Source organism: Prorops nasuta, unplaced genomic scaffold (genome assembly GCF_024137725.1).
Source record: "Prorops nasuta isolate Cenicafe-Biocafe unplaced genomic scaffold, Cenicafe_Pnas_1.2 PNAS00017, whole genome shotgun sequence".
NCBI lineage: Eukaryota > Metazoa > Arthropoda > Insecta > Hymenoptera > Bethylidae > Prorops > Prorops nasuta.
The window spans coordinates 231,948-304,036 of record NW_027116814.1 but is presented as its reverse complement, the minus strand read 5'-3'; the positions used below and the strand labels follow the sequence as shown (position 1 = coordinate 304,036).

At 40.6% G+C, this 72,089-nt stretch overlaps 3 protein-coding genes across 3 annotated transcripts; all 3 read left to right on the top strand.

Moving 5' to 3' along the window:
• Window positions 1-46,996: 46,996 nt before the first annotated feature.
• LOC136779750 (uncharacterized) lies at window positions 46,997-48,274 on the top strand. The gene has a single exon (XM_066737513.1). It carries the CDS (start codon window positions 46,997-46,999, stop codon window positions 48,272-48,274), a length of 1,278 nt encoding a protein of 425 aa, XP_066593610.1.
• A 9-nt stretch (window positions 48,275-48,283) lies between these two features.
• On the top strand, window positions 48,284-52,264 carry LOC136779749 (uncharacterized). Its single transcript, XM_066737512.1, has 2 exons — window positions 48,284-52,147; window positions 52,229-52,264. Exons 1-2 carry the CDS (start codon window positions 48,284-48,286, stop codon window positions 52,262-52,264), a joined length of 3,900 nt encoding a protein of 1,299 aa, XP_066593609.1.
• Window positions 52,265-52,291: 27 nt separating this feature from the next.
• LOC136779748 (uncharacterized) lies at window positions 52,292-54,750 on the top strand. Its single transcript, XM_066737511.1, has 5 exons — window positions 52,292-52,359; window positions 52,501-52,756; window positions 52,988-53,834; window positions 53,928-54,592; window positions 54,655-54,750. Exons 1-5 carry the CDS (start codon window positions 52,292-52,294, stop codon window positions 54,748-54,750), a joined length of 1,932 nt encoding a protein of 643 aa, XP_066593608.1.
• Window positions 54,751-72,089: the final 17,339 nt, after the last annotated feature.

Below are 72,089 nucleotides of genomic sequence, written 5' to 3'. Positions count from 1 at the left end.
ATGATCCACTGTCATGATTTAAGTAAAGCTTTCCTTAAACAAGTTTGGAACAAGCTTTCATTTAAGACCATGAATATTAAAAACGGTTTATGCAATCCAGAGATCTCATACTGAGTTAGCTATATATATATATCGAAAATTGAGATTCTTCTCCTTCATAATCTTCTTCTTCTTCTTCTCCAGCCAGAGTGTATGTCTCGGGCTGAAGTTGGCTGCTTAACGTAGGCTTAGTGACGTCAGTAGACGTAAACGTAAATATAGTTGTACACAATCGTAAACAGTGTGTCTGTGTGTATCTCCTAGATATATGTTTTACTTCGTTTATTACGGTAAATCAGGTTAAGCTGCAAGATTGACAGTATTAACCTTAAAACAATTTGAATCTAATTATGAAATAAATAAATGAAAAAACATGATTAGGCTGTTCTTATTTAAATTTGATGAGGTTATACTCATTACAAGGATTTTTAATTACATAAAGGAATCAACAGATTAGATAAGTATAAAAATGAATTTTATGATTTAAAATGTAATATATTTTCTGGTACTTTGTGTGATTTTATTGCAGATTAAATATAGTGATGTGTTTATTATCTTACTGCTAAGGATCGAGCTGTGTGGAGTGAAAGATTAAAATATCATATACACCGTGTCTCTTGATTGTTGAGGGTGAAACTACGTGGATTGAGTTGCTGAGGATAGAGCTGACTGGATGAAGTAAGATTAATATTTATATATTTTTAACACTGCCAAGAAGAAGTATACTGTCAACATTTAGGTGCATCGGTGATTATCCAGAGTATATATAAATTGCAAGAAATTGTTAAGGTATTTGAAAACCATATGCTAAACTTCCAAGTATTGAAATCATTAACAAAATACATTTTTAGTTGTTTCTTCTCTTTAAACTGATGTGGGTTTCATCTGTCCGTTAGGTTATACCTTTGTCAAGAATTAGCAGCATAAATGTGACTAATTGGTGCTAAAAAGAAATGTGGTATGCAAAACGAGACAATGTGTCAGCTTTAATTATATGCTTGATTGTAGTTTATTTAAAGCTTTGCGAATTGCTTGTCCAGTCATGCCCCTGTATCACCCCAAGCAGCTGATGGAGTTACTGAAGTTTCGCAAAGTCAGATGCTGGTAAAAAGTCAAATGTTGATTAACAAATGGAATGATTCATGTTTCTTTAAAATATTATTTTCTTTGAAGAATTGAGATTTTTAAATGATGAATTTGAATTTAGGTTTACTCAGATGTTATCATTTAGTATTTTACAGTCACTGTGCAAGTGTATTATAGCAAATAGTAATACTTGTGCTTTGACTTAAATATATTTGGTACAATTGAATTAAAAATCCAAGGAAAAAGGTTCGAACACATACTGACTATTGGAGTTGAATCAACAATTGGGCTTTTCACTCCAGCATTCTGGTACTAGAAACAAGCAAAGATGCAAGCATTGAAAGATTGGCAAAGTAAGAATAAGCCAATATTCAGAAAAACGTCATCCATTGCTCAGCCATAATTTAAGGATGAGACTCATTGGATGAAATTCTGCAAAATTGAGTTAATAACTGTTGATTGTTTTCCTCTGTTACCTATGCTAGTATTCTAGGTCAAAGGCAGTATACTGGTCATTGGTATGGATGAAAAAATGAACGTTTATTCTCAATTGAAGCCAAGTCCAAAAATTAATGGTTTCCACTCCATTTTGTAGCACCAGAAATCCGACCAGTTTCAAAAGTGCGTAGAAATTTGCGAAATGAACATCTGAGGACTCTGGCACAGGAAATGTTATAAGGACGACTCGCCAATGTATCTCCCATGCCACCTTTGTCAAGAGTTAGCAGCATAAATCTAACAATGATTGGTGTTAAAAAGAAACGTGGTATACAAAACGACAATTTCAGCTTTGATTATATGCTTAATTGTAGCTTATTCAAAGCTTTGCGAATTGCTTGTCCAGCCTTGCCCCAGTATCATCTCAAGCAGTTGATGAAACTAGTAAAGTCTGGCAAGGTCAGATGGTGGTAGAAAGTCAAATGTCGGTAAGCAAATAAGATGCTTCATGTACCTTCAAATATTTATTTTCTTTGAGGAATTATAATTCTTAAATGATGAATTTGATTTCAGGCTTACTCATAGTGTTATCATTTAGTATTTTTCAGTCACTGTGCAAGTATATTATAGCAAACAGTAATACTTGTGCTTTGACTTAAATACTTTTGGTACAATTCAATTAAAAATCCAATGAGGATTTTTCGCACACATACTGACTATTGGAGTTGGATCAAAGATTATGCTTTTCGCTCTTGTATTCTGAGACTTGAAACAGGCAAATATAAAAGCATTGAAAGATTTGCAAAGTAAGAATAAGCCAATTTTCAGAAAAACGTCGTCCATTGCTCAGCCACAATATAAATGAGATTTATTGGATGAAATGATATAAAATGCAGTTAATAGCTGCTGATTGTTTTTCTCCATTACCTATGCAAGTATTCAAGACGAGAGGCAGTATACTGGTCATTGGTATGGATGAAAAAATGCACGTTTATTCTCAATGGAAAAAAACTCAGTTTAAAAATTAGTTGTTTCGACTGCATTTTGCAGCACCAGAAATCAGACCAGTTTCAAGTGTATAGAAATTTACGAAATGAAAATTTGAGGACTTTGGCACAGGAAATGTTATAAGGACGACTCGCCAATGTATCTCCCATGTCACCTTTGTCAAGTGTGAGCAGCATAAATGTGACAATGATTGGTGCTAAAAAGAAACGGCGTATGCAAAACGACAATGCCAACTTCGATTATATGCTTCATTGTAGCTTATTTGAAGCTTTACGAATTGCTTTTCCAGTCTTGCCCCTGTATCACCTGAAGCAGCTGAGGGAGTTACTGAAGTTTGGCAAAGTTAGATGTTGGTAAAAATACAAATATTGATAAACAGAAAATGTAAATTAATTAAAATATATACATTTTATTTCATTATTTTTATATGTTGAAAGTATGTTTATTGATTATGAAAAATTTAATCATACTTTTATTATGGTGAAACTGAAAACATTAAAAAACTAGCCTGAGCATTAATTATAAAGTTCATTTATGCAAAATGCATTATAAATATCAATAAAATCAATGTGTTGACTGTGATATTTTTTCAATATAAATATATATATTTTTATTAGTTAAGCGCTGCTGTTTCAAAAAGTGAGAAGGGTGGAAATTTTCTTTAAAATCTGTAGAAATTAAAACAATAATTTAATTTTTTAAATATTATACTCTTACAAAACGTTATGAAATCCCACGAAAAACAGACTTCGCCTGTAAAAAAAGGCGGCAAGTACATAAACCATCTAGCATAAATAATATAGTAAAATTATCTAATTAAAAAAAGTAGTGAAATCCAAATATTAGGCAAGTATATTTTTTCACCTTAGCAAAAGTTAAATTTTCGAAAAATAAGGAAAAAAAAGATACTTGCCGGGCTCGTAATATCCATGCACAGTGGGAAATTGAATCGTGTGTGAGATTCAGCTATAGCGTAGTATAGCAAATGTCATGTTAAAATACAGAGTGAAGTTAGCCGATCCACATACGATTCAATTTCCCACTGTGCATGGATATTACGGGCCCGGCAAGTAACTTTTTTGTTCCTTTTTTTTCGAAAATTTAACTTTTGCTAAGGTGAAAAAATATACTTGCCTAATATTTGGATTTCACTACTTTTTTTAATTAGATAATTTTACTATATTATTTATGCTAGATGGTTTATGTACTTGCCGCCTTTTTTTACAGGCGAATACGTTAGACAACAACAATAAATTAATAATTGTGAATGCGTCTCTCGCGAAGAGTAACGCTCATATATAGCGAATAGAATATGGGAGTAGGAGTGATATACACATCCCATTGTTTCGTCCCAGATGCATACTGAAATCGATATTCTTAGATAGACATTGTTATCAATTTCTCACAGAAGTCATTTATTTCTTTGATCATATACAGATTTCATGTAGTAGACATTTTGCAGTGAACATTGTAACGTTGCGTTCTCGCAACGTTACTATAGCTGCCCTCTAGCGCTTTGCTAATCTCAAGCGCTAGATAGGCGGGTCGCGTGCGAACTAGGGAGTTATCAACCGATAAGTATTGATCTAGGATCGATAATTTGTCGGCTCCCTAGTGCCGCGCGATGGGTGTAGCGGGGCAGCGGCGGGACAGGCGCAGGGCCTTACCTGCTCCCGCGGACTGCCCCGACACACGTAGTTTAGATGTCAGAGGTGACACATAGTGCCCGATATAGTTCCCCCAGCCGGTACGAACCACAGGAGTGACAGCCGCTACCGCACGGAAATTGGGAGGCACGATAAAGTGCAGCGACTGCCACCGCCACGAATCCATACCGGCCAGAGGAAACCTACTGCCCTTCGGGCCAGTGTCAAGGGCTAGAAGGAGAGAGAGAGAGAGAGAGAGAGAGGCGAGAGAGAGAAGCGAGAGCGAGAGCGAGAGAAAGAAAGAAGAGAGCCTGCCTATAGTAAGCAGACATTTGGGTGATTATTCGTTGTGTAATAAAGTCCAGTGACGTCCCGGGGTGTGCTAGGGCTTTAGGGCTCGTAGCACCGACCGGTTGTATAGGGAACCGCTGGCCCTGCTCACCTGTCACGGGTAAGCGGGCAACTTAGCGGAGTGGTCATTCCGTCGGACCGGTAACGAGCATCTTATTGTGTACAGGCGCGAATTAGTAAAAGTGTTCGCGATTGCATCGATTAGTTGTGAGTTGACCGTTGACGGGAACGTTCCCGTAATTCGTTTCAAGGCCGCGGACTTAGTATAATCCCCGTGAGGACTAGTGACCTTAGAGTCCTCGACGTAAACAATCCGGGTCGTTGTGGTGTTTGAGTACGCGGGAACGGAGTCAGTGCGACTAACCGTCGGGTGACGCGCACGCGCGGGGATAGGGACCCATCCGCGTAACGTCGCGTCGTGGTTAGCCTACGAATCCGCCGGAGGCGCGCGAGTACCGCGCGACTCGGCGGGACCGCCGCGAACGCCAACTAGTGGCTCGAGCGCGGGGCTAACTACTACGTCATCGGGGCTTCAGCCGCGTTCGCACGACTTAGGCCGCGCCCACATTTAGGACCCCGCGTAACACCGTTATACCACGTGTGAAGGATCGGGTATTGTATTAAGCACCGATTTTATAATAAAGAGAGTTCAATCGAAATTAGCGAGTTAGTGTATTAGCACCCCACCCCTATATTCGCGTACGAGGGTTAGAACCCCCTCTGTACCAATAAATATTCGGGAATTATTAAATAATTACATCGAAGGCGCCCGGGTCTTATAGGAAGTCGCCTATTGGGACGCGAACGCAAGCGGTGGGGGGAATCACTCCTCCCTCCCCGCCTACACCATCCCTTGGGATAGACAGTAGCGTCACAACATATACCATAATGAGTCATACACTTGGGTAACGGTGGTTCGAAATTTTTACTCCCTCTAAAACTGAAGTTACCCCACTCGCACTCCTTAACATTGTATATATTTTCTAAGTTGCAAATTTTTCTCAACCAATCATATTTCTCCCGTCCTTTCACGAAAATCCAATCCTCCTCGTTCTCCTCGTATGACGTTACATTCTTTCGTATTACATCTTTATTCTTGTAATAAGGTGAATGACCGTCGGTCCAATTGAATCCATGGCGATTCAAATAAAGCCAACTTTAAAAAAAATTATATACAGAACATTAAATTTTTTATCGTTTAAAAAAATACTTACTCATTCTGTTCTCTCTCGAGATCGTTCAACCAGGCTTCTTGAAATGGTGGTGAAAATATATTGTGATACACTTCATTATCACGCAACACCGCAAACTCTTTAACTATAAAACTTTTGTCAGTCAATACAAAACCTTGAAAATCAACGAATGTCGGTGTCATTATCGTCAGTCGCTCGATGCAATACTGAACGATCTTTTTTTTGTCGCATTTAAGAAATTTCTTTTCCCCCTCCATCACGGGGACAGATATGCTAAACGTATAAAAATTCAATGTTTTTTCCCATTGTGATTGTTACCTATAGTTTAATCACAGTATACTACAATAGGAAAAAAAAATCTTACGGATATTATGCAGAGGGTATATCTTTCTTTGATTAGGAAAGAATGGACTCCTTATAAAATGTAACTTTATATTTTAAAGAAACGATAAAAATTCTTCCTCTCTAAGGGGATTGCTTCGGAGCTTCATTTCAGTTTTTTTTTCTTCGTCGAGAATAGCGCGAGCGCAACAATGCATAGAATAACTCACATAATGGATAAAGAAGGTTTCTTAGATTATAAGAAAACTTAAATATAAAGATATAGCTATAATTAATTTAAAAAGTAACCAAATTTTTTACGCACCTTTTCGTTTGCGTGACACTATTAACAACCTTAGTGAGAAAGACAAAAAACTGTGTGGTATTTGCTCAATATGATGCATGGTATAAAATATTGTGAAGCGGGATTCGAGAAATACGAGCAGGAGGATGTTGAAGATTTTATTAGAGGTTGCCTAACGTGCGAGAATCCCGTAGTAGCCTACAAGGGAGGGAACATTGAAAAAAATCTATTGAATAGGATGAATGTGGATAATATTAATTTAAAAGTGTATGGTTGCCCTAACTTTAAGGATTTAATTAAATTATATGATTTTGAAAAAACTCCGTGCAATTTACACGTTCGAGAGAAGAACTTGGACAATGAACGCATCCACTGTCCGTACGAGGAGGTTTCAGTTTTTGCCAAGTGGATAAAAGCAAATATGTGATTCTTTCGGTAGTATGGTTTTACGCAGAAAGGTATTATCGCAGAAAGGGATTATTGCAGAAAGGTATTATCATAGAAAGGGATTATCACCGAAAAATTCTATGTTCAGGCGGTAATATGGTAACGATATTTTACCGACAGTTACCGTTGACCCATGGGTAAAATAGATTATTCCGGCGAAAGTAGGAGTAAGTAGATACAGGATGTATCAGTAACACTATATAGCTGGACAATATATCTTTTACAGTTAGAGATACGTTGAAACGTTCTAACACAATTTTAATGAGTAAAACTGATGCATGTGGTGGGAAGAATTCTTTGTTTTTAACTTTATGGTTTATAAATTTTGAAAGTCATCGATATTTGCTTCAAGGCAATCGCCTAGAGCTTTTATTATGTATTCTTTTCCCTATTTTTGATAGTTTTTCAGCAAAATATTTAATAAAGAACCATTCTTATCAAGAGCACATAATATTTTTAAATGTGAAATTGATTATTGTACTCTAGATAGCTCGAGTTACGCCACAAAAATATGCAATAATCTATGTAACCAAGTAATATCTTTATGCAGTCAATTTTCGGTAAAAATGCATGAGAACGGTGAAAAACGTAATGACAGTCTAATGACTCTAATGTCAGAGATTACTAACGTCTTGACATCATTATAATTTCAAATTTATGTGATATTGGCGTTATATTTTAATTTCTTCTTACAATTAATTTTTAACTCTTCAAAAGTAATTATAATACAACTTTTCCTTCTATAATTTTCATTTCTTTCTTCATTTTATTCTTAGAATAATCTTATATTTGTTAGTAACCTTTGATACGAAAAAAACGATATTGCTCCAACTTTTGAAGAAAGCTGATGATCCTAGAGCATTTAAGCTGTGAGTAGTTTCAAGTATAGAATTTACTTCGGTTATATTTTATATTATGTACCTGTTGGAATCATGTATGTGGAATCTTTAGTTTGAAAATATTTTGAATATAGGACGTGGATTACATGCAAAGTTGTTATTGTTATTATATTTTCCTACACATTTATTGACCAAAATTAATTTTAAAATGACGCCACTCTACTATATTTGGGGAAATTCGTGTATAGACGGTTGTATTAAAAAGAATCGACGATCTCTAATCATAAAAAATAATTACCTAGTAAAATGCAATTTTATTAGCCTGTGCCTTTTCGCAAGTAATAGAATTTGTTCTTCAAACATTTCTGTGTATAACTAATCATACACAGGTATCGCCTTGAGACCATTCAAAACTGAAGAAAAGTTTATGTGGCAACACACACACATATCATGTTCAAAAAAGAAAAAATTACAGTGATATGATTCACATGTTCCAATAAATTAATTTTGAATTATTTCATAAATGATATTATTATAGAGTAAGAACTTTATGGTTATTCCTTTTAATATAAAATAGGACTGTATGAAACAATATACTTCATATCAAATTGTTTATTGTAATAAAAAAACAGCAACTTAATTAATTTTAATACCTCTCATCTTTATAAATTTGAACCATATTTTAATTGTATTATTTTTATTTATTAAAACCATATATAAAGATCGAAAATAAGTTTAAAATTAATCAACATTTTTATTGCAACATCTATACATATGTTAAATAAATAATTATTATGCGGGATGAGGATCATCTATGTCTTCCGAATCTTCGTTATTAGATTCATTTTTATGAATTTCACGCTCTAATTGAGTTGCTGTAAATAAAAATAATCTTCATAAGCCTTTAAATTTGTATAACAATTGCGCTGTTACGGCTAAGTTATTTCAATACATTAACAGTCAACATATTTGAAGCAAAGACATTTCTCTGTTTCCTTTTAATTTCAAAATACTTGTCGGTTATAAGTACCTTTCAAGCATAACGTCGTTTCACATAAAATTATCTTAATTACAGTGTTACTAAACATTCCAAGTACTTTAATATATTATTGCAATAAATTAAACTGCTTAATTCAGCTTTGTTTTACTTATAATATTTATAAGTGAATTGATAAGAGCTAGGGAAGGAATTACGTAAATGTAAAACATTCATTAAGTACATGCTAACTGAGGAGCATTGTATATCCGTCTTCTCCTTAAGTAAGTATAATAATAATCTACACTATATAAGCTATAATTATATGCATTATTGAAAGCTTGTAATAGTCCATCTTTTGATCATGACTTCTTTAAAGCATTTCAAGAAATCCATTAATAAAATACCATTAAGTATTTTCCAAATTCTTGAAGAGGAGCAAGGAAACCTGTTACTCAATTGTTGATTCATTCATTCGCAAATCCAACCATAGCTTAAGTATTGTAATAATTACCATATTAATCCATAGTCGGAATTATCAATAGAAAATCTACCTTTAAGTATCAGTTTCTAACTCATCCTCGAAAATTGTTAAATTACCTAATATTCAGTTTTGAAAAGAAGTTCCTCGTTTTCCTCCATATCGTTTCATTATTATTATATACTATTTTCAATACCTTTTCTCAGTTTATTGAAGTAATTGTATGTACTTATAAAGCTTCAGACAATTTTTATGTTTTACTTATTAGACGTGTAAAGTGTCTCACCCAATATATATACATTTATAGTATATATTACGCATATAAAGGATGCAATTGAGATAAAAAGTGATGCGAAGATTATACTCTACAGGATTCAGAGTACTATAAAAACGTTTTTAATGTAATATATTATTAATACCAATTACCATTTTCTTCTTCAAAAACATCATAAATTAATCCTTCTGTGTGATACACTGACTGTTGCAAAAATTCCAATATTGCCCGGTGCACTCGTAAATCTGAATCATTTAACACAAAAAATTTTTCTAGATTCCTCCATGCTCCAGGTAACCACTTATTGAAGGAGGAAGTATAAGTCGTTCTATCATTATAATATATGCCCCGTCTTAATTGTGAATGTGCAATAAGGTATGCCTTTAGAACTTTTACCATTCCATCTGTAATAAAAAACATCATAAAATATAAGGTAAATAATTCCCTATATTAGTTACATTAACAAAATCTTATATTGATTAGTATATTAACTTGAGACAGGCAAATGCACAAGGTATATCCAATGGGTAAAAAGCGTTTGTATACTTAAAATTTAACTGTGAATGTAGCATAATTTTTCCTAGAATCTATTCTTTGCATTATTTGTGTTTAAGAAGAAATTAATTAGAAGTGATTCTATATATTTAATAAATTTGGAATAAATATGTAAAGTAGAACTTTCTATACAAAATTTGTTAAGGTATTATGAATATTTTCAACTAACTGAAAAACGTGTGCAGTAGAGGATGGTTGCCCAAATGTTCCTTTAAATAGCGGTGGTACCGCTCTTGTGCTTTATTTGTCTTGTTCGTGGATATAAAAAATGATAGCATTTCTACACCCGTTCGATTAATCCATTGCCTTTGGAAATATAATATTAAAGGAGACAGTATTTCGAAGATTTCCTCATCTTCTTCTATTATTATTAATAATTTGTCAAACCCTATTTCAATATAGCTTTTCGGCAAAAGTGACAAATTAATGAGCATTCTTATCTGCTGCTTTGCTAATTTTTGTTTATCGCTTGAACATCTGGTGAGCATATCGTCAATTTTTACCTTTTTAACTTCTTTATTAATATTCTGAAAAATAAAAATTGTGTATAGTTAATTATTTAATCTAATTCTTATTTATGTTTATAATAGTTCATTCGTATGTCTTAAAACATGTATAAATAATTCATAGAATCAATTAAAAAAAAATATTTTTAATAAGAACTATTTTTTACAGCTACATATTGTGAAAAACGAACACAGCCTTTAATAAGATTTTTGTAAAAATAATTATATATAATTTCTTAGTTAGTTAAATCCTCTATAAGTTAATAAATTATTATTAAAAAGTCATTGTGAAGCATAGTTTACAATTATTGAATAATTACGTGGATTAAATGGAAGTAACATCCTTGAATTTGTGAATCTGGAAAGACCGCACGAACTGATGAATACAGCGCTATTTCATAGTCGCTAGTTACTACTACAGGATTCATATTAGGGGCTAAGTTTTCTTTTATCATTTTCAAAGTATGGGTATATAATTCTGTAGTTATCCCCGACATCAGAGCCCATGCAAAAGGAATTACCTAAAGAAATGCATATTGCAATAAATTTAATAATATCTAATAGTTTTCATTTTACAAGGTGGCCGCTTTGACTGTGACCATCTGTAAATTGTTGTGTATAATGAATACATATAAGTAATTATTTAGCGAACATTTTATAATTATATTATATGAAGAAATTATTAAGCATTACAGGTTGATTTTTTTAGGTTCTGATGTGTAAAAGGATCATTTAATGGAAGTCTGACTATTAGAAATAATCAGTTAATGTATTTTTTTTATTAATGCTGCAAAAAAAATTGTACTTTTGTAAGTTTTTGCCGATCCCAAATAGATGTAATTCCTTAATTATTAGCTGTTTTAAAATAGACATTATGGAGACCTTTGTCGTAAATTATTCTTCTTATACAAATTTGAATGTTTGGCCATAGTATAACGACTACCTTGTATAATTATTCATGAAATAACTCACTTTATTATATTTGTCTGTCATCAGCGTCAAAATTTGGTATATACCTTTCACGCTGGGACAAATTTTGTATGTACAGTCGACAAAAAAATCAGTTGCATTTTCGGTTATTTTTTTTTTGTAAAATTAATGCTCCCGAAAACTATACTAATGTGTTTTTGATTGGACGGGTTGGTGTAAGAAAATAATTTAATCTCATAAAGATTATTATTTCCCTCGTCATCTTTATATGTAAAATTCATAATTCTCTTCCACTTTTCAGAAGAAGTTACGCAATTTTCCAATTGTTTTAAATGTTTTGGAATGGGAGGTGTCAATATTCTGCACCAATTTTTTAGTGACTCTTTTATGTCATTAAATGATATGCATTGCATATCTTCTGGATATCTGATGGAGTAAATTATAGTAATAATAAGTAACAAATAATAATAATAAATTTTAGTAATAGCAAGTCCTAAGCAATGTCTTCTTGTACGTTTGAAAATAATTGTTGATAAAAGACACAAGATATAAAAATACTAACTTCTCCATGCATTTGTCATATACTTCTCTGCTTCTTGACATAGACTCTAGGCAGAGCTTTTACGCATATTCTCTAATTTTATTTCGTTTTTCATATTCAAAATCCGGTCCATGTAGTGTATGGTCAGCGGTTACTGCTATGTTGCCGACTTCGTCTAAAACGGCTTTGCCACCACACAATCGATCCTTGCAGTGCAAATAGTTAAAAAAATAGTAATTACCATATAAGAAATATATTTTTCTATAACAAAATTAGTGTTAATGACCGCAAAATAACATAATTTCTAGTCTTCGTAACGTACAAATAACCAATTTTGTACCGAAGTTGTAGCGCATTAAAAAACTATATCTGCAGCGAATTGATTAAAATTAAATACTACAAACATTATCACATTTCCCTGCTTTGTTTTGTAAGTTTTATTTCTATAATAAATAAAACCATTACAATAAATATTATTGGTCATTCTGATTTGAATGGCATTATCGCTATTTGACACCATGCTTCTCCTAATTCTTCTATTAATGGTTGTCCTATGATTAATATTCATTTTCTTCCTTCTTGTTTTCAGTAAATAACGAGGTTATAAAATTTAAAATTATGCTAAGTAGGTAGCTACCACCTTTTGCAGGCAAACGAGACGTTCAATAAAAAGATGGCTATCTTCATACTAACACGATGGTTGTATTCAATAGAAAAGTAGTTACGAAGCTACTACTGAAATAATTAATAATGATTGGTCAAACAGTTAATGTTATTTATAATCGACCAATTATTTTGAATAATAATTCGCTAGCAGCCTCTTATTTGCCACCACTACTGAATACAACCAATGGCCGTGTCTAGAGTGTTTATCGCTAAGGGTATGTTAGGCATAAGGCGTGTCATAATTGGTGAATTGATTCTATTGGCAAATCATGATATAGCGCTAAGTGCCTCAGCACATAGCTTCCATAACAACGTTAAGTTACGCTAAAGCTGACAATGGGCGCGTTCGGCCGACACTCAGCAGTCTTACCTCCTAAGTAAAATATCTTTATGATTGGCTCATTTGAATTGATCAACCAATCATACGAGTATTGTACTAAGCGGCTGCGGCCACTGAGTATCGGCCAAACGCGCCCAATAAGTTTAGACGTAGTCTGGCGCACACGAAACTTTTAACGTTAATTTGCCTGAGATAGAGAAAGAAGTAGATGGTCTGCCTTAAAAAATCTTAAAGTTAGCAATATTTCGTGTGCGCTAGGCTACGTTTAAGCTTAATTTAAACTTTAACGTAATTTAACATTTTTACGAAAGTTGAGCACAGAGGCACTAAGGATTCTGAACGCGGGCAATGGCAGGCATTAGGACTGTAAGGAAAGTATTTTTGTTTGTTTGTCTTGTTTAATAATTTGATTTTTCAAGCGTTTACATTTAAGCTTGGTGCTTCCCTCGATAGCAGAGAAGTTGATCGAGCTTTCGGAAAACTTCGGGAACACTTGTAAAAACGGGGAGTGGGAGAGACTAGTCCCAAAGTTAGTTCAGTCAAAGAGCTTGATCGGAAAAGAGGTCACGGTTTATTTCATAAAACAAAACGTAATATCATCATATCGGGATACTATCCCATTTTATTCAAAGAACAGACCAAAACGTTTTAAACAAAGGCGAGACATTCTCCCTAGGTCTAACGCCGAAATAAGCGAGATGATTCTCCAGTGGCTATAGCTGCAACAAAAGGAATCAAAAAAGATTCATGTATCTGTACATCAACAAATCAATAATAAACTGGGTTTTTTATGCCGAAAGGCTTTTTCCCACGAATGTGTGTAAATTTAATCGCGATCAAGAATAATAAGAATAACATCATCCAATCTCAATCGATCCCTGATCTCCTCACCAATAATAATTATAAAACCTGTAACATAATAAGGACCTTGACACAAACTAACTTAAGCTAAACTTAAGCAGTAAGAAAAAAATGAATCAATCACACGTTAGGTACCGATGACATTCTCATCTATGAATGGTTCGTTTTCGTCTTCCTGCTTAAGTTTTGTTTAAGTTATTATTTTGTATGTCATGGTTGTTATAGGGCTAAATATGCGATGGTGATTTTGTATAATACAAAAGTAATTAATTGATGAATTTCAGCATCTTTACAGTATTTATGTGAGGCAATTACAAGTTTTCATCCATGTTTTATAGCATGTAAATTATTTATTTCTTTCCGCTAAGCTTATTACTTACCTCTGGGTGTGCATACTTTTCTTTTATTGGTTAGTAAATAGGTATTTTTATTCCTCCAAATGTTTTTTATTATAAGTATGCTCACCTAAAATGAATGGACATTTAACATTTAAAAGAAATGTTTAATTTTAAAGTTAGGATATATTCGTAAAAAATACAGATTCAAAAATATTCTTAACAAACGAATATATAAAGCTTGAAATCTCTACCTAACTTTCCACTTATTGAAATATAAATAAAAAAATCTATCAAAAATACCGGATGACGAAATGAAGACAAGCAAAATTAAAAAATTTGTTCCCAGTTTGTCATGGCGTACGACAGAAATTAATTGTTGCAGATGAATGAGATAAGCAGTACGTATGTATGTGAGAGTGTATAGTTTCATCTTCAAAATGCTCTTCTTTAATAGTACTCGTTAATTAATTTTTTGCATAGCCATTTGCATTTGAAGAAGGAAAATTCTTTTTTTAATAAAGTATATATCTCGGCAAAATATTATGATTATAGTAGAAGTTTAAAAACAAATTTTACAGGGGAAAATCTATACTGTCACATGCATTTTATCTCAATATGCTATGCGAGATGCTTCGTTTTTGTAAAAAGCCAAAATATACTTGTAGCAATAATTTTTAATTTTGCTTCGCTCTGCATTTGTCATTATTAATCAATCTATTTAGCTGCATTCAAATAAATCCAATCGTTTATTATAGATTTCAAGCAGAATTGTCGTTTATTAAAGAAGTTCTTCTGTCTTTAGTTTTTACGAGGTAACAGCAATTTGAAATGTAGAGATTGTTTTCATAATGTTAGTAAAACAGCTTTTTTATGCAAGTTAATTATTTTCTCTTATATAATATAAACAATTAATTTCAATAGAATATTAAGTTCTGGTCTCAACGTGCCCCCCCCCCCCCCCCCCTAGTATTAAACAACACTGATACTTTCAACTCAATAATATGTCTGAGACATATCCGATATATTTCTTTATTGTATTCTGAGACCTAAGTGTTAACATTAAACTGAGTATAACAAGACCAAATAAAATAATGAAAATTATAGAAGGAAAAGTTGTATTAGAATTACTTTTGAAGAGTTAAAAAATAATTGTAAAAAGAAATTAAAATAGAACGCCAATATCACATAAATTTGAGATTATAATGATGTCAAGACGTTAGTAATCTCTGACATTAGAGTAATTAGACTGTCATTAAGTTTTTCACCATTCTCATGCATTTTGACCGAAAATTGACTGCATAAAGATATCACTTGGTTACATAGATTATTGCATATTTTTGTGGCGTAATTCGAGCTATCTAGAGTACAGTAATCAATTTCACATTTAAAAATATTATGTGCTCTTGATAAGAATGGTTCTTTATTAAATATTTTGCTGAAAAACTATCAAAAATAGGGTAAAGAATACATAATAAAAGCTCTAGGCGATTGCCTTGAAGCAAATATCGATGACTTTCAAAATTTATAAACCATAAAGTTAAAAACAAAGAATTCTTCCCACGACATGCATCAGATTTACTCATTAAAATTGTGCTAGAACGTTTCAACGTATCTCTAACTGTAAAAGATATATTGTCCAGCTATATAGTGTTACTGATACATCCTGTATCTACTTACTCCTACTTTCGCCGGAATAATCTATTTTACCCATGGGTCAAAGGTAACTGTCGGTAAAAAATCGTTACCATATTACCGCCTGAACATAGCATTTTTCGGTGATAATCCCTTTCTGTGATAATACCTTTCTGCGTAAAACCATACTACCATTCTTTCAAACTCATAGGTGGGAAAAACTATTTAGAGATAATAAAGAGGAGAACACAAGTCCTCAAATCTTCATTCAATCTTATACAGTCGTCGGTACTGCACACAGGAAAAAATGAGCTGCGAAAAGTGTAAATTAATCATGATTCAAGAGGATATTGTTCCTCTTTCATCCACTCTTCCAAGAGAATTGACAGAGGAATACGTCAATCGAATTAACGATTTTTTCAATCTTTACTTCGAAGAGTATGAACGGAAACTGCATCATTATTTGCATAAAAACTGTAAGTATTTATTTTTTACATTTTTTCATAATTATTACCTGTTTGTATTTTTAAAATAAAGTGAAGAAAGACGAAGAGAAACAGACTGGGGAAGATATTGAGTCAAAGCAGATGAAGAAGGAGGAAGAAGAGGAGAAAAAAATGGAGAAGGAGGAAGATATTGCGTCAAAGCAGACTAAGAGAGAAGAAGAGGAACCACCACATTTCTTTTTCTTTTACTATTAAATTATTTTATCAAACAAATGGAAAAAATATCATTGTAAATTAACCTTTACTATTTCTTTTATCAAATAAATTGAAAAATTTCATTGTAAATATACATTTTACTAATTCATCTGGAGTTAACGGAAAGAAACCTAATACGTATTGAGAAATGGATATAAACTTCTCTCCGCATTGATAATGAGATGTAAACTTCATCTCGAGTGTAAAGAGAGAGAGAGAGAGAGAAGATTGGATTACGTAGAGGAGAGCACTCTTCACTTCAGTCTTCAGTGAGACATCATGAGCTCCACAAGGCAAATAAATTTACCGGAGAAGAAAGTGACGTTAAAAGATTTAGAAAAGTATAATAAACCAGTGACAATAGTGAGGCCATTTTGATATACTGAAGAGCATCAGCATCAGCAGCAGCAGCCACTGCGACTACCAAATTCGCTGCCCGTAACCCTGCAGATGCTGCCTGCAGCGGACCAACCTGCAGCGGAGCAACCTGCAGTCTCGCGTAGGCAGCAATTGTTATTACGTTTACGTAAAATGCAGCCTATGTGAGCTTGTGGGTTGTGTGACAGACTGTCACCACCAAATCGGTGAGAGTTAATAAAAGTCAAAGACTAAAAAAAAAATAATAAACATAAATAATAAATATAAATAATTTTTCTTTTTAATTATAGATGCTGTTGTTGTTTTTATTGGGAAGTCATCTGAAATGACCTGAAATATTCAGTCTACTCCATTGAAGTATACTGTCGTAACTCCTAACGTAGCAGCAGTAGCAGCATCAGTAGTGTAGCTATGCCGATACTGGAACAGTGGCGAGGGGGGTGAGACGCGCAGGGGTCCACGTCGCGAGGAGGGAGGTGTCCCCACTCCTCTGACGTAAAGCCCCCCCCCCCCCCCACTCGGTTAGCACATGAGTTCCCCCACTCCGCTAACGTCACAGTAATTTTTTAATTGCTTCACGAACGTGTCACAATTTTGAAATAAGTTTAGGGACTGCATTGACCCCCACCACTTATGAGTCCCCCCCCCCCCCCACTCTGATGACGTCAAGGCATATTTTTTTAATTGCTTTAGGAACTGCTGTAATTTTTAAGAGAGAGAGAGAGAGTGAGTGAGTGAGAGAATAGCGGTCTCGGATGTGCTATTCGGCTGAGCACAGCGTTTCGCGCTCGCCGCGACCTGCAATGGATACAATCATCTTTTAAATATTTTTTCCATATACGATTCTCTTTCTTCTTCCATGGAGAGCATTCCAGGAGAGAGAGAGAGAGAGAGAGAGAGAGAGATTATAGCGTTTCACGCTAATCTGGACCTAGTCCATTGTCCTAACACGAGGTAATATACCTCAACTATACCCCCTCACCTGATAAGACCCCCCTAAAGCAGTTTTGGTGCGCTCTACAGAGTGTGGATTGACACACCATGTGTATGAAACTCTAATACTACTACTACTACTATTAATTTGAACCCCCTATGTAAGGATAATGGGGATGAAGGAACATAGATTGGTAGGAAAATAAAACGATAGATTTAAGGAAAAAAGCCCGAAGGCATAAAAAACCCTTTTAATTTTAAACAACATACAAAATTATAAACATTAAAAAATCAATGTCCCAGCATTTATTAAAATGATTTTAATTTTTAAAATAATAATAAAATACAAATAATAATAATAATAATGATATAAAATATAGGGTTATCATTATTTCGCAAGTGAAGGCATGCAATCGCTGCAGCATTCTCCCATTATATTATAATCAGGAAATTTTCACCTCCATCTTTCCCCCAAACAGAAACAGCATCTATGATTAAACAGAGACAAATTATTTATTGTTTATTAATTATTATTAGTCTGACTTTTATTAACTCTTACCGTTTGGTGGTGACTGTCACACAACCCATATGCTCACATCGGCTGTATATTGCGTAGCCGTAACACAGCAGCAGCATGCTGTGGCAGCAAATGTGGTCGCCGTAGTGGTTGCTGCTGCTGAGGTATCCATCGATTACCTATCTACACTGCCTGTTGTTGTTGCTGTTGTTGCTCTTCCTCAGGAGCATATAACTTAACAATTGCCACTGGTATGGATGAATTTTTAAAATCAAATTTTTTATCTGGCAAATTGATTTTTCTGACAGAGCTCATGGTGTTATACTGTTAGAATCACTACTGAAGTGATAATTGCTCTCTTCTCCGTATTCAAAGAATAAAAAACCCTACATTAGCATTATGAAACACTCTATAGAGACCGTGCACACCAACACAATGATAGCGAAGTGTCAATGTATAACTGTATACATATAAATAATTTACACTCAAAAACTGCGAAAATTGACCGATAGTTTGCGCTGATAGTATGCATATACACCAATATACATTCTTATCTCACTGTCATTGTGTTGGTGTGCACGGTCTCTATACCTAGTAAGATAATATAAACTGATGGTATAGAGAGAGAAATGGGCTTCAACTTTTTTTACTGTAAAATAATAACTACTTCAAGGTTGTGATGATACATCACCCAACAATTAGAAATTTAATATAGGATCATCAAAATTTCAAAGTGTAACATGAAATTGAGATCTGTGTATGCTTTAAATATTAAATTTCAATTGACTGGTTTCGATTTCGTACGTGTATATTTTGAATTCTTTAAAACTAAAAATATGATGTAATTAGCAAAACCACAATTAATTTTTTAAATTTCAGCGAAAATTGATATCTGCACACATCTTTAAGATATCCCTACCATCATTATTTTTTACCCCCTCCACTACAATTTTTTATTATAAATTCAAACAATACTGCATAAGCGTTATTCTTGAAAATCTTCCAACAGTGGTAACTAGTGTCACTTGTATTCAAGCTTCAGTCAACAGTATTAACTAGTATCAGCAGAGATGAAACGGGAGATTGCTCATGTGAGGTCCCGAGGCAATCCCTACCGGTAGGCGGCGCTGGTGTTGGCAAACGCGTGTCTCAGGTCCATCTAACCCCTAACGCCATCTATCGGAAGAGACCACGAAGCACGAGCGTTAAGCTTAGAATAGGGTAAAACATATATGCATTGTTGCCAGAAAGCGGAATAAAGAGAGAGCGGAGATATTTTCTCGGACCTCTCTGTCTTTCTCGCTGTTAGCTTCTAGCAGAAGAGTCGAGGCAAAATCTTTCCGTTTCGCTTTGCCGAAAATCTACCAATATTCGATGTCATTTATATTTGCAGGCCAATGCCTTTATACATGATTTTTTCAGCATATTTATTTATCAGCATTGACTTATTTAAATCAATAATAAATTAAGGAAATGCGTATTTGATATATAATAATTATTTTAACTATAATTTCATCGTTATATTTCGCTTATTTCCGTAAAATCTGCATTTCTTTAGTTTATTATTGATTATTGTAAGTCAATGGCAATTTAAAAAAATTTAATCTTAAAAAAAAAAGAAAAGTACCGATCAGGAGTCGAACCCGGACCCACGAATCGCCACGCGATTACCTTACCGCCTAGACCACGAGGCTTCTTCAGTGCACCGTAAACAGATAGTCTTTTTAAGGGCTTGAAATCTTCTATTGAACCATATAAATAAACGAAGAACCGACATCTTTATTCATTATTATTCTATCATAATGGTACAAAAATTAAAGAATAATTATATAATGTAGATTTTCAAAAGCTTTTCCAATAACCAAGAACGGAAACTGCGAGCGTTGATTATTTATCTTCGTTCTTGGCTATTGGAAAAGCTTTTGAAAACTATTCAAAATATAATTATTCCTTAATTTGTGTACCATTATGACAGAATAATAATGAATAAAGCTGTCGGTTGCTCGTTTATTTATATGGTTTAAAAGAAGATTTCAAGCCCTTAAAAATACTATCTGTTTACGGTGCACTAAAGAAGCCTCGTGGTCTAGGCGGTAAGGTAATCGCGTGGCGATTTGTGGGTCCGGGTTCGATTCCTGAACGGTACTTTTCTTTTTTTTTTTTAAGATTAAATTTTTTTTAATGGCCATTGACTTACAATAATCAATAATAAACTAAAGAAATTCAGATTTTACGGAAATAAGCGAAATATAACGATGAAATTATAGTTAAAATAATTATTATATATGAAATACGCATTTCCTTAATTTATTATTGATTTAAATAAGTCAATGCTGATAAATAAATATGCTGAAAAAATCATGTATAAAGGCATTGGCCTGCAAATATAAATGACATCGAATATTGGTAGATTTTCGGCAAAGCGAAACGGAAAGATTTTGCCTCGACTCTTCTGCTAGAAGCTAACAGCGAGAAAGACAGAGAGGTCCGAGAAAATATCTCCGCTCTCTCTTTATTCCGCTTTCTGGCAACAATGCATATATGTTTTACCCTATTCTAAGCCTAACGCTCGTGCTTCGTGGTCTCTTCCGATAGATGGCGTTAGGGGTTAGATGGACCTGAGACACGCGTTTGCCAACACCAGCGCCGCCTACCGGTAGGGATTGCCTCGGGACCTCGCATGAGCAATCTCCCGTTTCATCTCTGGTATCAGTTAAAATATATACCAGATTAATTCTTTACACAAGTTTCATACATAGTTTTTTGTCTTCTAAAGGTAAGAATACGTCATTTAAATCTTTGTTATTTAATAATAATAATAATAAGGGTTTTCTTTATAGTATAGAAAAAAGAATGTTCTTTTTAAGTGGTGTCAATACAATAGCTTCCGTCCCTGAGATAGACTTTATTAAATTAAACACTCTTGAAGAAAATCAAGAGTACGAAATACTTCAAAATCTGAAAGTCAACACGAAATTTGGGATGAGATTAATAGCTAAACTATTTACTGATAAATGGTTCTATTTACCAGCGCGGATGGCTGCTTTATTGGAATCGAAGCCACAGGACCAATTTGCAAAGCTGCAGAAAGCAGCAAATGAAAATATATTAATAATAGATATTTGGGAGGAAAATACAATAATCTGGAATTTAAATTGAAAGAATAATGTTTTTGTATAATAACAGTAATAATGTGTAAATTAATAAATACTTTTATATATGTTTTAAAAAACAATGTTTTATTTTTTTTAAGCTTTACATTTCTAATTTACATTTCTCACAATATTCGTAAGTAGATTATAGTCTACAATTTTATCATGTATAATTAAACAATACGCTGTAGTATTACTCCGAATGTTTTTCCAACACTCTATCTCAATTTTAACATCAACCATTCCAGTTGTAATAGATTCATTTTGATGTGAACAATCAATTACAAAAAGTGGACCATATTTTAAAAAGTTTAGATAATCGAGCATTGGTTTCGATAGTTTTTCTCCAGCATAATATGAATTGAAGAACTCTACATACATGTCATATAGTACCGAATAGCGAGATTTTTTGAAATCTGTATCGAGACGATCGTACGAATAAAATTCAGAATTCAGATAGACTTTAACATCACGTACATCACAATCGCTAAATTTAAGTACATCCGAGTATTGATTATTCTTTTTATTTCTTCTAAACGCCAGTATCATATATCTAGGCTTCTCCAATTGTCTAGCTGCTTTCACAGCCCACGTATGTCGCTGTGTTTCAGGGAGAAGCGGATATTCGTAGAGCTCCCACAAACGAAAAGCCATCGTGAGGTTTTTATTCTGCTCGATAATACGTAGAAATTGCAGTTTGGTAAATTCATTCAAAGTCACATGAGGTATTCTCCATTGCACTCGATACAGTTCGATTCTTGAATCGGTAAACTTATTCGATGAAAATATTGAATTGATATCATTACGTGCTCGTATCAGAATAAGCTCATGGCGAGCATTGATGATGATACGTTTGTAATCTTCGCAGAATCCTAACAGCATATGCAGTGGAACGCAAAAGCTGAAATTTTTAGTGACATTTTCACGGTCTTGAGTCTCGATAAACCAACCAGAATGACGTAGACTCATACTCTCTTCGGTGCTTAAGGATATGAGATTCTTAATACTGGTAGTAATGCCGACGTTTTTACAACGATCGATTTCAATACCATTCAATTCATACCGAATTTCATCGAATAAGAATGCCATAAAATTAGCGTCGAGCATAACTTTATCCAACAATGGTGTATCAGCAGCAAGAGTACCTACAATCAGTTTCCCTTTTATATAGAGGTAATTTCAGCTCGGTAAAAGAATCAAATCTTGTTGTTGTAAAGGTATACGAATTTCATCACTATTTCCCAATGATGCATTCGCATATGGATTATAGGCGTGTATTTCCAATTAACCTTTGCGATTGTCGTATACAGGCTGTGCGATAACGTTCAACGGATCCACGATTTTTTTTCTTCACAGTCAAACCCAATGTGTGTAGAAAATCTATATATTTTCACGTTAACACTTTCTTATTACAAATTTCAATTTTATTATTTTCAATATTACTCTCTAATGATGATGATGATGATGATGTATTCAATTCAACTGCAGCTGATTGACTGATAGGTTCATCGAGTAATAATTTTTTATAATCATTAATATTCTTGTAAATCAACATTTTCTAATGTGTAACCGTAGGTGATCTCTTCACTTCCAAAATTTACAGAACGATTGTCTTGATCGAGAATACGTAATGTGAGACGATCGATTACCCTTGCAATGACTGGCAAGTAAATGACGTTCTTCGGTGTTTCAGAGATTTTATAGCCTGGTGGAACGCTTGGGAAAAATTCGTGGATGACATGTCGTGGTCTACCGTTCGTATATGCACCATCGGTAATGTTACATTCGATACGTAGAATATTTACTTTTAAAATATTCACAGGTTCGTCCGATTCAGCCCAAGTGTTTGGTAGGATTACACGGTCCGGCGAAAATCCTAGCAGAGAACCAATATTATTAATTTTTGTAAAATCAATCGAATATTTAGACATTATTTCACTTTTCAGTGTGTTATTATTGGCACGCAGAATAATAATATTATCATCATACGGTAACTCCAACCACATACGCAAATATTCATTTATCGCACTCAACTCATAACAGCCTGTAGGTATGGTTATTAGTTTATTTTTACCAAAGTAAAAATTATTATTTGTCTCATCTACATTTGCGATCGGGTGGAAACTTTGAAAACCTACGAGTCCCAGCTCATAGTGACCGTCGTCCAGATTGATCGGTGGGAAAAAATTTGATTCCAACACATGAAAGTGTCCTGATAGCGTAAATCTTAAGACATTTCGTCTGTTCTCTCAGAAATTTAACACACAACTGACCATAAATGCTCGTATCATACGACTGATATTGGTCATGATTGTAATAAATTTTATTAAGCGGACCGAAGTACCGAACAAGTTCAGTCGGTGGTTTCAGATTACCGAAAGAATCGAAATACTTTACAAGATTATTGCATTTAACGTAGGCAACCCAGTGAGTGCCTGGACCATTAGAATCGTCAAGGTTAACGAGTGCACATTCATTAGACCATGGAAAGTTTCGTGGTAGACTTGTACGCATAAAGACTCCACGGAAATTTGGTATATCACGACATACGTGAGATAATTGAATATTACTTGTAGCACCAGATCTTGGTAGACCGTGTACAGTTACTTTTTTGTTCGCTTCTTTGACATTGATTTTTTTGCTACCCCTCCTCCGCTTCGTTTGTACGGTGCGAGATACAGCCCCAGTCCGCCTCTTGCAGTTGCTTCTATCATACGATTGTGACGCTGCATTTCTTCCAACTGTTTTTTCACAGCTCTGGCATCGTTTACAGCTTGTGCTATACCTGAAGCTCCACCTGCTAGTGCTCCCACCGCACCTAGCAGAGGGAGCAAAGGCAACAAGCCGCCCCGTTTTTTAGGCACTCGAATTTTCCGTTTTTTTACAGCACTATTTCCAGTTTTTCTCACTACTGCTTTCCTCACCATATCTGTTTGTAATCCTAAACCAAGTTTACGCTTTGCGTTCATAGACGCCCAGACAGCTGTTGCTGCAGCACGCTCACCCGAGGTTGCGTCACCAGCTGTAATACGTCTACGTGCACGTTTTGCGAGCACTTTATCAGCTTGATGACGCTGCGATAGGTCTTTGTATAGCGAATATGCGATATCGTGTTGTAGACAGGCTTCGTCCAGCTGATTCACACCTCGATCACCGCGTGCTATTCGTTTTTGAAGTCGAGCTCCTGGTCCACAGTAATTGTATCCTGGTAAATAAAGCTCAAACGGTAGTTTTTTTATTGTTTTATTGAGGAATGATTCGCATCCAATGCACGACATGTATAACAATCTTTTATCAACGGTGGTAGTCCATCCGCATGAGTAGTATTAGGGATATTGAAATGTTGTAAACAATAGCATATTTTTGAACCTCAGGATCTGCACGAATATGCTTGGGTAATTTATTCCAATATCTGTCAATACTGTGTGAAAAGTATTTTAAAAGTACAATTTTCGGTACGTATTCCAAATGATCACTGCTTAGCTCCTCCGAACTTGTAACATCCAACACAAATGCAGGCATAATGAAAACTGATTGAATTCTCCGATTTCATGCCTATAAATAGCTCATGCAATTACGATTTAACCTCACAGTCGTTTGAGAATGCATTTCGCAAAGCAGCCATTAAGTATCAATATCTCTAATACCGATTATCACACCGCCACCGTTAGTGATATGAAACGTCATGGATCTTTGCTACCGTCAACTATACGCTGTATAGTTTGCGGACCCACAAATTGTGGGAAAACAAACTTATTGCTAAGTCTTATTGAGAGTCCTCACGGTGTAAGATTTGACAACTTGTATGTATACTCGAAATCGTTGCAGCAACCGAAGTACCGTTACTTGGAACAACTATTGACAGATATAGAGGAAATTGGTTATCATCAATTTTCAAATAATAGTGAGTTTATAAATGTGACAGATGCATTACAAAAATTCAATCTTTATATATGATGATGTGGGAAGCGATAAGCAGGACAATATAAGAGACTATTTTTCAATGGGTCGGCACTCGAGCATCGAATGCTTCTATCTTTGTCAGACCTATGCTAAGATCCCAAAACATCTGATTCGTGACGATACAAATATGTTAATCATTTTTAAGCAGCATGGGACTAACTTGAAGCATGTTTCCAAAGATCATGTAAACATTGATATGACATTTGAAAAATTTTGTGAATTGTGTTCAAAGTGTTGGCAGGAAGATTATGGATTTTTACTAATGATAAGGGCAGTGGTATGCAAAATGGTCGATATCGGAAGGGTTTCGATGAATATGCAACCATCGAATAGCATAAAGCATCATATCAGTGCTGGAAAGTGTTAGTTTAACGTAGAGCATTCAACAGTGTAAAGCTTTTAATTATACAAACGGATCAATTACATTATTAAGCAAATCAGTTATAAAGATAAACGGGTCAATTGAGTCGCTAAAAAGGTTGGTCGAACCGCTAAACCGGTCGATTGAACCGCTGAACTGGTCGATTGAACCGCTAAACAGGTCGGTTGAACCGCTGAACCGGTCAGGTGAACCGCTGAACTGGTCGGTCGAACCGCTGAACCGGTCAGGCGAACAGCTGAACCGGTCGGTCGAACCGCTGAACCGGTCATTTAAACCGCTAAACAGGTCGGTTGAACCGGTAAGTCGGTCGGTCGAACCGCTAAGCAGTTCGATTGAACCGCTAAATAGGTCGGTCGAACTGCTAAAGTAGTTGATTGAACAGCTATTAAGATCGATTGAACTAGTACATTGACTCGTTAAACAATTAAAAGTTTACAATAAAAATGGATGAAAAGTCACTACTTAAGAAGATTGCTGAAACGAGTGAGGTGATTCGTGAAAAACATCGCGCACTGAAATTGGAAAGATCAATGGTGGAAAGTAGATTGAATAAAACTTTTAAACCAATAGTCGATCCACTGAAAAAACTAGTTATGCAAACCGATAATAACAATGAAGAATCTTATGACTTAAACATTTATATAAATCATGACAAGAAGCGGAAGCGTTATCATACTTTAACCCCCAATGTGTATATTATCAAGAAAAAAAAGAAATTACATAACAATGACCGCACTCTTACAAATAAATCATTGATGATCTATGATGATGATGATAATGATGAAAAATCTACTTTTGATAAATCAGTATTACCAATTAAATCAATGCAAGAATCTACATCATTCATTACATTCAGAGCCTGAACAAGAATCTGCATCATCACATTCAACATCAAGACAGGAAACCCTAAAAATGCTCAAAGAACAAATGAATCATTCCATAGATTGGAGATCTTTTCCACCTATTGCACGTCATTATATGCAGTTGTTTCTTTTCGGTAGTAAAGATCAAATCGATCATGATTTCGGAGTTACATTAGATAAAAGGAACCAATACGTGATAGGAAGATGTACATTTGATATTAGTCATGCAGGTGATATTTTAATTGATAAAAAGCGCTATATTGGTACGAGAGGTCTTTTTGAATTAATCTTTATGAAAGAGCATGATAGAAAGCTCTACAGCATTGATGACAAGATCATATATAAGCAAATTCTTGAACAAACTAAATCATATAAAAGAGCAAATGATAGTTACCAACAGGTTCAAGGGAATAGGGGTCCAAAGTATAAGAAAATTATTCAACCACTAATTTACAATAAAGTACCATCACAACGAGTGATAGCTGGTAGTAGATTTATGCGTGTTACTGATGAGCCTGCAAACTATATACATTGGAACGATCCTAATGAATTAGTTGATCGATTGCGACTTTCAATTGCATCAACCACCGCAGGTCATACAAACCACCATAATGAAATACAGTCAATAATAGAAGAGTTGCGTGAAGAGGATCTTACTTTATAAAAGGGTACAATTTATTAAAATTTTCATCAGTTGCGTACCACACGTCAATATGTCAATTAATAAATTTGGTAGTAGTTTTAACGTAAGGAAGAATTTAATATTGGTACATTTAATGTGACTAAAATACCGCTGGATTTGAATAATAAAAAAATAGTAAATTTGACTATTGATTCTGATAATAATACATGTGTTGTGAATATAAAGTTCTTGCAATACAGTTTAGCTAAATTGGAAGAAAAAATTGAAGAGAGAATAAATGAAAAAATTCAGGAGATTGAAGCAAAACTTTTCCAAACAATCAGTAAGATTAATGATGGATCCAAGAAGTGAATTTTAGGATGCATCATACATTTTATACTCATGATAATCAATTGCTTTCGAAAGAAAAAGAATCATGATTGATGAAAAGAAACAGAAATTATATGTGTCTGAGGGAAAGGTTGTAAAAAGAAAATCAGGGAAAATCGTGAGTGAAGAAAAGAAGGAACTGGTGCAAGAGTTACATGTCCCTGCGAGAAGAAATTTTTTACGAAGGTAAGTTATAATACGTGGTTTCGATGATCTCTGGCAGGCTGACCTTGTTGATATGCGTTATTACGTTGATACTGGTCATCACTATATTCTTACAGTAATCGATGCTCTATCAAAATACGGTTGGGCAGTAGCTCTGAAGACCAAGAGTGCTAAAGAAGTGTAACGAGGTTCTCTCGTTACGTATCAAGATACCGGATTTAATAAAGAAATTAAAGAAAAGCTAACGATTAGTAGTGGTTATTTCAAACCCTACATTACCGACTCGGTGCATAGGTTTCCGAGTGGACAGAAAGTACCGTCTAGGAACATCCCTGTGGACCGTCAGAAGACCGGATGAAAAGACCGGCGCTCCACTTAAAAGTCCAAGCCGACCAAGCGAGCAAGGCAGGGCTGTGCCAAGTAACTTGGTGGCTTGAGACGAGGAGAAGTGGGCACAGGGACTCCTGCGAAAGGCGAATTCTCTAGTCCCCTGAGGAGGGGGAAATAAGAGAGTGAGTCGGGCCTGGGACGTCGCGCAAGGCGGACGTACACCACACCGGCTCACCGATGAGTGTGTCCGTGTGCGTGAGGTGAGCTTGCTCCCTACGCAACGAACACACTGTATGCTATCGATGCATAAGGGACCTGTGCAGGTATGGTAGGTTTCTGCTGCATGCCGGGTGCCGCCGCTAAGTCCATGGCAACGCGCATGGCACCGCGGACTTGGGCATTGCGGGGATGCACCACCCTGACAGTCCCTTATGAGAAAAGATCACGATAACGTTCTCGTCTCCTCACCTCCCCTCATATGTATGAGTGGGTGGGTGGGAGAGTGTGTCTATTGTCGCGAGGCTCGGGCTACCTGTAAGGAACCCTCCCCTCTCTCCACGACCTAGCACACTGAGCAAACCAGGCTTCCGTACCGTCCTCTATGCACTACCAATCAGCCCATTGGGAAATGCATACGATTGGAATGGCGGGGTAAGACCCCTATGTTAACGATGGGTTGTTGGTCACCCACACGACCAACTGGCGCCCTGAAAGTACCGAATGCAAGGACGGCCGAAGGTAATAGGAAGATAGCTATCACGATCAGCCCATCGTGGTAGGTGAATCCATTACAAATGGCGCCCAACGTGGTTTTATGTAAATTAAATTATTGACGATTTTGATAATCTAAATAAGCCATGTGTCCGAGCATAAATATCGTCAGTAAAAGACTGAAAAACATGAAGCACATGATTGTCAAGAGAATTTACTCATGAGTAGTAAATAGCTCAATCGGGTTCATGCGGCCCCATGGAACTCGAGCAATCAGTGTAAGCTATCGAAAATCATATTAAATGAGAATCACGGACGATAATATAATTTAATATTATATTCGTCCGTGTGAAATCGAAATGCTCTCGTAAAGGCTCTTAGTACAGGCAGGATTCTGCCGAGCGCTTGTTTGTAAACAAAGCTAAGCGCTAGCCAAGGCCGAGCCGGCTGACAACAGTCGTCGGTACTCGCGCACCGGCTGAACTATCAGCCTAGTTACCGCGATGTTGTCAATTGAATTAACCGGATTAATCCAGTTAATTAGAAATTCGGCAACATCGGTTATCGCCTAGCGAGCGGTGAGTGAGCCGGCAGGAGCTCATATCTAATCCTTCCTTGGATCCGAACAGACCTCTCCGCTCTCGATCATGGCCTCACAAGCCCCCCTCATCCTCGCCGACGGCGAAGCCGTCGCCTCCGCGGCCCAGCCGCCTCCTGCAGCATTGCTGCAACCTGCGGCCCTGCCGCCCCCCGCGACTCAGTCGCTTCCTGCGGCCCTACCGCCTCCTGCGGCTCAGCCGCTTTCCCCCGTCCTGCGGGTCCCAGTGACCTTACCACTGTCGGTGGTAAGGCCACTTACCGTGGGGTCGGTGTCGCCTCCGGGCTCACCGATCTCGTTCCTCGAGGAGGATTTCGATCCCCTCGAGCTCCTGGTGGTGGACTTTAGTTCACCACCAGAGGTTACCGGAGCGAGCATTGGCTCGCTCGATCTCGAACTCGAGGAAGAGTTGCTGGACTCTTCCCCGAAATTGCGTAGGGAGAGCCCCAGGACACCTGCAAAGGTGACTGAGCTCTCCCAGCAGTTTCGAGGAATGAGCACAGCGTCTCGTTCCTCCGAGGAAAAGCCGCTGCCAGAACCTTCCGTGTCTTACACGGAGAAGGACCTGGTGGCGTTTTTCCTCCGGGACCTTGACCTCTTTCACCGTGTGGTGAAAGCGGTCGAGGGGGCCTCGCGTCCTGCGACGAGGAAGCCCCCCCAAGCTCCGCCCCGCAAGGGACGTGGCAAGGGGAAGCGACCTCGTCCGGAGACAGAGGTTTCGAAGCCGCAGCCGAAACCTGCATCATACGCGAGTGTGGTGTCAGGCAAGGCCGCAAAGGCTAAGAAACCCCTGCCGCCGAAGGAGGCAGAGGTCCCGCCGGCAAAAAGGCCGAAGCTGGATTCCAGCGTGAGGCCCAAACAGCCGGCGGCCAGCGGTATCGGCGGTCCCAGCAATTGGTTTTGCTGGAACTGCAAAGGCAGGGGACACCGGTTCAGCCAGTGTCCCACACCCGTTGTGGAGGATTTCTGCAAGGGGTGTGGTCGCAAGGGTAAAACCTTGCGGACCAGCATCGCCTGCAGTCCGACGTGGCAGACACGCGGGCCGTACGTGGCGAAGGCCGGTACGAACGTACCGTGGGACGTCCTGAAGCAAATGCGGAAGGCGTCCAGGCCTAAACCACGGCCTTCGGAGAAGGCGAAGGTGGCATCGCGGAAGGCTTCACAGCCGAAAGCGGGGCCATCCAAGCCTTCAAAGAAGAAGGCGGCGAAAAAGGAGGTAAGCCTCGATAGGGTTTCACAGCTCGTGGAACCTTAAAGAAGCTCCTCCTTAAGCTATCGTTCAAGATACCGCATTAATTACCGTTTATGATATCGTTTAGGATACCGCAAATCCTCAGTTTTCCCACCTATCCAAATTTCCTTTCCTTATTTTCCTTCCTTCCCAAAAATAAACAAAAACAATTTTCGCGAGGAAATGGATGGGCAGATTGAGGCTGTAAACAGACTCTCTGCCGAAAATGTTAACGGTGCTGCCATCTAGCGGTCACCAAGAGAGCCACTGATCGATAATCGATACAGGTGCTGACATCTTGCGGTGATCGAGCGAACTAGAACATTGGCTATTGATTATCGATGGTTGAATCGATACAAGCACTGCCATCTAGCGGTGATTGTTCGAACTAGACCGCAGATAATTGATTATCGATGGCTGGATCATAGATCAAGCACAAATTGGGTAGTTAGCGAATAGGACAAGTGGTGGCGCCACCTGCCACGACTATTGCGCGCGCACCCAAGCCACGGGTGGGGGTAACCTACCGTGAGCGGGTTATCGGAGCCAGCGGAACAGACCTGGCTCACTCCAGCGACAACCTCCGACATTCATAGACGCCTTAACACCGAACGAGCCTTAAGTAAGTGCGATGGCAGAGAATGCGGAGAGGAGAGGGAGTACCGGGTCGGGAAATACATCGGAGGATTTCGATGACCCGACAGATAACGATGCTGTCCAGGGTGACCTGGCAAGCAAGGTATCGAATCTCGATGCGAGAATGGAGAAATTGGAAAATTCTTTCCAAGATCTCATCTCGCAAATATCGAGATCCTTCGAGCAATTAGCTCAAGGAAAAGTTATCGGAGGAACAGCGCAGGCTGTTCCCGCTAAGCGTCCCAGAGGCCGTCCGCCTAAAAACGCGACGAACCAACCGGGACCGGCCAATCAGGGCCAGCCTTTGCTGACACTGACCAGGCCAGACGAAGATATCGAATCCCAACTAGCTTCTGACGAAGCTTCGGGATTAAGTACCGCTGCGGTGTATCGAGGAGCCTACGTAACGAAGGCCACTCGCAAGACACCCGGAAAAGATATCGGCCGAGGGGAAGACACCATGCCCCGTTGGCGAGTTCTCGAGTCACTCCAGAAATCGAATCTAACCTTTGCGGGCGATTCAACGGAAACGGTTGAGAGCTTCATTGCCAGGACCGACGCCGTTTTGAATCTGCTTAGGATTAGAGATTCCGACCTGGTTGACGTCTTTCCCCACATCTTAACTGGTGTGGCGAGGATGTGGTTTGAGGATAACAAATTCTCAACCTGGTCTGAAATTAAGTCCGGTTTACGGTCATATTTCAGATCACAAACCTGGGAGGAGGAGTTGGAAACTGAGCTTCTTACAAGAACTCAGGGAGTTAACGAGCCTGTGCGAGCCTATTTGCAAATTATACAATCGTATATTCGCAAAATAGGCAGAGATAGATCGGACTGGAGCCGAATTGCTATCGCGCACAAGAACATGCTACCGGCGTATAGACGAGGTATCGCTATACATACTGCGATGACGTATCGAGAATTTGAGCGTTTAGCGCTCAATTTCGAAGCCGCATATCGGCCGTCATTAGGATATCGCCCACCTGCTATGCCAGAGGAAACTTTAGTTCCCGAACTGGCATATAAAGGCAATCGTGGAAAGTTACGGGAGTCTAGGAGACACGCAGTGCGTGCTCTTGAAGTGGACGAAAGTTCCGACTCAGATACCGATGAATCTACACCAGAAGATTCAAAAGATACCGAAGAGCATCTACAAGCTTTCAAATCATCCGGTAATCGAGAAAGGAACAATAATTCCAAATCGAAACCGAAGGAGAAAGCTACTAATAAACATCAAGGTCAGCGCGGCTCTAAACAGAAACAACCTGGCTCGAATATGACCTGCTTTAATTGCGGTAAATCGGGACACGGTTGGAGTATGTGTAAAGAGGCCAGAAAGATGTTCTGCTATCGATGCGGGCAAAAAGACGTTTCCCTTGCGGAATGTCCTAACTGTTCGTCAAAAAACGGCAAGAGGAGCTCGTAAATTCTACCCAGAATTCTACGAAGCTCCAGGCGTCGGATGAAAAGATATCGCAAATCTCGCAAATGGAGCAAGACGAAAAGATACCGAGTAATCACAAAAATCCAATTTCGGAACAAGGATGTTCGAATATCGAGCATGATTACAGTTATCGCACGTTCTCAAACCCATCGGAAATGCCCAGGTTAGAGAATGTAAATAAAAACAATGCGGAGCGTCCAGACGCTCTGGTTGTCAATACCGAAATCTTCGAAGATTTATCGATCGAAGACAAGTTATCGACTGGTGATTTAGCCGATGTAATAATTACCACATGTGGTAATAGTGCCGAGAAATTAGCATTTTACACGACAGTCACCATTCAAGGGAACGAACTGCGTGCATTAGTAGATTCTGGTGCATCACGCACGTTCGCAGGACAAAAAGCCATAGATTTATTTAAATCAATTGGTATAAAGTCCAGAAAAATAGAAACCTTGAAAGTTACCGTCGGAAACAATTGTGTTTGTAAAGTTAATGAATCCGCTAAGATACCGATCCTGTTGGAGGGGAAGACAACTATAGTGGACACACTATGGATGCCATCCTTGTCTAGCAATTTTATTCTGGGACTGGATTTCCTTAGTCACGCTTGCGTGATTGTCGACTTCTCAGCAGGAGAATGGGCGTATAAGGAAAAACCACAGAATAAATTTATGTTCTCGAATGCCGAAAGACTAAATTGTGTAGTCATATGTAACGGCTTAACAGTTCCCGATACAGATAACGCTCAGAGGTTACACGATTTTCTAGAAATCAAGCTACCCCCCATTTCTGGAAAACCGGGAATCTGCAAATTACCGGCAGTCATAATTGACGTGCAAGATCACGAGCCAATCAGACAGCGAGCTCATAGATGCACGGAGAAAATCCGCCAAGCTATGTGGCAAGAGGTTGATGAAATGCTAACCAATGGCATCATCGAACCATCGCAAAGCGATTGGGCAAGCCCGGTGGTCATGGCAAAGAAAGCCAATGGCAAACTTCGGTTTTGCGTAGACCTACGGCGTGTTAACGCAGTAACGAAAAAAGATGCCTACCCATTACCAAATATGGCGGGTATTCTTGATGAGTTACGACAAGCCAATTATCTAACGACGCTCGATTTAAGTCAAGCGTATTGGCAAGTACCGTTAGCGGAGAAATCTCGTGGTATCACGGCTTTCATCGTTCCAGGCAGAGGTTTGTTTCAATTCAAACGTATGCCGTATGGATTAACTAACGCTCCCGCAATTTTCCAGCGTGCTCTGGACAAATTACTTGGTCCCGAATTCTATCCTCATGTGTTCGTCTATTTGGATGACATTATAATTGTCACCAAAACATTCGATGAGCACTTATTGTGGTTAGAGAGAGTTATCGAGAAGTTAAGGCAAGCAAACTTAACAATAAACAAAGAGAAAAGCCATTTCTGTAGAACAGAAGTGAAATATCTCGGGTTTATTGTCGACAGCCAAGGACTTCGGGTAGATCCAGCTAAAACTGAAGCTGTGATTGCCTTCCCGATACCGAAAAATCTCAAGCAAATTCGTAGATTCTTGGGTATGGCTTCCTGGTACAGGAGATTCATACCCGAATTTGCGACTATTGCTGAGCCACTAACAAAGCTAACGAAGAAAAATCAAGCGTGGGAGTGGACAACCAATCAGCAGTCAGCAATTGACGCACTGAAAGGATGTTTAACGAGCGCACCAACGCTCGCATGCCCAGATTTTTCCATACCGTTTTCATTACAAACCGACGCCAGCAACGTTGGCTTAGGAGCTGTTTTGACACAAGTTATCGAAGGTCAGGAAAGGGTAATTGCCTACGCAAGTAGAGCGCTTACCGAACCTGAAAGAAAATATACCGTAACCGAGCAAGAATGCTTGGCAGTGGTATGGTCCATCAAGAAGTTTAGATGCTATCTTGAAGGCTACCGTTTCACTGTTATTACCGACCACAGCAGTCTCCGATGGTTACACAATTTAAAAGACCCATCCGGACGACTCGCTCGATGGGCTCTCGCCTTAATGGAATACGATTTTACAATCGTACACCGAAAAGGAGCATTAAATCATGTTCCAGATGCTCTGTCACGAGCACCGGAAAGTTTGAATGCACTAATACCGACAACTTACACCGATACCAAAGATGCTTGGTATCTGAAGCGCGTAAAAGATATCGAAAAGTCACCAGAAAAGTTCCCAGATTGGAAACTAGACGGTGAGTTGATGTATCATCAACGACGCTCTAATCTAGCCAACGCTGAATTAGAGGATCTCGATGCTTGGAAATTGGTAATACCAAGAGAATACAAGCAGAAGGTACTCGAAGAGTGCCATAAATTACCGCAAGCCGGCCACCAAGGTATCGATCGTACTTATCGACGCCTTGCGATAAATTATTTTTGGCCAGGTATGTTCAAAGACGTGACGTCATACGTCAGCCATTGCAACGAATGCCAACGCTACAAAGTAGAACAACAAGCTCCCGTCGGCTTCATGGGTCGCCGAATTGTTGAACAGCCGTGGACTGTGATATCGGCAGATATTATGGGTGCACTGACGCCAAGTAAACAAGGGTTCTCGTACGTATTGGTCATTCAAGACCTTTACACGAAATGGATCGAGATCGCTCCACTTCGAAAAGCTACCGGCAAGAAAATTGCAGAAGCTATCGAAAACTTGGTGATACACAGATGGGGTACACCGAAAGTCTTAGTGACCGACAACGGTACTGAGTTTGTTAACAAAGATATAAACGTGTGCGAAACAGTGCCTCAAGTTGGCTCCGAACCTGTGGTCAGAAAGGAAGGCCTTATTCTAAAATAAAGTATTCAAAGCCAGGTTATGTGGTAAAAGAGTTTTTATTTAATAAATAAATATATACAAAAGTTTACAATATTTTTACAAAAGAACCGCTAAGTTAAAAATGATCGTCTTCCTAGGGAATTTGTCGTCGTCAAATTCTAGGGAATTTCGGTAGACGAAGTTTCCCAAGAACCCCAGAGACTAGAATTCCCCAGAAAGGAGCGCGGACTTATAAGCTCCCGGACTGGACAATTTCCCTAGGGTGTTCCCTAGTAAAATCCCCAGCCCCGGGAGGAAGCGAAGTTGGAGAAGTGGTTTTAGGGAAGGGGAAGTCCCCTTGCCCTTCGGCCGCCTTCTCCAAGAGCTCTAGTGGCTCCGAGCCACCCCAACCCCTAGGGTGAATTCTACCCCTCCCACTACCCGACTCGTCGAGAGCCCTGGACTTGGGGGTCGGAACACTGGGTCCGAGGTAGTCCTCGGAGGCAGTGTGGAGGGGAAGGAGAGGGTTGAATTTCTCCCGGGCAGTCCCCGGAGAAATCTCCCTTAAGGAGGGAGGAATGTGCCGCAGAGGGATAGTCCCCTCTTGGTAGGCAGTGGGTGGTGGGTGATACTTACCAAAGTATCCCAAAAAGTTGCCCAAGTGGAGGCGCTGCCGTTGAGGCGTCAGTTAAGTGCCGTGGAGGCGAACAAAAGCTGCTTCGTTGCTGCGGTTGCTGCTGCTATACAGCGGTCGAGCAAGGCGAGGGTGCGATGGGTCCTTATCAAGGACCCATCTATATAATTACGCGACACTAATCTTGCCAGCGAGAGAGCTGCCGCGGGCGCTGGCCACCTAGTGGCCAAGCGCGCAAGTAGTGTCGCTTCGCGGCCGCGACACGCCAGGGCCAGAAGACGCGCAAGCGCGCCGCGGAGAGAGAGACAGATAGAGCGACTAGACGCTGTCGGTCTAGCCGTCTATTGTGAGCGCAATAGAGATGGGAGATATAACAGAGAAATGCGGAATCTACTTCGCAACATTTTCTGCTCCTCCCAATCTCGAACAAACTCCCCCCGTTGACGCGATGGCGTCAAAACAAGGAAGAAAGAGTGTAGTCAGTTTAAACCAATTTTATTTACAAAAAAAAAAAAATAAAATAAAAGATATAAAAACAGATAAGGACGAGACGACTATTTACAGGGCTTCATTTGAAGCTTCGCGGAATTTAATTCCAGGGCCGGAGTCCACCGGAGTATAATTTTTCCCTGAGGGGCCCAGGCCTTCCATCTCCGCAGTTTGAGGGCCGAATATAGCGGCACCTCGATTGTCTGCCCGAAGGCTCGGACAATAATTTTTTGCGCATTGCGCTCGATTTCCCTGGCGCTGGGATCGTCTAAGACTTTCCCAGCCCAGTTCGTCGAGGCAATGCGCTTCTGGGCGGCAACCACGGGCCTCCGACGTCGCGGGTTCGATGGTGGTTTCCGCGGCGTTGGTGGTGGTGGCTTCTCTTTTTGCCCCGCCGGGAGAACGTGGCCGAACAGCCGTAGAAATTCCGCTTCCTCCCGGGGGGCATGCAATTCGAGGACATCGTCCCCCTCGTCCTCGTACCCTACACCCAAGAGGTGGGCCCATGGATAGTCCGCCATGATCAATCGTTCTGCACCGAAAAGGCAAATGATGAGTACGAAGACTCAGTAAGTATCGTGGGAGTTTTGGAAGAAAAGACATGGCGGAGATCATAAAGTGTTCCTGAAGGTTTGGAACAGGAAACAGGGCGACCTGAAGAGTCCCAGGACGCCCGAGAGAGGAGGTGGTAACCTGAAGAGTCCCAGGAAACCAGGGAAAGAAAGTTAAGCAACCTGAAGAGTCCCAGGAAGCTTGAGAAGGAGAGATGACAACCTGAAGAGTCCCAGGATGCCGGAAAGTAGGGTGAAGCTAGACCCTGATACGACCCAAAGTGAGGGCTAAGAAGGGAGTTTACAGAGTTGCGAGAGACTCCGTTGAATCTCTTTTCTCGCGGTTTTAAGTACAGCTACGCGAGCTACTCCGTCCACCCCAGGAACTAGTTTGAGAATCCGCCCCAAGGTCCACATACGGGGAGGATTGTTAGGTACTTTGACAAGCACCAAATCTCCTTCACCGAATTCCGAGTTAGAGTTCTGCCATTTCGGTCTATGTTGCAAAGTGTGTAAGTATTCGGAAGACCACTTCTTCCAAAAGGTCTCGGTAATTCGATTTACGGTTTGCCAACGGTTTAATGATGATTCTCGTAAATCCAAGGTGGATAATTCCGGTGGGGAATTTAACGCCCGTCCTGACAAAAAATGCCCCGGAGTGAGTACGTCCAACGATTCTGGATCATCATGTAACCGCGATATAGGTCGTGAATTTAGGCAGGCCTCAATCTTAGTCAGTAGTGTGGTCATTTCCTCGAAATTAGGCACGAAAACTCCGAGGGAGCGTTTCAGGTGGTGTTTCATACTTTTTACAGCACTTTCCCAAAGACCGCCCCAGTGGGGAGTAGCGACCGGAATGAATTTCCACTCGATTTCACGGATGGACTCGGTGGGTTGAGCGCGGGCGGCTTCTAAGGCACATCGGTAGGCGCGTTTTAGTTCCGCATCCGCTCCTTGAAAATTAAGGCCGTTGTCTGAGTACATAACGGCGGGTTTTCCACGACGAGAAATGAATCGAGACAGCGCAGCGAGGAAGGCCTCGGTATCCAATCGAGAAACGAGTTCCAAGTGAACAGCACGGGTAGATAGACATACGAACACTGCCACGTAACATTTCATGGATTTTGCGTTACGACCGTGATGCAATTTAACCAAGAAAGGCCCAGCATAGTCTACTCCGGTGTGTTCAAAAGTGAAGCTTCGCGAAACCCTAGCGGCAGGGAGTGATCCCATAAGCTGGTTACCGAGTTTAGCGCGTTCGCGAACACACGTGACGCATTTGTGAACGCATGATTTTACTAGATTTCGCGCATTCACGACCCAAAACTTTTGTCGCAACGTGGACAAAGTTAGTTGGAGCCCCCCGTGAAGTGTATCTAGGTGCGTTTGCCTAATGAGTATGGCCGTTAAGTGGCAATCCGGAAGAATAATGGGGTGTTTCATTTGTTCAGAAATTTCGGCGTTCCGAAGCCGCCCCCCTATTCTTAGGATTCCTTGTGAATCAATGACCGGATGTAAGGAAAGAAGCTTTGACCGCGACGGTATACGTAACCCATGATTCAAGGCTGAGATTTCGCTCGCGAAGTGTGATCGTTGAACAGCCTTTACCAAGGCTTCAATCGAACTGCGAATTTCCGATGCAGACAGGAGGGAGTCCTCCCATTGGCCGGTTTTCCTGGTCCGCTGGACAAATCGAAGAACATAGGCCATAACTCGGACCAGTTTAGACCAAGACGAAAACTTATCAAAAAACCAACACTCAGTTGTGTCGAATTGAGCGGTTAACGCTACCTTCCGACTTTCTTCCGTGGTTTCAAAGACCTGAACGGGATTTGCGGTGTGCTCACGGAGAAAAGCAGGCCCATGCCACCAAAGTGAGTCCTCTGATAACTGTTGAGCACTGGTTCCTCTTGAGCACAAGTCTGCAGGATTCAACTTAGTGGGTACATGATGCCAACTGGCTTCCGATAAATGTGTTTGGATATATGAAACGCGATTAGCCACAAACGTCTTCCAATGCACAGGTTGCTTTGCTATCCAGGCTAACGCGACTTGCGAATCCGAATAGCAACGAATCGCATCACAACTCCCGACCAAGCTTCCCTTGACGTGAACCAATAACTTGACTAGAAGGGCAGCTGCGACCAACTCCAGACGAGGGATTGAAGTGGTCTTGATCGGAGCGACCTTTGTTTTGGACATTACTAAATGTACCGAGAGTTTACCGTCCTCATTAGTGAGGCGTTCATAAACGACTGCGCCGTACGCAAGTTCTGAGGCGTCACAAAATCCAATTAATTCGCGTTTTCCAGTAGTAAGTGATTGTCCGGTCCACCGTGGAATCCGTAAAGTCTGTAAGTCTCGGAGATGCTCATAGCACTTGAGCCATTTTGACTGAATAGGCTCAGGAATTTCTTCATCCCAAGAGAGTTTAAGCAACCAGGTGGATTGCATTAACTGCTTTAGAGTGATGACTATTGGAGAAATCCATCCCAATGGATCGAAGATCTTAGCATTCTCTGATAAGAGGATGCGTTTGGTTAGTACACCAATGTGTGAAGGAGAAACACGGAAGCGGAAGCTATCATCCCCGTGATCCCAATATATGCCCAAGACTTTACTTGATCCAGCAGGATCCTCAAAGAAAGAATGCAGCTCGGTAGGTTCAAGCGGGGAAGACCCCGGTTGATTGAATGCCCATTTGCTTAAGGAGAAGCCCCCTTTTGCCAGTAGAGCGATGAGTTGTTCCCTGACCGAACTAAGTTGCTGTAAGTCATGGGCCCCAAAAAGTATATCGTCTACATAAGTAGAATTTAATAACACATCCTGCGCGAGAGGGAAGTTAGCTCCGTCCATGTAAGCTAATTCGCGCAAAACTCGCGAGGATAGGAAAGGTGCCGGTCCAGTACCGTAGGTCACCGTGTTGAGTTCGAAGGCCTGAAGCTCACCGGAATCAGACTTCCATAAAATGTTCTGATACTTGCGGTCCTCAAAACGCACAAGAATCTGTCTGAACATTTTAACAATGTCAGTGACGCCTACATATCGAAAGGAACGCCAATTCATTAGGATCCGCGTGATGTCCTGTTGGAGCTTGAGTCCAATGAATAACGTATCGTTAAGCGAGACGCCAGTAGAGGTTTTAGAAGATGCGTTGAATACAACGCGAATCTTTGTTTTCTGGTTCTCGGTCTTAAAAACTGCATGATGAGGCAGAAAGACGCGAAAATCAGAGTTCAAAGGAACAGGAGACATATGTCCTAACACTTGATACTCCTGTAAGAATTGAGAATAACTTTCAGCTTGTTCTGGAGAGGTTTCCAATTGCCGAAGTATTCGTTTTAAGGTGTTCTCTGCTACCCGAGAGGAAGAACCTAAGCTGTGCTTCTCGATGTCGGATCGAAAAGGTAAAGCAACGACAAAACGACCTGACGAGGTGCATGATACCGTATTCACAAAATGTTGTTCACAGAGGGAGTCCTCTGTGGACATGGGTTTGACTTCCGGAACTTCTTCCAGTTCCCAGAAGTCGCGAAGAGTTTTTTCTACCTCAAAGCAATGATGCACCGTGACACTATGAGAGCGACCAGCCTTGGGTACGATCCCCGAAACGATCCACCCAAAAATAGTCCGCTGAGCAAGCAACGTATGATCAGGAGAATGCATGTACGGGCCTTCCATCAATGCTGCCAGATAGTCTGCACCAATGAGCACATCAATTGGAGCCCTGGTTGAAGCGAAGTTATCAGCCAGATCAATTTTGCTAAGTGCTGGAAAGGACGACGGAGAATAAGTCGGAGGCATATACTGAGTAATCCTTGGTAAGATCAATGCAGTTACGTCCAACGAGACCCCGTGTCGTGATAGAGAATGAAGCGTAATCTGTACCTCTGCTCGAACGTTTTGAGCCGAATTCAGAGAGACGCCATGAATGGTTGCGTTGACACGCTTTCGTGATACCCGTAGTTGTTGAGCTAGATTTTCCGAAATAAAGGAAGTTTCGGAGCCCGTGTCAACTAAACCGCGGACTATAATACGAGAACCGTCATGAGCGTCGATTCTGGCAGAAAAGGTGGCCAAAAGCACTGATCGGGTGTGGGAAACACTAAGATGTGTTGTAGTATTCGAGCTAGAGGGTTCTGGCTCGGGAAAGGAGTTGACCGCGGGGGTAGACCCCCGTGCCTTGCTCCCCCCGGTGCCAGATTTGTCAAAATGTAATAAAGTATGATGCATTTTACTACATTTCCTGCATCGTGACGAAGAAGAGCAATTGGAGCAACTTTGCCCGGGCCTCAAACAGTTGATGCAAAGATTCTGTGAAAATGCGAACTTTGAACGGGCCTGAGGGGTCAATGCAAGGTAGTCCTTGCACTGATACAAGAAATGGTTACTACCACAGTGAGCGCAACCGGTACTATTCACGCTAGTAGCGTGTGACTTCAAGGATCTCCCCGATTCCTTTTTGGAAGTTTTAGGTTTGTTACCTAATGATTGCAAAGAGTTAATGTGACGCGTTAGAAACTCCGAAAATTGAAGAAAGGTGGGATAATCCTTGCTGCCGCCCAGATACATCTCCCAGGCCAAGCGGAGGGTGTCATCCAGTTTGTTCTTCAGTGAATGAACAATGATGGGATCCCAATGATCGACGCCGTAACCCATAGTTTTGAGGGCGTTGAGCGCAACCGTGACCGAGTCCCTAACTTCCTTGAGAACTTTAAAATTGTCACCCCGAAGCGTGGGGACTTGCGAGATCTGGTCCAAGAACGTATCCGTGATCATTCGTCTGTCAGTATACCCAGCTACTAGAGTGTCCCATGCTATCTCATAGTTCTCGGAGGTGATCGCTAAAGATTTAATAACCGTAGCCGCTTCACCTTGCAAGCAAGATTTTAGATAGTGGAACTTGTCTCGTCCGGAGACATATGCCTTTTCATGAACAATGGAACTGAATGTTTCATAAAAGTTGTTCCATTCTAAATAATCCCCGGAAAACTTCGGCAAATCGATAATTGGAAGCCTAATGTGGTTTATTTCGCCTGAAGGCGCCGTGGGACCTGATGCTGGCATCACCTGATTGGAGCGAAGTTCATCTAAATGTCCTAGGATGTATTCTTCTGCGTCACTATGGGCATCAAGGGCCGCTTCATACCAGCTTTCGGTTACGTAATCCATTTTAGCTAATTCAGCCGGTTTAGTATGAGTAGTGATCTTAACGTGAGTTTTATGCAACACCTTAAGCCACTTCTCGACGGCCGCAAGCCTATCCTCCAAGAAAGGGAGGGTGAAGTTGCGTACTCCACGTTTCTTAATGTTAACGACCAACCGAACGAATTCATCCCGAATCATGGGCACGTAATTGATCGCTTCTAGTAATTCCCCTGAGCTAGGCGTAGTCATCTTGAATCTCTATTCCAGAACAAACCACAATCTTAACCCAGTCAGAATCTCCAACTTAAAAACACTGATGCACTTCGAACGTTTTTTGCCGGATATCCGGCTCGAAGGACCAAAAATTTGTGCGAAACAGTGCCTCAAGTTGGCTCCGAACCTGTGGTCAGAAAGGAAGGCCTTATTCTAAAATAAAGTATTCAAAGCCAGGTTATGTGGTAAAAGAGTTTTTATTTAATAAATAAATATATACAAAAGTTTACAATATTTTTACAAAAGAACCGCTAAGTTAAAAATGATCGTCTTCCTAGGGAATTTGTCGTCGTCAAATTCTAGGGAATTTCGGTAGACGAAGTTTCCCAAGAACCCCAGAGACTAGAATTCCCCAGAAAGGAGCGCGGACTTATAAGCTCCCGGACTGGACAATTTCCCTAGGGTGTTCCCTAGTAAAATCCCCAGCCCCGGGAGGAAGCGAAGTTGGAGAAGTGGTTTTAGGGAAGGGGAAGTCCCCTTGCCCTTCGGCCGCCTTCTCCAAGAGCTCTAGTGGCTCCGAGCCACCCCAACCCCTAGGGTGAATTCTACCCCTCCCACTACCCGACTCGTCGAGAGCCCTGGACTTGGGGGTCGGAACACTGGGTCCGAGGTAGTCCTCGGAGGCAGTGTGGAGGGAAAGGAGAGGGTTGAATTTCTCCCGGGCAGTCCCCGGAGAAATCTCCCTTAAGGAGGGAGGAATGTGCCGCAGAGGGGTAGTCCCCTCTTGGTAGGCAGTGGGTGGTGGGTGATACTTACCAAAGTATCCCAAAAAGTTGCCCAAGTGGAGGCGCTGCCGTTGAGGCGTCAGTTAAGTGCCGTGGAGGCGAACAAAAGCTGCTTCGTTGCTGCGGTTGCTGCTGCTATACAGCGGTCGAGCAAGGCGAGGGTGCGATGGGTCCTTATCAAGGACCCATCTATATAATTACGCGACACTAATCTTGCCAGCGAGAGAGCTGCCGCGGGCGCTGGCCACCTAGTGGCCAAGCGCGCAAGTAGTGTCGCTTCGCGGCCGCGACGCGCCAGGGCCAGAAGACGCGCAAGCGCGCCGCGGAGAGAGAGACAGATAGAGCGACTAGACGCTGTCGGTCTAGCCGTCTATTGTGAGCGCAATAGAGATGGGAGATATAACAGAGAAATGCGGAATCTACTTCGCAACATTTTCTGCTCCTCCCAATCTCGAACAAAACGCTTTGTTACAACTAACGGGTATGAGGCAAACGACAACACCTCCTTACCACCCTCAGGCAAACCCAACAGAAAGGGTTAATAGAAGCCTGAAAATGATGATACGGGCCTTTCTCGATTCTGATCATCGAGAATGGGATCGTCACTTGAGTGCGTTCCAATTTGCATTCAATACGGCCCACCATAATTCATTGCAATCTACACCGGCTTTTGCGAATTTTGGGAGAGAACCAGAAGCAGCAAGGTCGACGAAGCGTGAATTAGAAGGCGATACCGATATCATTCCGCAGCCTACCGAACAGTGGCTAGCGACAATGAAACGCTTAGAAACCTTAAGGTTGGTTTTCAAGCATGCTCTCGACGAAGCTCACGAACGACAGGCTAAGCCTTACAACTTACGCCGTCGTGAAAAGCAATACGAGGTTGGCGAATTAGTTCCAATTCGAAACCGACAGCTATCGAATGCAGCAAAGCATATATCGGCCGCGTTGAATAAACCATTCACCGGACCGTTCATGATTGCTAAAAAGTTATCTCAGACAGTGGTTGAACTGTCAGATCTGGCAGGCAAAATGGTTGGAAAAATGTCAACAGTTGACATCAAGCCTTACAAGCCAGAAATACCGCCAAAAGTAGACCCTTAACAAGGATAGCGCGAACTAGGTTCGAAAGTATTGGTTTCGGGTCGAAACCTCCGTTACGGAGGGGGGTATGTAACGAGGTTCTCTCGTTACGTATCAAGATACCGGATTTAATAAAGAAATTAAAGAAAAGCTAACGATTAGTAGTGGTTATTTCAAACCCTACATTACCGACTCGGTGCATAGGTTTCCGAGTGGACAGAAAGTACCGTCTAGGAACATCCCTGTGGACCGTCAGAAGACCGGATGAAAAGACCGGCGCTCCACTTAAAAGTCCAAGCCGACCAAGCGAGCAAGGCAGGGCTGTGCCAAGTAACTTGGTGGCTTGAGACGAGGAGAAGTGGGCACAGGGACTCCTGCGAAAGGCGAATTCTCTAGTCCCCTGAGGAGGGGGAAATAAGAGAGTGAGTCGGGCTTGGGACGTCGCGCAAGGCGGACGTACACCACACCGGCTCACCGATGAGTGTGTCCGGGTGCGTGAGGTGAGCTTGCTCCCTACGCAACGAACACACTGTATGCTATCGATGCATAAGGGACCTGTGCAGGTATGGTAGGTTTCTGCTGCATGCCGGGTGCCGCCGCTAAGTCCATGGCAACGCGCATGGCACCGCGGACTTGGGCATTGCGGGGATGCACCACCCTGATAGTCCCCTATGAGAAAAGATCTCGATAATGTTCTCGTCTCCTCACCTCCCCTCACATGTGTGAGTGGGTGGGTGGGAGAGTGTGTCTATTGTCGCGAGGCTCGGGCTACCTGTAAGGGACCCTCCCCTCTCTCCACAACCTAGCACACTGAGCAAACCAGGCTTCCGTACCGTCCTCTGTGCACTACCAATCAGCCCATTGGAAAATGCATACGATTGGAATGGCGGGGTAAGACCCCTATGTTAATGCTGGGTTGTTGGTCACCCACACGACCAACTGGCGCCCTGAAAGTACCGAATGTAAGGACGGCCGAAGGTAATAGGAAGATAACTATCACGATCAGCCCATCGTGGTAGAAGAATCCATTACAACATGAACCATTACAACCCCCTGCAAGCAGGGTGTCTAATTCAGCTACCATCTTCTATCATGTGCAAAAAAGGTGTGATAAATGTAAAAACAAGTAACAATGCTTGTTTTGCATGGTCTGTGACTGCATCGTTGTATCCCGCACAACCACCTGCTGTGGTCAGTCGATCATCCTCTTATCCTGATTTTCGATCTGTTTTAAAGGTTGGAAGCATAACGTTTCCCACCACTTTAAATCAGATACCGAAATTTGAAGTTGATAATGATGTTTCGGTCAATACCTTCACCTTGGAGGAGCAGGATGATCATCAGGGGAGAGAAGGAGTAAACGTCGCACCTCTACAATTAACTAAGAAAAAGAGAGATCGACATGTCAACCTTTTAATGATTACAGATGAAGATGGACTGCACATTTCATGTGTATAACAAGCCTCTCCAGATTATTATATTCACAGCTTACGAAGAAAGGACACGTTTACCATATTTGTGATCGGTACATAATGATAGAACTACCAAATATTAGCACAATCATTTTACTACCAATATTAAAGTACAGTTATTTTAATATATATCTTCTAATATTTTTTTTAGGTGTCTACACTATTTTCACACAGTGGAGATGTTAAAGTTGCACGAGCATCATTGTGAGCAGCTCAATGATAACCTGCGTGTTGTACTACCTAGCGAAGGTAAAGACCGTTGGCTATCATTTAAGAACGTTAAGAATTGTGAACGAGTGCCGTTTGTCATATATGCAGACTTAGAGTGTATATTGGAGAAGACTGACCAATCTGATGATAACAGTAATAGTATTAGTTATCAAAAACATGTACCATTTAGTGTAGGGTATTATATAAAAAGTTCTCGTGATTCATCGTTCTCAAGTTACAATTCATATCGAGGTACTGACTGCATCGAGTGGTTTGTACGTGAACTTGAGAGCGTTGCACAAATTGTAAGCTATAGGTTAAAGATTATAGTACCTATGTCAATCCTTAGTGTCAGCGAAAGCTTGAGGCACTATAGTTGTTCTGTCGAAGGATCTAAATTAACAATTTATAAACAAATTGTATGTGTATATGAATGAATGGCTTGAATTTGAATGTGGCGCGTTGTATGACGGTGACGCCACTGATGGTCACGTGATGTTAGCGGAGAAGGGCGGACGATAAGCGAGTTCGTTAGAGACTAGACGAAGCGTTACGTTCGAACCTAGAAGACACGGTGTAATATACCACAATTTTATAATAAAAATTTATCGAATTTTGAGGGGGTTTTTGGGCAATAGCTCTTTTCCTCCTCGAGCATTAGCTCAAACCAAAAGTGTAATCATTGAAACCTCACCAAATAAAAATAAGGCAACCAACAGCGGAAGCCTTATTACTTTCGTCCAAGTGCGACGATACATAATTACTGGTGCCTCCTGTGAGGTTTGTTGGTGAAAATTCGTAAACGATCAGTGAGTGAGTTTATTGACAAATACAATGGCTGAGCAAAGAGTGAGTGCATACAATAAGTGTAAAACAATACTGAAAGCACAAATAACACATTTATCAAATTTGATAGCGAAAGACAGTTTAGATATTATAAATCTACAATTACGTATGAACCGAATAACGGAAAAATATGATAATTTTGAAAATTCATATACGGACTTGCTAGAAGGCGACGATGGTGTAACGTATTCAACAGAATTCACGGAAGTGCAAGATGCTTATTTCGCCTTAGCGTCAAAAATAAAAGGCATGATAGACTCAACAACGATAGTGAGACAACCTGGCTGTGAAGGTCAACTATCAACAAACGGGGAATCAGAAGCGAGTACAGCAAGAACATCAAAACGTGTAAAGCTACCACTAGCAGATTTACCGAAGTTCGACGGCACGTATGAGAAGTGGATTTCCTTCAAGAACACCTTCGACTCCATGATCGATCAACGAGCGGACCTCAATGACGTGGAAAAGTTAATTTATTTACGGGCGGCGTTAGTTGGTAAGGCGGCTAAGAAAATAGCAATATATGAAAACACTCCTGAAAATTATTCAAGGGCGCGTCGGTTTTTGCAAGATTCGTACGAAATCAAACGATTAATTGTCTCTCGTCACTTGAAAGCGATTTGTGATTTGCCGAAATTGAAGGAAGAGACACATGACGGAATAATAGAGTTAGCGGACATGGTTCAGCAACATGAAAGTTCGTTGCAATCCTTAGGCGCGCAAGTCGGAACGGATATGTTAGTGTTTCTTATCGAACAAAAATTACCGGATGAAACTGCCAAAAAATGGGAGTTAGAATTATCGAATGACGAACTTCCGACGTTCAAGAAACTGTGTAATTTTTTATCACAAACTGCGGTAAGAGCTTCAAAGCGTGAATATCCAATATCTGATTCGGATAATACTAAGAATTCCAAAATGCATTCACAAGCGAAAAAAGGTAAATACGACAATAAAGGCTCTGCCTTTGTAACTAATGCGCAACGTACTTGTGTTCTATGCAAAAACTCGCATCTATTGTATCAATGCCGAGAATTTCAGGCTTTGCCTACTCTTCAACGTATTGCGGTGGTGAAGAAAAATAACTTGTGTCAGAATTGTTTACGTAAACATACCGGTCGTTGGCAACGGTCAGATTGTCGAATTTGTAAAAAAAACCATAACACGCTGCTTCACATACATAGAGATGCAAAGGGTGATTCGAATATAGAACATAATACCGCTAATACGTCTAATGAAACATTATCTATAGATAAAAACAAATGACTAATACCTATGGCATCTACGTTAGCCACAATGTCACGTATTCCCAATTTACAACCACTAGTTATGAGTGCAATTGTACGCGTATTAACGAATCATGGGAAATATATATATGGACGAGCAATATTGGACACATGTGCTACTGCACATTTTGTAACTGATGATTTTGCAAGCAGACTATCACTTCTGATGCGTCAATGTACTTTATCCATAAGCGCGATCAATTCTATGAATACTAAGTCTAGACATTCCGTGACAATTACGTTTAAATCAACACACTCGGAATTTCAAAAGACTTTAACTTTTCTGACTATCCCATGTATCGCTGAAAAATTACCAGCAGAAACATTTCCGAGACATCTTGTAAGCATTCCTTCAAACATACGTTTGGCAGATCCACAGTTTCATATACCACGTTCAGTAGATTTGCTTATCGGTTCAGGAACTACATTATCATTGTTATCGGTGGGTCAGATTAATTTGTCTACCAATTTCAGTGATTTATACCTACAAAAAACGCAACTTGGTTGGACGATTAGCGGGGGGATGTCTGTAAACAAACCTGCAAAATATGCAGTGTGTAACTTAATTGATTTGGCTAAACAGATTAGTCAATTTTGGCGCATTGAAGAAATCGATGATAAAGAAAAATCACAGTCATCGGAAGAGATAGAGTGCGAGCAACATTATATAAAAAATGTGAAACGCGATATTAATGGTAGATATAGTGTTCGATTACCATTTCGAGATAATATTAGAAAAGATTTCTCTGAATCCCGTACTGTTGCGCTGCTAAGATTGTACGCATTAGAACGTAAATTAAATGCAAATCCAACGTTAAAACAAGAATATTCCTCTATCATACAGGAATACTTAGAGCTAGGACATATGTCAGAAGTTTGCGAAGAATCAAATGATTCGTACTACATGCCGCATCATGCAATATTTAAGCCCAGCAGTGTAACAACTAAGGTTAGAATAGTGTTCGACGCTTCGGCAAGGGGTTGCTCGGGAGTTTCATTGAATACTACTTTAATGGTAGGGCCTACTATACAGGATACAATATTTGAACATTTAATACGATTTCGTCATCATAAATACGTTTTAACTGCTGATATAAAACAAATGTATCGTCAGGTTATGATCCACAAGGAAGACAGACAATTCCAGCGAATTCTTTGGCGTATTAATAACGAAATTAAGGCATTCGAATTAAATACGGTGACTTTTGGTGTGTCTGCGGCACCTTTTTTAGCTATACGTACAATTCACCAGTTGGCAGATGACGAATCAGAGAATTTTCCAGTAGCGGCTGGTATTTTGAAACGCGATCTTTACGTTGATGATTTGTTGACTGGTGCTGACACTATGGAAGCGCTTTATTCGGTTCGAAATGAGGTTATAGAAGTATTTTCAAGAGGTGGTTTTGACATACGGCAATGGGCCTCTAACGAAGAAAAGGCATTAAAGGATTTGGTCGATAAATCAGTTCATGCAGAATTTGTGATTGACAAAGGTTCAATTCTCAAAACCTTAGGTATATCCTGGGATGCAAAAAAAGACGTGATATTATATAAAGTAAACCCAGTGCGATTATCCGACAAAATCACGAAACGAAATATTATATCCGAAATAGCGCGGATCTATGATCCCTTGGGTCTGTTGGGGCCAGTTATTTTATACGCTAAAGTTATAATGCAAATGACTTGGAAATATAAAATATCGTGGGACGAATCGGTTCCAGGTGAGCTGCACACGAAATGGTCGTCATTCGCTAAACAGTTAGAATCTCTTAATAATATTTCATTTGAAAGACGTTTGCTGATTGATGATGCAGTTGATATTCAGGTGCATGGATTTTGCGACGCGAGCAAAATGGGATATGGGGCGTGTCTTTATATTCGATCATGTAACAGGGATGGCGTGATTCGTTGTAGATTATTATGCGCTAAATCTCGAGTCGCCCCAATTAAAGAAATTACGATACCTCGGGCAGAACTTTGTGGGGCATTGCTATTAGCTAATTTATATGACGAAGCTATTCGTGTATTTCTTTTCACACCTAATTCAATTCATTTTTGGACTGATTCTAACATTGTATTATGTTGGTTACATACTCTTCCAGAAAGCTTAAAATTATTCGTTGCCAATCGGGTAACTAAAATACAAAAATTAGTAAATGTAAACTCATGGCGGCACGTTTCATCAGGGAACAATCCAGCAGATGCTCTGTCCCGTGGACAAACACCAAACGAATTTATACACAACGACAAGTGGTTTCTAGGTCCCTCCTTTTTACAGGAGCAGGAGTCATCCTGGCCACTTCAGTCGGCACAAATCGAACGTTACAACAAACGACAAATTTCGAAATTGAATACCATCCTGGATGTTGAAGTACCTGATCTGCGACAAGCATCATGCTTAGCTGTCCATGCAGTTTATCCGGAATTTCTTCTTAAATTTTCATCATACAATAAATTAATTCGTATAATAGCTTATTGTTTAAGATTTCGCACCGCGTGTAAGTTTAAGGGTTCTCTAGCTATTGAAGAACTATTAGAAGCTGAGACACGAATTCTTAAAATAATACAAACTTTGCAGTTTAAACTAGAAATACAGGAGCTTAAAAAATCAAATTCGAATATTACAGGTAAACTAGCATTTTTCAATCCATTCCTAGATAAAGACGGTGTACTGCATGTAGGCGGACGTTTAAAAAGGGCAGATATTCAATATTTGAGTAAACATCCAATACTCTTGCCAACTCACAATTATATTACTGATTTGATTATTCGAAAGGTGCATTTTGACAACCACCATGCTGGAATTCAAACTACACTCAGTGCATTACGACAGAAGTATTGGATCTTTGATGGAAGAAATCAAGTCAGGCGAGTGATTAGAAAATGTGTAGTCTGTTTTCGGTTTGCCGTAAAATCTGTAAATTACAAAATGTCCGATTTACCTAGATGTCGTGTCCAAGGTTCGAGACCATTTTATAATACTGGAATTGATTTTTGCGGGCCCTTTTATATAAAGGAACGAAAATTTCGAAATCGAGGAAAGGTTAAGGTGTACATTAGTGTATTCATTTGTATGGTTACACGAGCAGTGCATTTGGAGATTGTTAGCGAAATGACGACCGAGGCATTTTTAGCTGCTATGAGAAGATTCATAGCACGGCGAGGCTCACCTGTGAACGTTTATACAGATAACGGTACAAATTTCGTTGGAGCGAACAACGAGCTTCAAGAATTATATGCCTTACTCGACACGAATACATTTAAGGATAAAACACACGAATTCGCAAATTCAAAAAACCTAAGATGGCATTTTAATGTTCCACTCAGCCCTCATTTTGGTGGTATATGGGAGGCAGCTGTAAAAATTTTTAAACACCATTTTAAGCGAGTTATCGGTGCACAGTTGTATACGTTTGAAGAGCTTAATACGCTTACGATTGAGATTGAAGCGGTATTGAATTCGCGACCAATGTGTACGATCTCTTCAGATCCAAACGATCCAATGGCTCTGACGCCAGCTCATTTTTTAATTGGACATCCCTTTAACATGTTGCCTGAAGAAAATCTAACCACTATTCCACAAAATCGTTTATCATCATGGCGATTGATACAACAAGCTCGCCAACATTTCTGGTCTAGATGGTATCTAGAATACTTACATGAACTACAAAAAAGACAAAAATGGACTTCGACTGAACCCAACCTAAAAGTGTATACCATCGTTTTAATCAAGGATAAGGGAATGCCGTGCATGAGTTGGAATCTTGGTAGAGTCATAGAAACTCATAGCGGAGATGATGGAATTGTTAGGTCAGCTACTGTAAAAACGGCCAACTCCACTGTGAAACGTTGTGTGCGTTTATTGTGTCCTTTACCTATCGAATAATAATCGAGAATTAATATAATGTAACATCTTGTACGCTTGGCTACCAAGGTGGGGGAGGCTGTTCTGTCGAAGGATCTAAATTAACAATTTATAAACAAATTGTATGTGTATATGAATGAATGGCTTGAATTTGAATGTGGCGCGTTGTATGACGGTGACGCCACTGATGGTCACGTGATGTTAGCGGAGAAGGGCGGACGATAAGCGAGTTCGTTAGAGACTAGACGAAGCGTTACGTTCGAACCTAGAAGACACGGTGTAATATACCACAATTTTATAATAAAAATTTATCGAATTTTGAGGGGGTTTTTGGGCAATAGCTCTTTTCCTCCTCGAGAATTAGCTCAAACCAAAAGTGTAATCATTGAAACCTCACCAAATAAAAATAAGGCAACCAACAGCGGAAGCCTTATTACTTTCGTCCAAGTGCGACGATACAATAGTGTCCCAAACTGTCATATATGCAAAAAGCCGTTTCTTCCAAATCAACTTCGAATTCGCGATCACGATCACTTAACGGGTAAATACAGAGGACCGGCACATAATAATTGCAATTTAAACTTTAAAGACTCGCATGTTATTCCAATAATTTTCCATAATTTGTCCGGCTACGATTAACATTTAATTTTCGAAGCGATCGCGAATTTGTTGGAGGGATCTGTACATCTGCTACCTGTACATAAGGAAAAATACATTTCATTTAGTAAATTTCTTCATCATTATAATATTCAGCTGAGATTTATCGATTCATTTAAATTTATGGCATCAAATTTAGATAAACTGAGCTCATATTTGGTGGAATCTTAGCTAAAAAACTTAGTTTCACAGTTTCCTGGTTTAACGGAAGAACAATATAGCATGCTTACAAGGAAAGGTATTTTTCCTTACGATTACATAGATAGTATAAATCGTTTGGGGGAAACAACTTTACCACCACGAGAGTTGTTTTACAACAGATTGTCTGATAGTCATATAACTGAAGAAGCATATAATCATGCTAAAGATGTATGGACCAAATTCAAAATCCGAACACTTGGGGAGTTCAGTGATTTATATTTAAAGACTGATGTTTTATTGTTGGCAGACATTTTCGAGAATTTCCGTGATAGCTGTATGGTAAATTATAATTTGGATCCTGCTCATTATTATACGCTTCCAGGCTTCACCTGGGATGCGATGCTTAAGCATACAGGAATTAAACTGGAGCTTTTCACAGATGTAGATATGTTACTTTTTATTGAACGTGGTATACGCGGTGGTTTGAGCCAGTGGTCCCATCGCTATGAAAGAGCCAACAATCGATACATGCAGGATTTTGATCCAGCTGAACCAAGCAAATATTTAATGTACTACGATGTAAATAATTTGTATGGTTGGGCAATGTGTCAACCTCTACCTACACATGGATTCCGATGGATCGAAAATGTTGATAATTTTGATATTAATAGTGTACCTGAAGATTCATCCGTAGGTAACATTTTAGAGGTTGACCTGGAATATCCACGTGAGCTACACGACAAACATTCCGACCTACCGTTCTGTCCGGTGCGTGGAAAGCCGCAAGGTTCACGTCAGGAGAAACTACTTGCAACTCTAAACGATAAGATACGTTACGTTATACTCTATCGTGTATTACAGCAATGTATACGTAACGGTATTAGATTAACGCGAATACTCAGAGGTTTAGAGTTTCAGTAGTCCACCTGGCTACGCGAATATATTGAGCTAAACACACGTTTACGTACAGAATCGAAAAACGATTTTGAAAAGAATCTCTTTAAGTTAATGAACAACGCAGTATTCGGTAAAACTATGGAAAACGTAAGGAATAGAATTGATGTGAAACTCGATACCAAGTGGGAGGGAAGATACGGAGCAGAAGCATTGATTTCTAAACCGAATTTTCACAGTCGCACAATATTCAATGAGAATTTGGTTGCAATACAATTATGGAAATTATCCGCGAAATTTGATAAATCGGTGTACGTAGGCATGAGTATTTTAGATATCTCTAAGACTTGTTTGTATGATTTTCATTACGATTATATGTTTCCTACATTTGGTAGCAAATGTAGAGCTTTGTATACTGACACGGACAGTCTGATATACAGTATCGAATGTGATGATGTTTATTCTGTCATGAAAAATGATATTACGAAATTTGATAATAGCGATTATCCTTCTGATAATCAATTCGGCTTACCATTGGCTAATAAAAAGGTTCCAGGATTAATAAAGGATGAAAATAATGGTAAAATCATGACGGAGTTCATTGGACTGAGATCAAAAATGTATACTTTTATAGTACAGGGTTGTACAAAAATTATCAAAAAAGCTAAAGGTGTCAAAGGTTATGTTGTTGATAGAACCATATCTTTTGATGATTACAAGGATTGTTTGAATAATTTCAATGTACAATCTCGCAACAAAATTCAATTAGATCTAAATTACATAAAGTTTTCTCAATTACACAGAAAAATATTGCTCTCAATCCGCATGATGATAAGCGTTTTGTCACACCTGGTACTGTAGCCACTCTACCTTGGGATCATTATAGACTAAAAGAATAATTGTGTATTTATTATATTATATAAAAAACATGTCTTTCCTATTTATTTTAAATACAAGAATATTTATATTACATAAATTATCATAAAACATTGTTCTTATTTATCCAGGAATTATGCGTTTTATCCATACCTAACCATTTTACATAAACCTTGTTCCCTTTCTTACGCAACACTTTTTCTACCAGGTGTACATTAGGATTAGCTGTTTTTAGGAGCTCATATTCATAAAATCCTCCATATATATCTTTACCATGAAAATCTTTAAGTAAATATGTGGCTGGATTTGTCCTTGGCACATTTGTAACTTGAAATATTTCAGTAGTCCAGTTCGCTGTGTACCCTTTAGCAAACACGTTCTTGTATTTGCTGATTCGCACCAAATCACCGACCTTGAACTTGGAACGTCCAATGATCTTAATTGTGTTGTATACAGTCGTGAGTAGCTGCTCAGCATGCTCAGGTTTCACATCAGCTGGACGCATTCTTATAGTACGATGCTTCCGTGTGTTATAATCATCCACAAGCTGTTGAAGCATATTTCGCCATTTGTAACTACCGTTCAATGTAAATCTTTTCCACATTTCAGTTTTTAATGTTCGATTCCAACGCTCAACTATCGATGCTTTTAACGTGCTGTACGTAGAGTAATGATTTATACCCCGTTTCTTCATAAGTATTTTGAAATCGCTGTTGTAAAACTCCTTCCCGTTATCAGTTTGCAAATTTTTCGGGCACCTACCACTTTTCAAGATTTTATCCATAGCCGCAGTTACTTCTGTAATGGATTCACCTACCACGATGGGCTGATCGTGATAGCTATCTTCCTATTACCTTCGGCCGTCCTTGCATTCGGTACTTTCAGGGCGCCAGTTGGTCGTGTGGGTGACCAACAACCCATCGTTAACATAGGGGTCTTACCCCGCCATTCCAATCGTATGCATTTCCCAATGGGCTGATTGGTAGTGCATAGAGGACGGTACGGAAGCCTGGTTTGCTCAGTGTGCTAGGTCGTGGAGAGAGGGGAGGGTTCCTTACAGGTAGCCCGAGCCTCGCGACAATAGACACACTCTCCCACCCACCCACTCATACATATGAGGGGAGGTGAGGAGACGAGAACGTTATCGTGATCTTTTCTCATAAGGGACTGTCAGGGTGGTGCATCCCCGCAATGCCCAAGTCCGCGGTGCCATGCGCGTTGCCATGGACTTAGCGGCGGCACCCGGCATGCAGCAGAAACCTACCATACCTGCACAGGTCCCTTATGCATCGATAGCATACAGTGTGTTCGTTGCGTAGGGAGCAAGCTCACCTCACGCACACGGACACACTCATCGGTGAGCCGGTGTGGTGTACGTCCGCCTTGCGCGACGTCCCAGGCCCGACTCACTCTCTTATTTCCCCCTCCTCAGGGGACTAGAGAATTCGCCTTTCGCAGGAGTCCCTGTGCCCACTTCTCCTCGTCTCAAGCCACCAAGTTACTTGGCACAGCCCTGCCTTGCTCGCTTGGTCGGCTTGGACTTTTAAGTGGAGCGCCGGTCTTTTCATCCGGTCTTCTGACGGTCCACAGGGATGTTCCTAGACGGTACTTTCTGTCCACTCGGAAACCTATGCACCGAGTCGGTAATGTAGGGTTTGAAATAACCACTACTAATCGTTAGCTTTTCTTTAATTTCTTTATTAAATCCGGTATCTTGATACGTAACGAGAGAACCTCGTTACATACCCCCCTCCGTAACGGAGGTTTCGACCCGAAACCGATACTTTCGAACCTAGTTCGCGCTATCCTTGTTAAGGGTCTACTTTTGGCGGTATTTCTGGCTTGTAAGGCTTGATGTCAACTGTTGACATTTTTCCAACCATTTTGCCTGCCAGATCTGATAGTTCAACCACTGTCTGCGATAACTTTTTAGCAATCATGAACGGTCCGGTGAATGGTTTGTTCAACGCGGCCGATATATGCTTTGCTGCATTCGATAGCTGTCGGTTTCGAATTAGAACTAATTCGCCAACCTCGTATTGCTTTTCACGACGGCGTAAGTTGTAAGGTTTAGCCTGTCGTTCGTGAGCTTCGTCGAGAGCATGCTTGAAAACCAACCTTAAGGTTTCTAAGCGTTTCATTCTCGCTAGCCACTGTTCGGTAGGCTGCGGAATGATATCGGTATCGCCTTCTAATTCACGCTTCATCGACCTTGCTGCTTCTGGTTCTCTCCCAAAATCCGCAAAAGCCGGTGTAGCTTGCAATGAATTATGGTGGGCCTTATTGAATGCAAATTGGAACGCACTCAAGTGACGATCCCATTCTCGATGATCAGAATCGAGAAAGGCCCGTATCATCATTTTCAGGCTTCTATTAACCCTTTCTGTTGGGTTTGCCTGAGGGTGGTAAGGAGGTGTTGTCGTTTGCCTCATACCCGTTAGTTGTAACAAAGCGTTTATATCTTTGTTAACAAACTCAGTACCGTTGTCGGTCACTAAGACTTTCGGTGTACCCCATCTGTGTATCACCAAGTTTTCGATAGCTTCTGCAATTTTCTTGCCGGTAGCTTTTCGAAGTGGAGCGATCTCGATCCATTTCGTGTAAAGGTCTTGAATGACCAATACGTACGAGAACCCTTGTTTACTTGGCGTCAGTGCACCCATAATATCTGCCGATATCACAGTCCACGGCTGTTCAACAATTCGGCGACCCATGAAGCCGACGGGAGCTTGTTGTTCTACTTTGCAGCGTTGGCATTCGTTGCAATGGCTGACGTATGACGTCACGTCTTTGAACATACCTGGCCAAAAATAATTTATCGCAAGGCGTCGATAAGTACGATCGATACCTTGGTGGCCGGCTTGCGGTAATTTATGGCACTCTTCGAGTACCTTCTGCTTGTATTCTCTTGGTATTACCAATTTCCAAGCATCGAGATCCTCTAATTCAGCGTTGGCTAGATTAGAGCGTCGTTGATGATACATCAACTCACCGTCTAGTTTCCAATCTGGGAACTTTTCTGGTGACTTTTCGATATCTTTTACGCGCTTCAGATACCAAGCATCTTTGGTATCGGTGTAAGTTGTCGGTATTAGTGCATTCAAACTTTCCGGTGCTCGTGACAGAGCATCTGGAACATGATTTAATGCTCCTTTTCGGTGTACGATTGTAAAATCGTATTCCATTAAGGCGAGAGCCCATCTAGCGAGTCGTCCGGATGGGTCTTTTAAATTGTGTAACCATCGGAGACTGCTGTGGTCGGTAATAACAGTGAAACGGTAGCCTTCAAGATAGCATCTAAACTTCTTGATGGACCATACCACTGCCAAGCATTCTTACTCGGTTACGGTATATTTTCTTTCAGGTTCGGTAAGCGCTCTACTTGCGTAGGCAATTACCCTTTCCTGACCTTCGATAACTTGTGTCAAAACAGCTCCTAAGCCAACGTTGCTGGCGTCGGTTTGTAATGAAAACGGTATGGAAAAATCTGGGCATGCGAGCGTTGGTGCGCTCGTTAAACATCCTTTCAGTGCGTCAATTGCTGACTGCTGATTGGTTGTCCACTCCCACGCTTGATTTTTCTTCGTTAGCTTTGTTAGTGGCTCAGCAATAGTCACAAATTCGGGTATGAATCTCCTGTACCAGGAAGCCATACCCAAGAATCTACGAATTTGCTTGAGATTTTTCGGTATCGGGAAGGCAATCACAGCTTCAGTTTTAGCTGGATCTACCCGAAGTCCTTGGCTGTCGACAATAAACCCGAGATATTTCACTTCTGTTCTACAGAAATGGCTTTTCTCTTTGTTTATTGTTAAGTTTGCTTGCCTTAACTTCTCGATAACTCTCTCTAACCACAATAAGTGCTCATCGAATGTTTTGGTGACAATTATAATGTCATCCAAATAGACGAACACATGAGGATAGAATTCGGGACCAAGTAATTTGTCCAGAGCACGCTGGAAAATTGCGGGAGCGTTAGTTAATCCATACGGCATACGTTTGAATTGAAACAAACCTCTGCCTGGAACGATGAAAGCCGTGATACCACGAGATTTCTCCGCTAACGGTACTTGCCAATACGCTTGACTTAAATCGAGCGTCGTTAGATAATTGGCTTGTCGTAACTCATCAAGAATACCCGCCATATTTGGTAATGGGTAGGCATCTTTTTTCGTTACTGCGTTAACACGCCGTAGGTCTACGCAAAACCGAAGTTTGCCATTGGCTTTCTTTGCCATGACCACCGGGCTTGCCCAATCGCTTTGCGATGGTTCGATGATGCCATTGGTTAGCATTTCATCAACCTCTTGCCACATAGCTTGGCGGATTTTCTCCGTGCATCTATGAGCTCGCTGTCTGATTGGCTCGTGATCTTGCACGTCAATTATGACTGCCGGTAATTTGCAGATTCCCGGTTTTCCAGAAATGGGGGGTAGCTTGATTTCTAGAAAATCGTGTAACCTCTGAGCGTTATCTGTATCGGGAACTGTTAAGCCGTTACATATGACTACACAATTTAGTCTTTCGGCATTCGAGAACATAAATTTATTCTGTGGTTTTTCCTTATACGCCCATTCTCCTGCTGAGAAGTCGACAATCACGCAAGCGTGACTAAGGAAATCCAGTCCCAGAATAAAATTGCTAGACAAGGATGGCATCCATAGTGTGTCCACTATAGTTGTCTTCCCCTCCAACAGGATCGGTATCTTAGCGGATTCATTAACTTTGCAAACACAATTGTTTCCGACGGTAACTTTCAAGGTTTCTATTTTTCTGGACTTTATACCAATTGATTTAAATAAATCTATGGCTTTTTGTCCTGCGAACGTGCGTGATGCACCAGAATCTACTAATGCACGCAGTTCGTTCCCTTGAATGGTGACTGTCGTGTAAAATGCTAATTTCTCGGCACTATTACCACATGTGGTAATTATTACATCGGCTAAATCACCAGTCGATAACTTGTCTTCGATCGATAAATCTTCGAAGATTTCGGTATTGACAACCAGAGCGTCTGGACGCTCCGCATTGTTTTTATTTACATTCTCTAACCTGGGCATTTCCGATGGGTTTGAGAACGTGCGATAACTGTAATCATGCTCGATATTCGAACATCCTTGTTCCGAAATTGGATTTTTGTGATTACTCGGTATCTTTTCGTCTTGCTCCATTTGCGAGATTTGCGATATCTTTTCATCCGACGCCTGGAGCTTCGTAGAATTCTGGGTAGAATTTACGAGCTCCTCTTGCCGTTTTTTGACGAACAGTTAGGACATTCCGCAAGGGAAACGTCTTTTTGCCCGCATCGATAGCAGAACATCTTTCTGGCCTCTTTACACATACTCCAACCGTGTCCCGATTTACCGCAATTAAAGCAGGTCATATTCGAGCCAGGTTGTTTCTGTTTAGAGCCGCGCTGACCTTGATGTTTATTAGTAGCTTTCTCCTTCGGTTTCGATTTGGAATTATTGTTCCTTTCTCGATTACCGGATGATTTGAAAGCTTGTAGATGCTCTTCGGTATCTTTTGAATCTTCTGGTGTAGATTCATCGGTATCTGAGTCGGAACTTTCGTCCACTTCAAGAGCACGCACTGCGTGTCTCCTAGACTCCCGTAACTTTCCACGATTGCCTTTATATGCCAGTTCGGGAACTAAAGTTTCCTCTGGCATAGCAGGTGGGCGATATCCTAATGACGGCCGATATGCGGCTTCGAAATTGAGCGCTAAACGCTCAAATTCTCGATACGTCATCGCAGTATGTATAGCGATACCTCGTCTATACGCCGGTAGCATGTTCTTGTGCGCGATAGCAATTCGGCTCCAGTCCGATCTATCTCTGCCTATTTTGCGAATATACGATTGTATAATTTGCAAATAGGCTCGCACAGGCTCGTTAACTCCCTGAGTTCTTGTAAGAAGCTCAGTTTCCAACTCCTCCTCCCAGGTTTGTGATCTGAAATATGACCGTAAACCGGACTTAATTTCAGACCAGGTTGAGAATTTGTTATCCTCAAACCACATCCTCGCCACACCAGTTAAGATGTGGGGAAAGACGTCAACCAGGTCGGAATCTCTAATCCTAAGCAGATTCAAAACGGCGTCGGTCCTGGCAATGAAGCTCTCAACCGTTTCCGTTGAATCGCCCGCAAAGGTTAGATTCGATTTCTGGAGTGACTCGAGAACTCGCCAACGGGGCATGGTGTCTTCCCCTCGGCCGATATCTTTTCCGGGTGTCTTGCGAGTGGCCTTCGTTACGTAGGCTCCTCGATACACCGCAGCGGTACTTAATCCCGAAGCTTCGTCAGAAGCTAGTTGGGATTCGATATCTTCGCCTGGCCTGGTCAGTGTCAGCAAAGGCTGGCCCTGATTGGCCGGTCCCGGTTGGTTCGTCGCGTTTTTAGGCGGACGGCCTCTGGGACGCTTAGCGGGAACAGCCTGCGCTGTTCCTCCGATAACTTTTCCTTGAGCTAATTGCTCGAAGGATCTCGATATTTGCGAGATGAGATCTTGGAAAGAATTTTCCAATTTCTCCATTCTCGCATCGAGATTCGATACCTTGCTTGCCAGGTCACCCTGGACAGCATCGTTATCTGTCGGGTCATCGAAATCCTCCGATGTATTTCCCGACCCGGTACTCCCTCTCCTCTCCGCATTCTCTGCCATCGCACTTACTTAAGGCTCGTTCGGTGTTAAGGCGTCTAAGAATGTCGGAGGTTGTCGCTGGAGTGAGCCAGGTCTGTTCCGCTGGCTCCGATAACCCGCTCACGGTAGGTTACCCCCACCCGTGGCTTGGGTGCGCGCGCAATAGTCGTGGCAGGTGGCGCCACCACTTGTCCTATTCGCTAACGACCCAATTTGTGCTTGATCTATGATCTAGCCATCGATAATCAATTATCTGCGGTCTAGTTCGAACAATCACCGCTAGATGGCAGTGCTTGTATCGATTCAACCATCGATAATCAATAGCCAATGGTCTAGTTCGCTTGATCACCGCAAGATGTCAGCACCTGTATCGATTATCGATCAGTGGCTCTCTTGGTGACCGCTAGATGGCAGCACCGTTAACTTTTTGGCAGAGAGTCTGTTTACAGCCTCAATCCGCCCATTGTGCTCCTTGCGAGAACTGTTTTGTTTATTTATTTTTGGGAAGGAAGGAAAATAAGGAAAGGAGTTTTGGATGGGTAGGAAAATCACAAGGATTTGCGGTATCATAAACGATATCATAGACGGTAATAATGCGGTATCTTAAACGATAGCTTAAGGAGGAGCTTCTTTAAGGTTCCACGAGCTGTGAAACCCTATCGAGGCTTACCTCCTTTTTCGCCGCCTTCTTCTTTGAAGGCTTGGATGGCCCCGCTTTCGGCTGTGAAGCCTTCCGCGATGCCACCTTCGCCTTCTCCGAAGGCCGTGGTTTAGGCCTGGACGCCTTCCGCATTAGCTTCAGGACGTCCCACGGTACGTTCGTACCGGCCTTCGCCACGTACGGTTCGCGTGTCTGCCACGTCGGACTGCAGGCGATGCAGGTCCGCAAGGTTTTACCCTTGCGACCACACCCCTTGCAGAAATCCTCCACAACGGGTGTGGGACACTGGCTGAACCGGTGTCCCCTGCCTTTGCAGTTCCAGCAAAACCAATTGCTGGGACCGCCGATACCGCTGGCCGCCGGCTGTTTGGGCCTCACGCTGGAATCCAGCTTCGGCCTTTTTGCCGGCGGGACCTCTGCCTCCTTCGGCGGCAGGGGTTTCTTAGCCTTTGCGGCCTTGCCTGACACCACACTCGCGTATGATGCAGGTTTCGGCTGCGGCTTCGAAACCTCTGTCTCCGGACGAGGTCGCTTCCCCTTGCCACGTCCCTTGCGGGGCGGAACTTGGGGGGGCTTCCTCGTCGCAGGACGCGAAGCCCCCTCGACCCCTTTCACCACACGGTGAAAGAGGTCAAGGTCCCGGAGGAAAAACGCCACCAGGTCCTTCTCCGTGTAAGACACGGAAGGTTCTGGCAGCGGCTTTTCTTCGGAGGAACGAGACGCTGTGCTCATTCCTCGGAACTGCTGGGAGAGCTCAGTCACCTTTGCAGGTGTCCTGGGGCTCTCCCTACGCAATTCCGGAGAAGAGTTCAGCAACTCTTCCTGCATTGCGAGATCGAGCGAGCCTATGCTCGCTCCGGTAATCTCTGGTGGCAGATCGAAGTCTACCACCAGGAGCTCGAGGGGATCGAGATCCTCCTCGAGGAACGAGATCGGTGAGCCCGGAGGCGACACCTACCCCACGGTAAGTGGCCTTACCACCGACATTGGTAAGGTCACTGGGACCCGCAGGACGGGGGAAAGCGGCTGAGCCGCAGAGCGCGACTGTGTCGCTGGAAGCGGCAAGGCCGCAGGAGGCGACTGAGTCGTAGGAGGCGGTAGGGCCGCAGGAAGCGACTGAGTCGCGGGGGGCGGCAGGGCCGCAGGTTGCAGCAATGCTGCAGGAGGCGGCTGGGCCGCGGAGGCGACGGCTTCGCCGTCGGCGAGGATGAGGGGGGCTTGTGAGGCCATGATCGAGAGCGGAGAGGTCTGTTCGGATCCAAGGAAGGATTAGATATGAGCTCCTGCCGGCTCACTCACCGCTCGCTAGGTGATAACCGATGTTGCCGAATTTCTAATTAACTAGATTAATCCGGTTAATTCAATTGACAACATCGCGGTAACTAGGCTGATAGTTCAGCCGGTGCGCGAGTACCGACGACTGTTGTCAGCCGGCTCGGCCTTGGCTAGCGCTTAGCTTTGTTTACAAACAAGCGCTCGGCAGAATCCTGCCTGTACTAAGAGCCTTTACGAGAGCATTTCGATTTAACACGGACGAATATAATATTAAATTATATTATCGTCCGTGATTCTCATTTAATATGATTTTCGATAGCTTACACTGATTGCTCGAGTTCCATGGGGCCGCATGAACCCGATTGAGCTATTTACTACTCATGAGTAAATTCTCTTGACAATCATGTGCTTCATGTTTTTCAGTCTTTTACTGACGATATTTATGCTCGGACACATGGCTTATTTAGATTATCAAAATCGTCAATAATTTAATTTACATAAAACCACGTTGGGCGCCATTTGTAATGGATTCACCTACCACGATGGGCTGATCGTGATAGCTATCTTCCTATTACCTTCGGCCGTCCTTGCATTCGGTACTTTCAGGGCGCCAGTTGGTCGTGTGGGTGACCAACAACCCATCGTTAACATAGGGGTCTTACCCCGCCATTCCAATCGTATGCATTTCCCAATGGGCTGATTGGTAGTGCATAGAGGACGGTACGGAAGCCTGGTTTGCTCAGTGTGCTAGGTCGTGGAGAGAGGGGAGGGTTCCTTACAGGTAGCCCGAGCCTCGCGACAATAGACACACTCTCCCACCCACCCACTCATACATATGAGGGGAGGTGAGGAGACGAGAACGTTATCGTGATCTTTTCTCATAAGGGACTGTCAGGGTGGTGCATCCCCGCAATGCCCAAGTCCGCGGTGCCATGCGCGTTGCCATGGACTTAGCGGCGGCACCCGGCATGCAGCAGAAACCTACCATACCTGCACAGGTCCCTTATGCATCGATAGCATACAGTGTGTTCGTTGCGTAGGGAGCAAGCTCACCTCACGCACACGGACACACTCATCGGTGAGCCGGTGTGGTGTACGTCCGCCTTGCGCGACGTCCCAGGCCCGACTCACTCTCTTATTTCCCCCTCCTCAGGGGACTAGAGAATTCGCCTTTCGCAGGAGTCCCTGTGCCCACTTCTCCTCGTCTCAAGCCACCAAGTTACTTGGCACAGCCCTGCCTTGCTCGCTTGGTCGGCTTGGACTTTTAAGTGGAGCGCCGGTCTTTTCATCCGGTCTTCTGACGGTCCACAGGGATGTTCCTAGACGGTACTTTCTGTCCACTCGGAAACCTATGCACCGAGTCGGTAATGTAGGGTTTGAAATAACCACTACTAATCGTTAGCTTTTCTTTAATTTCTTTATTAAATCCGGTATCTTGATACGTAACGAGAGAACCTCGTTACAATGTTTACAATTAAACTGTACATTTTCTCCAATGCCCATCCACTATCACGTTCTTGGAATTCACTAAGTCTATGCAAAATTACTTGTACGACATTGGCTTTGTACCATTCACTAAAGTTATCAGTCTTATATAAGGTACTATTTTTCGTACTAATATGCTTTTCATCACTATTGTCTTTGCATACAAATTGTCCGTTAAATGAACAGTTTACCTTAATACAATTAACACTATTTAATACTATGTTTATATGAGTTTGCAATAGTTCTTCCGCACTTAATAAAAACTCGCGTGGATCAATATAATTTCTGTTAACTACCATACCGCTACATATTCGGTTTTTAAATGCTGAATCAAGATTCTCCCAATTAAGTTTATCATTAACCGCAACAGTAGCAACATTGTTACCACCACCGAATTTTATTGAACTTCTATCCCTTGCTGCTCGGTGGAGGAGACACTTGATACGTGCGATTTCGGTAAAATGCTTCTGTCGCGTACCGGGAAGTGTATTCTGTTTAACATTTCTCAATTCCTGAATACGATCGCGGCACTCGATGACTCACGCACGATAATCACTCTCAGTTTTCACCAAACTGAACTTCTTCTGAAGAGTGTTATTCATTTTGAACTTCGATAATTTCCGAACAAAAAAAAGATTTAAAATGGATAAGCATAAGAACGTTGGATAGCTATCATGTAACAAAGTTGTAACAAGGCAAATTCTCTTGCCTTGATACATAACTTGTTTCTACTTTTAATAGCGCCGCGCTTAGAAGAGGTTGCGCTCGATCCCGTGTGGCGGCGCTGTGCCCCGCGCACGGCTACCGCGATCGCCTGGTCGAGCGGGGCCTTGGGCTCAGACACACCACTTTTACCCGTCATCAAGGCAGGACACTATTGTGGAAAATCCACGGAAAGCTTTGATCAGGTTCGGATACCCATGTAAATGGACCACGGATCAGGATTTGATATACTAAGAAGGAAGGAAGGATGGTAGACAGGAAATTGGAAAACTGTCAGGAGATTCATTGGGGACTTCAACTCCATCCATTCATCCTAACCTATCAATTGAATCTGCTGTGCATGCCTGGCTTATATTTTGCTATATTGTTTATTGCATGAAAGTAAGCGTTGAGGACCGATTGTAGGACTCAACGTTTAAGTATTAATATTCCTTTGTGATTAGCTTAGTGGCTCCAGATCTAGTAGGGCATAGGAGGTCTACGTAGGAAGTATTATTGAATCCAACTCCAAATACAGGAGATATATACAGAGCTTTTCCATTTGCACTCATATAGTCTAGTATTTCCAATAAGGAAAGTTAACTATTATTAAGATGACCTGGATTATAGATTCCATAGCCTGTACGATGACAGGATTTAGACTTTAATGCCATATATATATATATATATATTTATTTATTGTTCTTCTTTACTTATATACTTGTACATAGTTTTATTTTAATGAAGTATCTCCAGACTAAGGGTTAATATTATATTCTGAATAGAATATTGGTAATGAATTGGTGCATAAGCACACTGAAAAGGGAGTGTAAAAGACTCCATTATATAACCCTAGTCACTTAACTTTCTTGATAATGATTTAGATATTGATGGACCTGGCTACGCCTTACTTGACCTGGTGTTACCTTTTTGCTTGTGCCTTAAATTTCCTACAGGGATAGTGCAGCAAGTAATTAGTTTCTTGAAGGGCTAGCGCTGGATAAATTGAGAAGGAGCCTTCTGTTTGATCAGACTTATTCATACATAGACTGAGGGTCCTTCGATTATCCCACATCCTCAATATTATTTAATAGTTAATTTTCTTATTTATACATAATTACTTTTCTTGTGAATAATCATAAATTCATTGCTCTTGTCTTTATAAGTTAACGGTAGATTTGGGGAGAAATCCCATGTATAACTGTATAATTATCTTAAGTTTATACTTGTATATTGATAGACAGAGCAGTTGTAAAATATAATTCTTATTTTGATTCTTATTAATGTGTACTGGTAATTTTCCTAGAGAATCCACTTTAATTTCACAGCATGCCACGTCCTTGAAAAGTCTCAAGCCGGCAAGCCTCAGACTGTCTCATACATAAGGTTCATGAGCCTGGCGCTCTTTATAAGTAAAGTCTCTGTGCCTTTGCAATGATTTCTTGTTAAAATTGTGTCTTCCCCACAATAGCAGGAATTCATGTCGCAAAATGGCGCCCATCGTGGGGCATGCTAGAAATTAGGGAAGAGTGTTTTCTCTTTAATATTTTTCTTATAGATTTAAATTCTTTATAAGATTTTATATCGGTTAATTTGAATTTACTTTGAATAACGTTTATTATTGAAGTTATAATATTGAGGATTTATATATGGATGTTAATGTTACATTTCAAACATCCTAAAGGAGTTTATTATTTGTGTATAGTTTTTCTACTTGACGTAATAGGTCTTGATCGGTTATCCCCTGTCTTGCTGCTTAAGGCGCAAGAAAACTACTTGCTGTACTATTCATAGGAAATAATATTTGTATTGCTTTAATTTCCTTAGTATGGTTGAGTATTTGCTATTTGGCAAGGTTTATTCGGGCAAATGAACGTATGAATAAGTAGCATCATTTAATCAGTACCGCTTAAGTATGTTACGTTAAGCGCTGCGTCAGCAAAGCAGCGTGGCTCGAGTGGCTACCAAATATAATTGGGTCAGGAGAGCCACTGCTGAATTGCGTTAACAGAGCCGACGATGCAATCAAAACGTCAGTCTTCAAGCGGCGAAAGATCGACAAGTTCAGCGGGATTCGTGGTATTTTAAATAGAAGAGAAAATGCCTCTTCGTTTGAGTTCAGATTTGTCTGACTGGCAATGGTATTTCGGCTTTGTCTTACGGTTCAGCTTGTTGTATAGTGGCAGTGGTTGTCGTAAGATGTAGGCAGGTTTCTGGACGGATGTTGTCGTTGTAAGATTGGGCAGGTTTTATGGTTGCGGTAGTCGTCGTAAAAGATTGTCGGTTTAAATCGTAGTTGTTTTATTTCTAAAGTCGCGTTGATACGAGTTACAATTAATTTAATACTTAAACTACCAGCACTTCGTTGGCCGGACGAAGAAAAGTGTTGAGCTATCTGCTCCGTAATGCTCGAACGCGACTCGCGGCAGTGAGATGCATAGAATAACTGAAATTTGGTCGATCGGTGCGGATTGTAAATGCGAAAAGTTTTGGGGGAGGTGGTGCAAGACCTCCTGTATCTCGCAACATCTTCCAGCCTACGTCTCACTAGGTCGGGTCGTTGTTCGTCAGCCGAGCATTGACGCACCCTGCCGGGAATTCCGGGTGTCAGCATTGAGCAACGATCTCGAACTTCGTGCTCCGTCAAGTGACCGGAAGTCCCGGTGTCGAAACAGCTAATTCAACACTTCTCTTATAATTTCTTAATTCTAACTATTCTACTTATTACTAAAATAACCTATACTGGGTTTAGAAGTACAGGGAACAGTCCCCTACTTTACAAGTAACGTATTATTTTTCGACTTTATAATAATGGTCTGATTAATGTTGTTATACGCGCTACTTTGGATAATACCCTTGTATTTGTCTCCCTATCGTTTAGATAGTATTTGATAAACGAGTATTAGGGATAGTAACATATTGAGATTTCCTCGTATTAAACATATTATTTACTTCGGTTATATTGAATATAACTCTTTTCATATTGTATGTTCCTTTTCCCAATATTATCCAGTAGCACAGATTGTTTGATTAACTGGCATCACATATTTAGCTCGCGTATTATTGTATAAAGTTCTTTCGTCGACCCATTGCTGGTAGTCGCGGGACAGAATTTTATACTTTTGTTTTGATCGTGGAAATATAATTCCAGAGTATTTTTAAATCACGCGAAACATAGTACCTTGGGTTTACAATTTCGAATGGCCTAGTCGAGATTTATTTCGCTTAAATCAGCCTTAGCTGATAATTAGACTTTACCCTGAAGTATTGTTGCTTGTCGCCTTGGAAGCATTTATGCTCAGGTGTAACTCCCCTATTTACTATTATAGTTAGATGCTTGCTAGCGAATGTGATTGCGTTATAATTAACTTGCTTAATTCTTATACTATATTTAACACACATTTTTTTCCCTTTTCTGTTTTTAATGCGTTTGGCTTTGCTTATATATTGCTTTGCGCATTTGTGCATAGCTTTTGAAGTTTAGTCTAAGCATTAACAATGTGTTCGCGATCACCTATTAACACTGAACGGGAGAAAAGGATCCAACATAGAGAGGAAGTGACAGAAACCGTGAACGAAATACGTCGCACCGTGGAGCGCCTGCATTTCGGCGAATTACTTGCCCAACTTAAGGGTAAGAGACTGTCGGTCCAGGGGACCAATGCTAAACTGCGAGACCGATTAGTGCGATATCGAGTGCGTCGAGACCTAGGACCGGAAGCAGCTAAATGGAACGATCAACGAGATTTCCAAAGTGAAGACCCATTGGAGCTGGAAAGCGAGGCCACTGGAGAGGAATCCGAGGATCGAGCCATGGCGGCAGCCGAAGTGGCTACTCTGGCTACTGTAACTACGACAATAACTACCGTTATCACTGCTACTTCTGGAACAATTACCTCTGCTTCCTTTTACCCATCGATAGTGACATCAGCCCGGGTTTTGACGCCTGTGGTACCTAGCCTCTTGGAAGATACTTCTAGTATTGAAGGAGGATTCGACACACAACGTTTCCTACCAATATACCACCCGGCTCCACATCCTGTTAGGATGAGTCACCGATTAATGGACCGAAGTCATGGAGGGCCAGAGTTGGAGTTCACCGGAGCAGCAGCCGGCAGTACTACAGACGTGGCCGAAATAGCTCGTCAAGCTATTAAGTACTTCCAGAAATTGACTTTGGAGGCTCGTCAACGAGAAAGAGTCCAAGTTGAGGAAAAGGAAGCGAAGCCGAGATATACAGGTACCATAAGGAAACAGCAGCAGACCTGGAGGCAACCTGCGGAAAGAACCCAACCCGTGCGAACTAGGACCTCACGTAAAAAGAGGATGGAATCTGATCCGGAAGATAACTGTGATCGAACATGTCATTCTCCTCGGTTGGAAATTCATCACCGGACACGACTGAACACTAGGGTGTATCGAAAAAATCGAAATCACAGCAATTGGTTCGGCGGGATGCGGAAAGTTTGTGTCAAGATATATAAAAGGAGTACCCAAAGTTTGATGGCGATCGGATAATTTTTACTATCCCCGCAACACGTTTGAAATTTACGAAATTTTACAAAAAACTGATTTTTGTTGTATTTCACATTTCAGGTCAAGCATCTGTTTTAAAGGCTACTTATGTGTTATCATATGAAAAAATACTGTACAAAGTTCAAGAAAGAGATTTAGCACCACAGAATAAGCCATGCTATGCCTGGTGTATCCTTAAAATTGATAAAATAACGTATTTTCGTGGTGATTATAAGCCGGTTAAATATTAAAAGTAGTAAAATAATCTTCGTTAAATACATATATTTGGAGACAAATCTCAATTATTGTGCCAGCCATGACACAAGACCCAATAATACATGTAACCACCGCTAGGTGGACACAGCAATAAATCTTTCTCACTAATACAAATAATGTTTTGATAATACTTAAATAGCTCTTGTCGACACGATCAGAACTCTCAATTTTGATTCGTGATTAGATAATTTGAACCTTTAGATATTATACTAATTGTAGTATTATCTATTTCTCATTTATAATATTTGATTTCCGCAATCAAAGTGTCTATCCTGTTTGCTTACTATTCGTTAATCCTGTAAAATTTCAAATATTGTGCTTTGCACAGACTTCCGATATTTTGGTTGAGACGGCTATTAATTAATTATGCCTCCCAAAATACGCACCCGTAGCTCTTCCATCTGTTATATATTAGGTCCTCCTCGCAGCTTGCCACAAAGCCAGCTGCCAACATATAAAGATGTGTTGCTCGCTTGTTTTGAAGAAAAACGCAATAACGAACACAGTAAAACTCCAATTTCCGATGTGGCCAAAGTAGTAGCCTCGAATATCATAAAATTATATGAAAAAGTGTCGATTCCTACTATATCATGTAAAACTGTAACAGAAAGAATAGTAAGTTTTCATAAAGAATATGATAAATTAATGAAGTCATATCAAAATAAAGCAAGAAAAGGTACTGATAACCTTGATACTGCAGTACAAAAATTTAAATTAAAATCGGAACATTTATTTGATATTGCTTACTGCAAGTGCCCTCTTAATGGTAATAGGCCTGAAATAAATTTTTGTTGTTGTACTGATAAGACAAAAAAGGTGCCAGCTATAGAAAAGCAGTTCCTTTATGATCAAAGAAATTTGCGCCAGATGGCAATTAACGGGGTTGACCAAAGACTAACTAAAATATTGTGGAAGAGCAAAAAGAAAAAATATTCGACAACACAGCAAAGTAACTTGAAAGCTACACCCTTATTGGAAGTTTGTACTCCTTGCACCCATGAATGTTCCCAGTCTTCTCTATCTGATACTTCCACAATTGACAACGATGATGAATATAAGCCTAGTTTACGCGAAAAAGATAAATTGCCAGTTAAACAAATGCGTACTAATCTCTTAAACACGGCATTGGTTAGTTACCGTTACGGCGTTTCTTATAGAAGTACAGCAGCAATTAGCTCCGCAGTTTTGAAAGATATAGGATTAATTACTAATAAGGATTCATCTTTTGTTATTGACAAATCAAAAATACAAAGGAGTAGATTAAGAATTAGTGATGCTCTCCATGGTTTAAATAATAATTCCAATGTTCTTCAAGGCTTATATTTTGATGGTCGAAAAGACAAAACGATCGTTCAGGTTAAACAGGGAGCTAAATATTATAGAAGGACTCAAATAGAAGAACATATTTCTCTAATACAAGAGCCTGGTTCTTTATATATCGGACATATTACTCCTTCGTCTGGAACAGCAACTAATATAGTTGAAGGAATTTATGAGTTTTTGTCATATAACAAAACTATAGAAAATCTTAATGTGGTAGGTTGTGATAGCACAAATCTTAATACAGGATATAAAGGAGGTGTTATTCGTTTAATGGAGGAAAGATTAAATAGACCATTGCAATCGATAATATGCCTTTTGCACTTTAACGAGTTGCCTTTCAGGCATTTGATGCAATATCTTGATGGTACAACAAGTGGTCCTAGCACATTTTCTGGACCGATTGGGAAACAGTTAATTCAATGCGAAATTCTTCCTGTTGGCAAATTTAAAAAAATTAGTATTAATTTACCTGTACTAAATTT

What these genes read in the sequence shown, in the direction of transcription:
- LOC136779750 (XM_066737513.1), top strand. Translation starts at nt 46,997, where the DNA reads ATGGCTGAGCAAAGAGTGAGTGCATACAATAAGTGTAAAACAATACTG.
- LOC136779749 (XM_066737512.1), top strand. Translation starts at nt 48,284, where the DNA reads ATGGCATCTACGTTAGCCACAATGTCACGTATTCCCAATTTACAACCA. An exon ending in ACTCCACTGTGAAACGTTGT is followed by an intron (nt 52,148 to 52,228) that starts GTGCGTTTATTG and finishes TTGGCTACCAAG; the next exon opens with GTGGGGGAGGCTGTTCTGTC.
- LOC136779748 (XM_066737511.1), top strand. Translation starts at nt 52,292, where the DNA reads ATGAATGAATGGCTTGAATTTGAATGTGGCGCGTTGTATGACGGTGAC. An exon ending in GCCACTGATGGTCACGTGAT is followed by an intron (nt 52,360 to 52,500) that starts GTTAGCGGAGAA and finishes TTTGGGCAATAG; the next exon opens with CTCTTTTCCTCCTCGAGAAT. An exon ending in TAAACTTTAAAGACTCGCAT is followed by an intron (nt 52,757 to 52,987) that starts GTTATTCCAATA and finishes GTGGAATCTTAG; the next exon opens with CTAAAAAACTTAGTTTCACA.